At 41.1% G+C, this 72089-nt stretch overlaps 1 long non-coding RNA gene across 1 annotated transcript; it reads right to left on the bottom strand.

Moving 5' to 3' along the window:
- Positions 1-10144: 10144 nt before the first annotated feature.
- Positions 10145-16968, bottom strand: LOC143975369 (uncharacterized). The gene is made up of 2 exons (XR_013272363.1): positions 16376-16968; positions 10145-12529 (listed from the first exon to the last, which is right to left on the bottom strand). It is a non-coding gene; the product is annotated as an uncharacterized LOC143975369 (long non-coding RNA).
- Between the last annotated feature and the right edge of the window lie 55121 nt (positions 16969-72089).

Consider the following 72089-nt stretch of genomic DNA (forward strand, 5'->3'; position numbering starts at 1 on the left):
ACAGTCGTACTACTTTGGATCTGACTTTGCCCTGTGACTTGAAGTCTGACATGCGTCCAACTTCAATGAACAGGGATCCAACTTTGAAAATACCAGGCACTGTGTCTGGTATGAATCTTTTGGGGAAACTCCACGCCAAATAAAAAATAAAAAAATGGCATGGGTTCTCCCTCCAAGAGCATACCAGGCCCTAATGACATGGGGTTCCCCCCAATATCCATACCAGACCCTTATCCGAGCATGCATCCTGGCAGGTCAGCAAAGGTGGTGGGGACAAGCGAGCATCCCCCTCCTGAACCGTATGCCCTCAACATGGGGGTGTGGGTTCTTTGGGGCAGAAGGTGGGATTCCGATAAGCCCCCTGCCCGCCCCCCTGCTCCAAAACACCCACTGCTCCATGTTAAGAGCATGTGGCCTGGTACGGTTCAGGAAGGGGGAGCTCAATCGTCCCCACCCGCATTCCTGACCTGCTGGGCTGCGTGCTCGGATAAGGGTCTAGTATGGATTTAGGGGGTTCCCCTTAAAATCCGTACCAGACTGAATGGCTTGGTATGCTTTTGGAGAGGGAACCCATGCCATTTTTTTTTATAATTGGTGTGGAGTTCCCCTTCAAGATCATGAGAGCACAAGCTGCATGCCAAAGTTAAGATCAGTTAAGACCACGATCCAAATTTGATCTGACTTCAGTGATAGTCAGTGGGCTGAAGTAGAATCAAAGTCAGACAAAACTAGTGCAGGGAGCATTTTCAAAGTTGGACTGACTTGTGTTGGACCAGTTAAGATGGGTCCCATAGGAACAAATTTAGTTTCACATATCATGCGACATGAGCTCCTAATGTCGGAACGTTTGTTGTACTAGTGTAAACCCGGCCTCAAGCAAGCGTGCATAATTCATACTAGGCCCTTCGAGTCCAAATGCAAAAAAAAAAATGGTGTTAGGTCCCCATCACATTTCATACCAGACTCCTTGGGGGACTTCATGCAAAAAGGGTTCCCCCAAAAATCCAATCACAGTGACATCATTGGCTAGTGACATAATTTGTTGGAGCTGCCAGAAGTGGATGAGTAGTCATTGGGGTTATATTGTGTTGGTAGACTTTGTTTCTTTTTGTCGGTTGGCAGGTGTTGGGCATCAAGACTGATGCGGATCCCTGGACAAAATGATTGATGATGGATGTACATCCTGGGGACTTTTTCTTGGGGGGTTTATTAAAAGATATGTCAAGGTTCCCCCTTGAATCCATGCTAGACCCAAAGGGTCTGATATGGAATTTGGAGGGGACCACATGCAGCCTTTTGGTGTGGTATAGTTTGTTTTCTCGACACCACTTATAAACCCTGTTCCAAGTTCTATTCAATTGGACAGGTTGGGAGGGCAGCAAGCCCTCTGTGATCTCTTAATAGTTTATAAAAATTGTAGATCTGCAATAAAACTTTGGTTTATGGGGTATTATATGTGTTGAGTGTATGACCAGCATTTTCAATCTGACACCAGGAGCAGGAGAAATACTTGCTAAAAAGCTTCTGATGTCTAACCTGTCTTAAAATTTGTATATCACATAGAGGACAAATTTTTAGCACAAGTTAAAAAAACTTCAAAAAATAAAGTTATACCCGACTACCTAATACCCACCGCCCAAAAATGTTAAGCCCACCTTGCCTCCATATATGCACACATGAATGTAAATGCACCCATCATAAGTGCCTATGTATAAAATAGTTACTTGTGATACACATGTTACATATGACAAATTTAATTATAGGGAATTTTAACTATTTTTCGGCCTACAATTATTTTTTTAAACTTGTGTGCAAAAAAAACAAAATGATCTGGCAGCAAAGGGATTGAAATCCATCTTTATCAAAGCTAAAGGTGGATCATAATCCACCAAAATGTCAGAATTCAATACAACAGTAAAGCCCCATACACACGATCAGAAATTCTGCCAGCAAAAGTCGGATGTGAACTTTTGGTCAGAAATTCTGACCGTGTGTATGCTCCATCGGACTTTTACTGGCAGAATTCCAGCCAGCAAAAGATTGAGAGCAGGTTCTCTATTTTTCGGTCTGAAAAAGTTTGGATCGGAAACTGAAACCGAATCTGTACATATTCCATTACGCAAAATTCCTATTTATGCTCGGAAAAAATTTGCATGCTCGAAAGCATTGAACTTAATTTTCTCGGCTCGTCGTAGTGTTGTACATCACCGTGTTCTTGACGGTCAAAAGTTCAGAGACCTTTTGTGTGATCGTGTGTATGCAAGCCAAGCTTGAGTGGAATTCCGTCGGAAAAAACATCCAAGTTTTTTACGACGGAAAATCCGCTCGTGTGCACGGGGCATAACAATTCAAATATATCTCCTTCAAAATCCTATCAGCGCCCATTGCAATCTCTCTGTAATTTTTTTTTCTTTATAGTCTGTATCTCTATTGGTGAGATTTATTTCCTTTTTCCAGGAAAGAATAGGTAATCTCTCCAATGGAGACAAAGACGAAAATACATTTTAAACAGAGTGGGAAAGGGTTAGAACTTTTGACGTATTGCTGTTTTTACCTTCCTGTCCCTAGTGACAACCATACCCTTACTTATTGAACTAAGAACAGGAAGTGAGGCAAAATCTTTGGTGTCACAAACAGAAAAAAACACCTAAGAGAAATTTTAAACCTTCCCCACTGTAATCAAAACGGCAAAAATAAAAAAAGGAGTATTTTTAATTAGGCTGGAGGATTAATTATTAATTTTTCAGATATTTGTGCATCTTTTTTCAAACTGTTCCTAGGAGAAATACAGGCAAGGAGTATTTTATTTTTGTTCATCCATGCACCCTCCCTTCCTGAGCTGATACTGGATTCAAACGTACGTTAGAATGAACTCCACAGTAGAATGCTTCATCATTGGACTAGGATGTAGAGAAACAAGTCTATTAAGATTCTTTGTCAGTCTTTGTTCCAGAGAATCACCTAGCTGCCAATGATAGCTAACTGATTCCTCCCTGTTCCTGAGGGAGCCAGGTTTTCAAACACTTCCTCTGTAAAATAATTCTATAAGTCCGATCCACTTAAGAGAATTTAGGACAGCTTGGCAATATTTTCCCTAGCCCCCTCCAACACAAATATAATGTTCACTTAAACAAAAAACAAAAAAAGGAGAAAGAAAAAACACTACAAACAAACTGTCTTGTATAATAATGTTTTGCATCCTTTAGGATTAAAACTTCACAGGCAAGCAGGATTCATTGTTCTTTGTAGTTACTTTTTGTACTCACATACTCGAGTTTTAATACAGTTTCCATTAACAAAATCAAAGGCAGCTTTAGCGTGTATGCTGAGACTTTGTAGTGGCTGGCAGCCAGATGCAGCAGTGTCTATACGCCTCCTAGCCCCTATCTCTGACTGTTTATTTATTACACACAGGATGCTCACGCTGTATGATGATCTACAGATGAAAGGGAGAAGACTGCTTGGGAAATCTGCTGTAAATTCAGGCTGCAATAGTTTTTACAAGAACAGCAATTTTTCCTCCATGATCATACATTTGCTTTGAGTTATAGCTCGGAAATCCAGAATTGATGATAGTTTAGTTTAATATAGTCCTTACCTTTTGACTGCTGGAATACGAGATAGTAGGTGAAAGATTCGAGCAGATGGAACCTGGGTATCTCTACGCTAAAATAAATTGTAGCGCATAATAAGTAATACCAAGCCAACAAAATCCCATGTTTGTTATCAATATAAATGCTATTCCGCAACATAAAGTGACACTTTCATGGTGTTCGGGAGTTGGGGATTGTGTGGTTTTATTAAAATGGTGTGTTGTAGTATTTCTATATTTAGTTATAAAGCGCAATACATGGGGAAGTCATAGTATGTATAAAGTACAATATTGTGCGTATATAAAAATTCTGAGAATATAGAGATAGCTGAGGAATTGAAATGAACGCTATGTGCTTGTGCAGCTCGGGTATTACAGCACCGGAACATTCATTAAAGTAGATTGTAGTATTTCTCTATCTAGTTAGAAGCTAAAGAGCAATACACTGGAAAATCATAGTAGGTATTTATAACAAAGTATAAAGTCTAATATTGTCCTTATAAAAGATATGAAAATGTAGAGGGCTGAGAAATTTCTACAACTGGTTACAATTTTACAGCTTGGTGTAAATCCATGAGAGCATTCCGACATTATTAGAACTTTTCAGTATGCCTGGCTTACTTGATAGGTTGTATGTTCTGAAGGTTGCACAAAGAACAGTTACCAATCATTCAGAAATTTTACAGCTTGTATAAAAATTTAAAAGCAAACTAATTACCAAGCAGTTGCAGTGTTCTGATCCCGTGTAAATCCCGTAGTGGGGACCTAGTATAGACTATAGAGCTTGCGCTACATTAATTAGGACACTGCAGTTTGATACCAAACCGCTTAAGTTTTGCTTCTTCCAAGTGTTAACACAAAAGTGTATCAATATTCCATCGCATTGCAAATGAAATGTAATTGCTATCAAGGGCTGTTTAATGATCTTAAAGTGGAGCCAAGCTCAAAAAGTAAAGATCTGCTAGGTTACAGGAAACATCTAGAAAAGTTAATTGTCTTTAACCTCTTCCCGACCGCCCCATAGCAGATTTACTGCTACAGGGCAGCCACTCTGTGCAGAATCATATATATATATATATATATATATATATATATATATATATATATATATATACTGTATATATACAGTATCTCACAAAAGTGAGTACACCCCTCACATGTAAATATTTTATTATATCTTTTCATATGACAACACTGAAGAAATGGCACTTTGCTACAATGTAAAGTAGTGAGTGTACAGCTTATATAACAGTGTAAATTTGCTGTCCCCTCAAAATAACTCAACACACAGCCGTTAATGTCTAAACCGCTGGCAACAAAAGTGAGTACACCCCCAAGTGAAAAGAGCAAGATTCCTCAAAGAGTGGGACTTTGAATGGAAGCAAGGCAGTAGTAGTAAAAAATTACAAAATGTATTAACAATCAATCAATTGTAAACATGAAATACATAACATTGATGATAAAAAACATGTGTAAGGGGAAAACCAGTGGAAGAAAAGGAGGGAGCTCGCAAATGAATGTCCGACGTGTTTCAATAGCACCGTAAAGTGCAGATGTTCCTCAGAGACCTTGCAATTTGCAAACTCCAAGTGCTGTAGTTCCCAAACATAAAATTATTTCACCAGCAGCTGAAGAAAAACACTCAAGTACTGGGAATGAGGCATCTGTCCAGGCCAGGCCGGGAACATCGCCCAAAGACAGCCCTAGATCCACCCATACTCCCAGAGGCTGCTTGTAGTCATTAGGAGGGGATTTTTAACTACCAAGGTATTATCCAACATAGAGGGTATATCCAATCCAAGCAGGGTTCTCATATTATGCGATGGAGCTGTGTCCAACCTGCAGTTTATATGCAATAAAACCCTGAAGTTTTCATCCTTATGCTGCGTATACACAATCTGACTTTCCGACAGACTAGGTCCGGTGGACCGGAATCAGTCGGACAATTCGATCGTGTGTGGGTTCCAGCAAAAAAAATTCACAAAAGTCCGATGGACCTAGAAATAAAACATATTTCAAATCTTTCCGACAGACTAGAGTCCGGTCGAAAAATCTGTTCATCTATATGCTAGTGCAACGGACGAAAACCGACGTTAGGGCAGCTATTGGCTACTGGCTATGAATTTCCTTATTCTAGTCCAGTCGTACGGCATCATGTTCGAGTCCATCGGACTTTGGTGTGCTTGTGTGTGGCCAGAAAGTCTGTCGGACCTCTGCCGAAAGTCCGTCGGGAAGACCGTCGGACCTAGTCCGTAGAAAAGCCTGGTCGTGTGTACGCGGCATAATGGCCAATTGCTTGAAAAATGGCAATTGTTGCGACCTTGGTAGATGAAGCAGAGATGTGTAGTCAGTCAGCTGTAAAGTCTTTTGACTAGTAAAAGCACCTCCCCCACGGTTAGTAAACACTCCCTAGGCACACATTTAACCCTTTGATCGCCCCATGATGTTAACCCCTTCCCTGCCAGTGTCATCAGTACAGTGACAGTGTATATTTTTAGCAATGATCACTATATTAGTGTCACTGGTCCCCAAAAAAGTGTCAAAAGTGTTAGGTGTTAGATTTTTCCACCACAATACCCCTAATTCGCTAATCACCCCCATTATTAGTAAAAAAAAAAATCCTATAGTTTGTAGATGCTATAACTTTTGCGCAAACCAATCAATATATGCTTATTGGGATTCGTTTTTACCAAACATATGAAGCAGAATACATATTAGCCTTAATTGATGAAGAAATTTGATTTTTTAAATTTTTTTGTTGGATGTTTTTAAGAGCAGAAAATAAAAAAATATATATTTTTTTCAAAATTGTAGGTCGTTTTTTTTCTTCCTAGCACAAAAAATAAAAACTGCAGAGGTGATCACCAAAATAAAGCTCTATTTGTGGGAAAAAGAGACATCAATTGTATTTGGGTACAACGTTGCAAGACCGCACAATTGTCATTTAAAGTAGCGCAGTGCCGCATTGCAAAAAATGGCCTGGTTAAGAAGGGGGGTAAATCTTCTGGCGCTGAAGTGATTTAGCAGCACCCTGAAAGATTTACTTTATGTCTTCGCTTTCTCTGGAAAAAATACCAATGCACATCCTGATATGTGAGTGTGCTCATATCTTTGTAAGAGGCTACCTCATACTGCTAGCCTTGCAGATTTGGAGTTAAATTTGGTCATGTTGTTCCTGTGCTTCTCACTGTTTTCATTGGTGGAGAGAAATCTGTGCTGAATTTATCACCCTGCTTCTGCTTCCTATCTTCGTTTTTTCCAGCAGTTATCAGGGGACCACTCTGACATGAGGAAACAAAGTCCTGCTACTACCAAGATGGTAGCCAAAGACCCAGAGATACAATGCAGAGCAAGATATGAGCCAGATTTTGATCCAGCACTGTATCCATTTGTAGTGGTTTCTCCTCACTGGACAGAAAGGCAGCAAAGGCGGCCATTGGCTTCTGCTGCTGTCAATCATAGGCAGGGAGGAGGGAGTGGGGGCAGGGCAATGGACACACAGAGGGCTGCTCAGGATCAAGCCTGCACAAGTGCTTCCATAGCAAGCAAATTACTATGGGGGCACTTGGCAGGGGGGAGAAGCCTGGAGCGGTGGCAGAGGACCCCAAAAGAGGAGGATCAGGGCTTTTCTGTGCAAAACCATTACGCAGAGTAGATAAGTATGACATGTTTGTTATTTAAAAATATATATACAGTATAACCTTTAGAATAATTTTAAGTCAGCTTCCAGAGTTCAGGTCCTTGATAAAACGATAGCCCTATATGTACAAATATTGGCAATTTTGAGAACAAAAATGTAAACAAAATACATTTTGGTTTGTTCAACTAATAGCCAGCCATGACCAAAGAAAGGGTCCTTAGACATGGGTTTTAAAAAGTACCATTATGTTGAGAGTGTTATAATACATCATCTGATAAAGAGTCCCCATAAGAGACCATAAGGGAGTAATCACTCTGGGATGAATGGATGGAGCAATCCAGGGCTCAGGAGTGGTGGTTTCAAAATTACCAAGGCAGTCCACAAATGAAGCTCAGGAAGGGATAAATGCAAAGAAAGTGACTTATAGTGTAGCATTATAAAATAACAGCATTTATTATAATATAAACCAAATAAGCTCAGTCAGCACCATGATGGCTGTGATTATGTCACATTACATACTTACGTAATCTTACACCTGGACATCTCTCTCGCTCTCGCTCTCTCTCTCTCCGGAGCAACATCATGCTGTCACTTCCGGTCTAGGGTCTAGGGTTGAAGTAAACATTTTTTTTTTAAAGCAAAATATTTACATTTTCTTTTTGATATTATGCTTTTAAGGGTAAAGGAAAGATTTGGAGTCTTTTGTTACACCAGATCTTTCCATAAAGAGGACCTGTCATCCTTATTTCTATTACAAGGGATGTTTACCTTCCTTGTAATAGTGTAAAAGTCTTAAAAAATTTAATAAAATAATTTAAGGCACAGTGTAAAAAAAAGAAAAAAAAAAGAAAGAAAAAAAATGTAAGTTCCACCATGCCTCCATGCTCGTGCGCAGATGCAAATGCGTGCTTAAGTCACACACGCATATGGAAATGGTGTTCGCACCGCACACGTGTGGTAACCGCACATGTGTGGTATTGCCGCAAAATTTAGAGAGAAAACAATAATTCTCATGCTAAACCTCCTCTGTAACTCTAAACAGGTAACCTGTACAAATTTTTAAAGCATTGCCTATGGAGATTTTTAAGTACCATAGTTTGTGGCCATTCCACGAGCGTGCACAATTTTAAAGAGTAATATGTTAGGTATCTATTTAATCTGTGAAACACCATCTTTCATATTTTACAAAAAAATCAGGGTATGTATTGTGTTTTATAAACCACTACATAAATACCGTGTGACATAGAAATTGCAAGATCACCATTTTATTCCCTTGGGTCTTTGCTAAAAAATATATAATGTTTGCAGGATATAAGTAATTTTCTAGCAAATAATACTGATTTATACTTGTAAACAAAAAGTGCTAGTAAAAGCTTGGCCTTCAATGTAAATAGAAACATGTAACAAAAAATTAACTAGGCATCATTCCAATATGGCTACAAAAGTGGAAATATACTTTAAGGTAAGCTAAGACAAAGTGAAAACTATTTGGGTGCATACAAGCAAATGTAATAGATCCTTGGTGCTGAGGTTTATGTGTGTTTGTGAGGCTGTCACTTGTAACACAACAATTATGGGTATTTTGTGAGTACAAAGACTATGGCATATGTGTGCAGGGTATGGGGGTATAGGCACTGATCCTGTTTAATAATCACCTTTTAAGTCACTCACTTCTTATGCCGCGTACACACGACCGGTTTTTCCATCAGAATAAACTCTGATGGTCTTTCCGACGGAGTTCCGCTGAAACGGACTTGCCTACACACAATCATACCAAAGTCTGTTCGTTTAGAATGTGATGAAATACAACCGGGACTAGAAAAAGGAAGTTCAATAGCCAGTTTTAAAACATGTTCTGTTTCTAGGTCCGTCAGAATTTTTTTTTTTTTTAAGTCAGATGAAGCATACACGCGCGATCAGAATATCCGATGAAATGATTCCGTTGGACTTTTTCTGCAGGAAAGTCTGACCATGTGTACACGGCATTAGACGCAGTCTGTCCTTGGCAAGGGTTTGCTATAGTGCACTATGCAAAAAATTTGCTTCTGTGTAGTAATCTAAGGCCCTAGGTCTTTCATTATTCTAGTTACATTCATACAGTAAAACCTTGGATTGAGAGTAACTTGGTTTGAGAACATTTTGCAAGGCAAGCAAAATTTTTTAATAAATTTTGACTTGATGTACAAGCGATGTCTTGATATACAAGTAGCGTCATGTCACAACTGAAAGAGAAGAGAGGCGCCTCTAAGTGTAGCAATATAGTTACATTTAATGAAGGTACAACATTTAGCAGGTCACATGGCTGATGATTAAAACAGGGACATCTAAGTATGCGAGCATCCGGGGGAAAATTGTCCCATTCTCCACACCACCATCAATGTCATCCCTTCCACTCTGCGATCCATGAGCGGCTCAAGTCTCGCTCTCAGATCGCTCTACTGCAGGTTAGTCTTCCTGGTCACGATTGCAGACTGACAGCTATGAGAGCCGGTGGTGAGGAGGATGGTCTATATGGAGAGCTTTACCCCAGATGCCTTCATACTTAGAAGTGCCTCTTTTAATCATCAACCATGTGAGTTGCTAAATGTTGTACCTTCATTAAATGTAACCATATTGATACACTTAGAGGTGCCTCTCTTCTCTTTTATACTCTGTAGTTCCTGCTGGATTTGCGTCTAATCCCCTTGTTGAGGCTGCCAATTGTGGATGGACATTTTATGGTTACACAACCTATCACATTGCTATAATCTTTTTATATGGACTATAAACTGAAGGACTTATGAATAAATGGTTGTGGAATTAATTGTTAGGTTGCTCGTCTTCTGTAAGTAACCCCTGGTAGCCTAGGCTAGGATGGAGGAGCGGAGGTCCCGATCACCAGTGGACAGACACCACACATACACGATTGTACGTGAATAATGACTGTGAAATTTATTAACTCACACATAGCCTTTTATACAGTACAAGAAAAAGACCCTGCCCCGTAGAAGTCATTACACATAAACATACGTCAGCATTATACTTCCTCAAACAATAGTCCTTGTTAAGAAATATAGACCAAAGGTTAGTAATTTTGTCCTAGCTCGTTACGCTTGCACATCAGTGTCTGCTGACTGACCCCAAATATGTCAAGAGTTCAGCAAAACCATTCTCAACCAGCATTACCTCACCATGCGGTTGGTGTCACAAGTTGGAACAGACAATTGATGCTTGTATAGAAACTTGAGACAGACCTTCTGGTCAGACTTGAGTAATATCTTTTTTTTGTCACGCTACTAATTATCACGTTATCAGTAGTTTGTTACGTACACATAGCCCAGGCTTTGTTACTCATAAAATAAAAGTAAAGCATAAATAAAAAAGTTACCCTATACCTTATAATCCTCCCTTTGACCATTCTGTACTATACAGAATGGTCAAAACCTAATCAAGGTTCATGTTCCTGATTCTCATACCAAATATTTGAACTATTGGGAATGGCGGTTAACTTTAGGGTCTCCTGATTTGATACCGTCCCCTTAGCAGAACAAAGACATCCTACAATTCTATAGCAAGCGTATAAAAATAAAATAAAAAACAATATGATCACAATAGTCATGGCTGTGTTTTTTAACCAAGAGGTTATATTTCCAAGACTAAAATTGGCTAGAGGGTCCCATGTTATTGCAATATTCCTAGCCTCGTCTTGGAGTTATTTACTTCTTTTCTGTGTTGTGCAATTATATTATAGTAATCAGGTATTTCAATGCTAGTATTATGAATCCAGGTACAGCACTCATAGTCTTCCGTAATTTCACAAAGCCCTGTGAGTGCTGCACTCATACTTTCTATGGCCAGTTCATGTAGTTCTAGCTGTTTCCTTATTGCCCTAGTTTCTATGTTTAATTTAGTGATATCGTCGGAATTCTTTTCCAAGATCTCATCAATAATTCCAGTATAATTATTCAGTCTCTTCATTAAATCTATTCCCCATCCTGTCCAGGATGGGAACCAGGCCCATGCCATATCTTTTTCTAGGAATATCTTTCTCTTATTACGATGTTTAAGGGGATATCTGGGATGAACACTGGCTTCAAGAAGGTGACTCCCTTCTTTATCCCCCAACACACCCATAATGGGGGCTAGTGCTGCGAGATAACACCATCCCTGGGGTTTTGTGGGGATCCAAGGGTGACAAAGCTTCCCACAACAGATATAAGTATTATTCCCCAAGGCTATGGGGCGCTTGAGGAACACTTTATACAATTTGTCGGAATAGCCAGAAAATGTAAGAGTTGATAAGAGTTGAGCCATAGGGGAAGTGGTGCTGGTATTTAAGAATTGGTATAATGTGGTGTTTTAAGGTGGTGTCTTGAGTTCTATAAAAGGTCTCGTTTAATGCTGTCATTGAAATATTAAGCTTTGATTGCTTACAAATTTCGGCTCCCTTGGTAGTATTTCCCAACCTAAAACACCAATCTGGATAATGGCTTCTACCTATGATCTGAAAAGTGAGGGTTTTGTTAGAAGCTTTTCTTGTAACATCGGTAAGAACTATTGTGGGTGTGCCTTTAAGGAGAAGGGTGAAATTTAAAGGTATGGCCATCAAAGGAATCCTAGCAGTACTAGGGTGAAGCTTACTACATATCCAGCATTTATCAAAACCTGATTTTTGGGCATAACTGTATTTAAATTTTAATAACAACATTTTATCAGTGAACTCTTGGGGAGGTTCACTTCTTTTGTGTCTAACAGCGGGTGTGTTATTTGTCTTGGGGGAGGGAGTCCCACAAATCCCTTTTAATGGTCCCAAATCTTCTGGGTGGTATATACAGTTAGCTATCAACCAGGTTGGTAGGAACACTACTAGGGTAATACAGCATAAGAGGCACAAGGCCTTCCCTGACACTGATGGAGAAAGCATCTTTGTTTTTTGAAGTTCTGATTATTTGTTATCTAAGAGTTCTGTTCTTCTTCTTCGTTTCTCATCCCGGCAGTTGTTGGCTCTGTTTTGTCCTTTTGAGGGGGTGTGGGATCTTCCAGGGAAATTTGTTCTATGCCTCTCTGAACTTCTTGTAGATCTTGTTCTTGGGAGTTGCTGCTCTCTGTCACTGCCAGGGGCTCTGGAGTCGAGGGAAGCTGGGGACACTTTTTAAGACGGCTGGCGTGGATCCAGGTGTTTCCTAGGTCTGTTAACACTGCGGTCCTGGATACCTTCTCCACCTTTCATGGTCCTGAGAAAGCCGGTCCAATACTCTTTCTTTGTGCTAATTGTTTGATCAGCACTTTATCCCCAGGGATGAAGGGATGCGTTGGTTCTGTGGGAAGAGGGAAAAAGGTGACAGAAACTTGTTCATTTATTTCGTGGAGCATACTTACCAGATTTTTCACGTACACTTCCTGTTGGGAATAAATGTTAATGTCAGAGTTAGGATTTGTTAAGTTAGGATTTGTTATACAGGTTGGTTAAAGGGGCAGCTCCTATGTGTCCTGGGCCATGGAGGCATGAGAGTATGAGAATGCAACTTGCTTCAGGTACTCCCAATACCTTCCCCTCTTTTGTCCAAAGACCCTCGGGGTCTTTGGTCAATCCTGCAGCGACCCAGAAACGAACGTCCTGGTCTGTGGCCATTGTTTGTATTTGTGCTACAATTGTTTTGAAGTTAGATGAAGTGAAATGCTCTTTAAAGAAAACTGTTGTGGGGGCAGGGGGGTTAGGGGAGGAGGCGGCAGCCTGCTTTGCAGTCCTATCGGCTAGGGCGTTACCCTTGGATATTTTACTGTTATCCGAGGAATGGGCTTTTACCTTGATAATAGCCACTTCCTTTGGGAGAAGGATGGCCTGGAGAAGAGCCATAATATGTGTTGAATTGGCAATTAGTCTATTGTCTGCGGTTTTGAAACCTCTATTAGCCCATATCACACCAAAGTCATGCACCAATCCGAAAGCATATCTACTGTCAGTGTAAATGTTCACCTTTTTATCAGTGAATAGAATGCAGGCTCTGGTGAGAGCTTCCAATTCTGCTACTTGGGCTGAAGAGGGAGGTAGCGGCTTGGCTTCTAGCACCTTGTCTGGTAATTGGACTATCGCATAACCTGTTAGGAAAGTGGAATCAGAGGGGCGGGAGCAACTACCGTCAACGAAAACATCTTCCGCATCTATAATAGGTGTATCCGTGAGATCAGGTCTAGGGGATGTGATGGATTCCACTTTTTCCACACAGTCATGAAGCTGGTCTGGGTCTTGTGGTAGACGCAGCATGGAGTGCAGGAGGCGGACAGCAGGGTTGCTAACGGGAACATATTTAAGAGATAGATTGTCAGTGTTCATAAGGGTAATCTCATAACCGCTGAGCCTTTGTGAGGTCATGTGTTCATGTTCTGTATGAGGTGGGTGACAGAATGGGTGGTGAAAAGTGTCATTGGGTGGCCCAAGATCATTTTGTTAGCGTCCTGTACTGCCATAGCACAGGCTGCTAAATTCTGGAGACATGACGGCATGCCTTGAACCTGGACAGGGAGTTTCTTGGATAGGTAAGAAACCAGGCGGTATCCTGTTCCATGTTGTTGTGTGAGAACCGCGGCAAAAGATTTCCCTGAAACTACACAGTACAGCTGAAAAGCTTTACCATAGTCTACCAATCCCAGGGCGTTTGCACATGACAGACTGTTTAATAGAGCTTGAAAAGCTTGTAGTCTGTCTTCAGTCCAATCTATTAATTTAGGGGCTGTCGAGCCAGTAGCCTCTCTTAGGATACTATCATAATGAGAACAGTCAGGAATCCATTGGCGGCAATATACCATTGCACCCAAGAACGAGAGTAGGGCGGCTTTGTCTTTTGGGGGACTGAGAGCTCGAAGGGCTGTGGCACGTTTGGGGGACACTAGCCTTGTCCCTTCCTTTAGAATGCACCCTAGGTATTCTACCTGTGGCTGGCACCATTGTATTTTCTTCCTTGAGGCTAGATGCCCGGCGTGAGCTAGGTGTTGTAACAGTGATGTTGAATCGACCGCACAATCTTCAGCAGTTCGACTGCACAGGAGCAGGTCGTCCACATACTGTATTAGTACCGACCCTCGCTCAGATGTCCAAGACTTGACAGTCTCATTGAGCACCATTGAGAAGGCGGCTGGACTGTCTACATACCCTTGCCAGGTTAGTTGGCCCCCGGCCCAGGAGAAAGCAAACATAGGTTGGGCTTCCTCTGCAATGGGAATGCTAAAGAAAGCATTCGCTAAATCAATTACTGTGTAGCATAGAGAGTCTGCCGGTATGCATGAGAAAATAAAAGTGATGTCTGAGACTAGGGGTGGGAGGGGAATCACTTGTTTGTTTACTGCTCTGAGGTCTTGGACGAGTCTCCACTCGCCACTGGCCTTCTTTACAGGGTAAATGGGTGTGTTCCAGGGGCTAATGATTGGTTTTAGGATGCCTTTAGATATGTAGTCATTGATCTGGGGGGCAATGCCTTGGGTCTTTTCGGGGGGCAGGGGGTATTGTTTGTGATATTGTGCTTCTGCGTCAGGGCGCATCTGAGGCGAGTAAGGCGTACAGTTAATGAAACCTACGCTACCTTTGTTTTCCGCCCAGATAGCATGTGTTTCGAGAGAGGCGGGGAGTAGCATAAAGAAGCCTCTGTGTGCATGTCGCTTAGGGCCATGTAAGTCACATAATGGTGAACTAGCGGTAAGGGAACCTGCTCTATTAAACTTAATGGTAATACACAGTTGTGCCAAGAGGTCCCGTCCCATAAGGGGCACAGGGCATGAGGACAAGACGGCAAAAGTTTGGGTACATAATTTCTGTCCTTCTGGAGTGGCTACAGTCAGTGGTGGAGTGATGGGATGGGTGACAGGTGTCCCATTAATACCAACAGAGTTTCCCTCGGTGCATTATTTGTGGCTGTGTAGGATATTGGGGTAGTGGTTGACGAGGGTTCTGGTATGGCAGATAACGGGGATACTGTGGGCGGGTCTGGGGGTTAAATCCCCTGCCTCTGCCTCTTGCTCTAATCTGTCCAGTCCTATAAGGGCACTGGGATTTCCAATGTCCTTGCTGTCCACAATTGCCTATATTTTCCAAGGCATTTGTTCCATGCACAGAAACAATCCTTCATGTATTGTGGGTCAGCCCCTTTGCAGGGAGGATAAGAATGCTTATGTACCTGACAAATTTTACTGACTTCTTGCCAGTCTTCCTCTGAACAAGGACCTTGGGGTCCTGGGTCATGGATTCCCAATTGGTGACACCTTTCCCGGACTTGTGTCCAAAATGGTTCTACCTGGGGGCCAGGGATCATATTACTGACAAATTCATAGGGTGATGGGGTGGCCATGGCTTGGGTTGCTGCAGAATTCCCCATCTAGTAGTCTGGGCAGTGTGTGTCTAGTGGCAGGACACAGGTGATAACACCTGGTTTGTCCAACAATCCGGTCTCTGGTCTGGGAGTAGGATCCCTGATCTTTTTTGGGGAAGATGGACTTATATAAAACTATGAAGATTTACCCTTAATATACGATGAAGGGTAAATCTTTCCTGGTGGCGGGATATACCCCTCTTACACCAAGTCTGCAAGAGAACCCCCCTGGTCTGGTGGTCAGTAAAATCCACTTGTCATCTATTCTTAGGAAGAGTAGACCTAACGTGCAATGGGGGCAGGCGGATGCTATGTCACTACAAGAGGGCTCCTCATACTCTGCACTCATTTAAACAACAACAATTATTTTCCTTATACTCTATATTAAAACTTATACTCTATATACTTACACACGTACCTAGAGAGAAACAGACATATTCTTAATATACTTTAAGACATGAAATAACCGTATTGCAATACATTTATCAATTTATAGTGCACTTTTAAAAAAAAAAAAATTTCAAATGGGCGTCCACTCCACCAATCCCTTTGTCACGGGCGTAATCTACTACTTCCCGTGTTAAAAATACTATCACCAATAGTTTATAGTCAGACCAACCTAGTCGGACTCCCCTAAACCTATAAATTCCTTGCGAGCCCTTTTAACCTTCCGAGGGACCAGCCTAGTCCGCCGCGAAGGCACAGTTACTTCTTTTAAATTTAAACTAAGTTCGTAGCGGCCGCCCGGACAGAGTAAGTGTTTACACCATTCACCAATCAGGTAAAAAGAGTAAAGTGACTTACCTGTCGCAAGACGAACCCCACTTCTGGTACCAAAACTGTTAGGTTGCTCGTCTTCTGTAAGTAACCCCTGGTAGCCTAGGCTAGGATGGAGGAGCGGAGGTCCCGATCACCGGTGGACAGACACCACACATACACGATTGTACGTGAATAATGACTGCGAAATTTATTAACTCACACATAGCCTTTTATACAGTACAAGAAAAAGACCCTGCCCCGTAGAAGTCATTACACATAAACATACGTCAGCATTATACTTCCTCAAACAATAGTCCTTGTTAAGAAATATAGACCAAAGGTTAGTAATTTTGTCCTAGCTCGTTACGCTTGCACATCAGTGTCTGCTGACTGACCCCAAATATGTCAAGAGTTCAGCAAAACCATTCTCAACCAGCATTACCTCACCATGCGGTTGGTGTCACAAGTTGGAACAGACAATTGATGCTTGTATAGAAACTTGAGACAGACCTTCTGGTCAGACTTGAGTAATATCTTTTTTTTGTCACGCTACTAATTATCACGTTATCAGTAGTTTGTTACGTACACATAGCCCAGGCTTTGTTACTCATAAAATAAAAGTAAAGCATAAATAAAAAAGTTACCCTATACCTTATATTAATCATCTGAGTTTCCATTATTTCTTATGGGGAAATTTGATATAAAAGTGCTTTGGATTACAAGCATGTTTACGGAATGAATTATGCTTGCAATCCAAGGTTTTACTGCATTTCTCTTGCTCTGTTTAATTTTTTTATGGTAAAGCCAAACAGATTGTCTGTTGTGGTTATTGTTACTGTTTCCATATTTATATTGTTTGAGGCCTCTAGCACATGGGTGTCTGACCCCATGTTGCATACGTTCTTTGTATTGAAATACCACTCTGTCACCACAACCTTTCAAGTTAATTTACTAGAAATGGAGAATATGAACTCTGGTGCAGCTCTGCATAGAAACCAATCAGCTTCTGTTTTTTTTTTTTTTTTGTCAAAGCTTAACTGCTTGCCGCCCACCCACCTTTAAATGATGGCAAAGCGGTGCAGCTCTCATTCTGGGACACCGTCATATGACGACGTCCCAGAATGGCCCAGAACGGTCGCGTGACCCTCTGGGGTGCTCGCTGTGTTGCTAGGACACAGTTTGACCCCAATCTCTGTAAAGAACTGCATCTACGGCTCATTAACCATGTGATCGGCTGTGTCCAATAACAGCTGGTCACATGTAAACTTGGAGATGCCGATAATCAGCAGCATCTCCACGCAGGGGGACATCTAGGAATGTAATCAAGGCACTGATCATCAGTGCCCTGATTACAATATAGCAATATAGTGCCACTATTTAGTGCCCACTATTGCCCACCAATGCCAGCAATCAGTGCCCACCAGTGACAGCAATCAGTGCTCACCACTGCCCAAAAATGCCATAAATCAGTGCCCATTAGCGATGCCAGTCAGTGCTGGCAATCAGTGCCCATCACTGCTGTCGATCAACGGCCATCAGTACAACCCATCAATGCCTATCAGTACTGCTTATCAATGCCACCTATCCGTGCCACCTATCAGTGCCCACCAGTGCTGCCTATTAATGCCCATCAGTGCCACCTAACAGCGCCCATCAGTGCCGCATATCAGTGTTCATCAGAGCCACATATCAGTGCCACCTATCAGTGCCCATAAGTATGGCATATTAGTGCCTCCTCATCAGTGCCACCTCATCAGTGCTCATAAGTGCCACCTCATCAGTTCCCATAAGTGCCGCCTTATCAATGCCCACCAGTTCAGCCTATCAGTGCCGGCTCATCAGAGCACATCAGTGAAGGCAAAAAATTACTTAGATACAAAATTTGCTGACAGAAAAAAAGTAGAAAACTTTTTGTTTCAAAATGTTTGGTCTTTTTTTTTGGTAAAAAATAAAAAACCCAGCAGTGATTAGATACTACCAAAGAAAGCCCTATTTGTGTGAAGAAAATGATAAAAAATTTGTTTGGGTACAGTGTAGCACGACCACGCAATTGTCATTCAAAATGCGACAGTGCTGAGAGCTGAAAAATGGCTTGGGCAGGAAGGGGTGTAAGTGCCCAGCAGGCAAGTGGTTAAAGAGTATGTAAACCCAAGATTTTATATTTCTAATTTGTGTCTGCTGTACCATATATGTGCATGAAAAAAGTATCCTGCTCTCTTTGTATTGCACCCTTGGTGTGAAATACCTAGTGATCCTGCCAGTCCCTCTGATTTCCAATTAAAAACTGAGCAGACTAAGCTGGAGAACACACCATGGCCAGCTCTCAGGCTATGATGAGAACTCAGTGTGCTCTCCTCTAATGATCAGACTTGTCTTGACACCCCCCCCCCCCCCCACACACACACACCCCATGCACCCATTCACTGGAAAGTCCAGTGTGTTGCTATTTCTCCTCCCCATCTCTCTGTTATCAGCTACATGAGCTTAGGGGGTATGTGATCACTTATAAAAAAGGCAAAAAATTGTTTATAATAATTTTTTACATCTATACACAAATGTTTTGCCTTTCCTTTCTATTGCAAACTGAATGGGTTGTTTTACAAGGTTAGGGTTGACAAACTTTAATTGAACAAGCTGAAGTTAGAAACTGATTGGCTACCATGCACAGCTGTACCAGATTTTGCACTCTGCAGTTTTAGCAGTGGCAGCCACTCCATTATAGGCGCAGGGGCGCCGCCCCCCTAATCCAATGCGCCTGGCCCCTAATCTTCATTCAGGGTGCTGGACGCATAGATTACAATGGATTTGTTTTTTGAAGCACATCATTAAAGCCTGAGGTTCTAATTGGTTTAAAAAAGGGTGGGCTCTGGGTACATAGCTTTGCACCTCGAGCCCACCCAGTTGTGTCACAATAGCGAATTAATATTCACTATTGTCTTCCTGCTTCTCCCCCAAGCCAATCAGGACGTGGGTCTTAAGACCTGATTGGCCAAGAGGAGAAGTGACCGTATTGGCTGGGAGCAGAAGCAGAGGGGAGGCCCCCGAAGAGGAGACACAGGGGGAAACCGCCAAAGCTGCCTGTGACCTGAATGGGGTAAGTGCGGGGCTGGTGGGTGGATGGGCGAGCGACGGGGGGTTGTTTACCGAGCGACCGAATGACATAGGGTCGGGTAGTTTATTTGCCACCCCCCCCCCAAAAAAATTTTTTTAGTACCAGCCGCCACTGGGTTTTTAGTAAATCAACTCCTTGTGTAAGATAAGTTAATAGAAAAAATGAAGACTGTATTTGCTAAATTGTTCCTTAAAATAAATAAGTGACGTCTGAAATATCATTGGTTTCTTTAGGGGAATTAGTTTAGACATTTATGTTTTAAAGTAAGCTGTGAAGTCATCAAGTCTGTTAATTGCAGCAATCTCATTGTAATACAGTTCTACTTTGTTTCTCTTTCACAGAGCAGATTATTGGCTAATACCATAATTAACTATCACAAAAGAAAACACTTCTCATGGCACAAAAAGAAAGCTTGTCTAAAAGTTATACTTCTGCCTGTGTATAAAACATGATTATTTTAATAAGCCACAAGAAAACATTGTTGAGCTAAGTTAAAAAAAATTTACGTCAGAAAGACACCAAAATACTATTGATTTCCGCAGGTATAATGATGTGCAATTGGCAGGTAATTTCCTGTCTTATGATCATCCAGCTGTGAGGTTGGAGTTATCTGCTGTATGGTCACATTTGGCTGCCTGTGGCACTGACAGATGTTGTTTAATTAGCTTTAGGTCAGTCCTTGCATTTTTCTGGCATCTCCATTCTACTGTACTCTCCCATGGATTACCTGCTTTTCCTTATTCTAGGTCTAGCTGAGTTCCAAAATCTAGTTCTCCCTACTTTGCTCGGGTGTGTACACCAATATTCCTTTAATGCCTTTAGATGCCATTCACCTGGAGAAGCACAGCCAAACATTGTTCTGATTGATAACGCATTCTTTTTAAGAGCAATGTGTTCTATTTTCAAATTTTTCATCATAGACTTTGCTAGCCCCAGCTGGTTTCAGAATAATCTTTGTTGCTGACCGCATTTATAATTCTTTGATCTTACATCTATCTTGCATCTTAGCCCTTGTACACACAGTCGGACTTTCCGACCACAAAATTCGTCTGATTTTTTCAGACGGATTTTGTCCGAAACTGGTGTTGCATACACACGGTCGGACAAAGTTGTCGGAAAGTCCGATCGTTCGGAACGTGATGACGTTTGTTCGTTACGATGGGACTACGTTCAGACTAGTAGCCAATAGCTTTGGTCTCGTAATTTGATCTGAGCATGCGTGGCACTTTGTCCGATCGGAATTCTCTGCAAGCGATCGGACAAAGTCCGATCAGATCATGTTGTCGGAAAATGTTATATCCAGCTTTCAAACTTTGTTGGTCAGACATTACGGAAAAAGTCTGATGGAGCCCACACACTGTCGGATTATCCGACAACACGGTCCGATCGGACATTTTCCATCGGAATGTCCAACCATGTGTACAAGGGCTTACATCTATCTTACCTTTGATACCTGATTTTGAGATCCTCTGCCAATGACTACAAGTTACTCTCTAATTTGCCACCATCATGCAACCAAGAGGCTCTGCTAGCCTATACCTGTCCTTATAAAACTATGGATATTCTGCCCAGGCTGTATAATTCAACACTAGCGTTCCCTAGGCCCCCCTAGCATGCAAAAACTTGAAATATGACTGCTAAAGGTAAATAGCAGAGCAACAGTGGTTATTAACCACTTCAGCCCCAAAAGGATTTATCCCCTTCCTGAACCAAGCCATTTTTGTTCTTGGTTTCTTGTTATGTTCTTTTATTTCCCCGCAAATAGAGCTTTCTTTTGGTGGTATTTGATCACCTCTGTGGTTTTTACTTTTTGCGCTATAAACAAAAGCAACAATTTTGACAAAAAAACACAATATTTTTACTTTTTGCTATAATAAACATCCCAAAATTTAAAAAACAATAAAAATGTCTTCATCAGTTTAGGCCAATATGTATTCTTCTACATATTTTTGGTAAAAAAAAGCACAATAAGCATATATTGATTGGTTTGCACAAAAGTTATAGCGTCTACAAAATGTGGAAAATATTTATGGCTTTTTTTTTTTTTACTAGTAATGGCAGCGATCTGCTATTTTTAATGGGACTGCAACATTGCAGCGGACAGATCAGACACTTTTGATTTTTTTTTGGGACCATTGACATTTATACAGCGATCAGTGCTATAAAAATTCACTAATTACTGTATAAAAGTCCCTGGCAGGAAAGGGGTAAATACTAGGGGGCAATCAAGGGGTTAAATATGTTCCCTCGCGATGTGTCCTAACTGTCGGGGATGGGACTGACTTGGGGAGGAGATCGATCGTTGTTCCTATATACTAGGAACAACAGACACATCCAAATCCCCGTTTTTGCTCTGTCAGGAGCAATCGTGTGTGCCCGGCGGACATTGCAGACACACGCATCAGCTACTCCGGTGGTGTGCACGTGTCCCCTATACTCCTTAAAACACCCACCATATGGCTACAGCGATTTGGGCAGGAGTGCCATTCTGCCGCCGGCGGGCAGTCCGCAAGTGGTTAAAGTGATACTAAAGCTAAAAATGTTTTTTTACCATAATGCATTCCTTGCATTAACCCCTTTGCCCTTTAAGGGGTTTGCTTTGCCCGGAGGCAGGGTGGGGCATATGTCCACATGATCGCTGTGACAGCAAATCACGATGGTCACATAATCGGAAAATTCCTGATGACAAACAGTGATCGAGAACTTTCCATGAGCCACCAGTTACTGTGGCGGGAGCGTGCAAGGCACGCACTCTTTGCACAGCACTGTCAAGCTCTAATGCACGCAAATAAGTGGCCACTTGGTGCCAAGGCTCAGCTGCCGAGAGGCCGCGTGCGCTCTGCACCAAGAGGTTGAGATAAACAATGTTTTAGATTTCTCTGTCCTCCCCTTCATTGTGTTAAGGGGAACTGAGGGGAGAAGAGATAAGACACTGTGCATGGCTGCATCTCTTTTCCCTTCTCTTCCTCTTTACACAGCGACTCGAACAGCAGGAGGAGCACTTTGCTGCTGTCAATCAAATGCAGTGAGGAGGAAATGGAAGCGGAGCTAAGTCCTGCTGTGTGTGTCTATGGAAACGACTCCATACACACACAGCTCAGGAGCAAGCTGACACCATGTACTTCCATAGCTAAAAGCTTGCTATGGGGACACACCAAGAAGGGGAGGAGTCAATATAACCGGCGGGTGATCCAAGAAAATGAGGACCAGGGTCGCTCTATGCAATACCATTGCACAGAGAAGGTGAGTATAACATGTTTGTAATTTTATTTTATTTTTTAAATGACTTTAGTAACACTTTAAGTGTAAATTAGTGTTTATACTTGGTTTGTGCTAAAGATCATTTGTCCTTCATAATCATTATTTTTCTATGTATCAACAGGTCTCATATGGGATGGACAGCTACAACATGGGTATCACCTCCAAGGTAATCCTGCAGTTTTTTTTTATTACTATGATTCTAATGTTATGCTAGTTTTAATGCTATAAGGTAACTGTTGTATGTGATTATATAATGTGTATCTTTGATAGATCTGTATTATGAATTTTTTGCGCTGTGTGGATTTTGTTGGGCTGAGTCATCCACTACTTATTTACATTTCTTGTCAAGACCATTTTACTAATGGAGCAAAGTAGGCCTGAGATTCTGGCTATCCAAGAGGTTTCTAATAACTAATATATATATATATATATATATATATATATATATATATATATATATATATATATATATATATATATATATATATATATATATATATATATATGTGGTTTAATAAGGATGTTATCATCTTTTAGTTGATGAGCTCAACATGGTCTCTGTACTGTAAAAGAAAAAACATTTTTATTTATATATTTGTACAATTTTATCAGTACTGTTGTTCAAGGGGTCTTTTGGCATTATTTTTTTTCTATACTTAAACAACTTATATTTCTTATAAAATATCTGTTGCATTGGAAGTTTGCTTTTAAGTATATCACAAAACTATGTAGAGTGCAATATTGTACAATGTTCAACATTCAGTAACCCATAGTGACCATGAGAAATGAGCAAAATAATTGGAAAATTCAAAGGACCACTTGACAGTTCACTGTAGAGCAATGTGGCAGTGAAGGAAATCAGTGACATCACTTCCCTTATAAGTAAGAACAAAACTTCTACATTGGGATAGCACCTATTAATGGAAGTAATCTACTTAGGTCCTGATGACACAGGTTGTATGAATTCTAACCCCAACATTTCTACCGGCCTTAAGATCTGGACCCCAAGATTGTTGCCACTAATTTGTTTAGGATATCATTTCTGATTGGTGGCGGTGGGTTATTGTCCTTTGTACATTTGCATTGCCTCTGCACTGCCTTACTGCGAACACCTTGCAATTAACACAGCGAGGCCCATCTTTTAGATGCTCTGACTATGATCTCTCTATGCTTAAATATCACTTATATTCCATCAATCTGCCAATTATTTTATTATTCGTCTCTAGTAGGAATACATCTTATGTTATCAAATACTGTATATCCTACATGTTTATACCTCCTGCTACATTATCCTTAATTTTCGATACATAAAACATCTGATAGAAGAGCAGAGATCACACGGATAGGGTACTAGACAGATGAAAACAGCCAGTGGCTGTTACAGCTTGCTATTATCTACAAAGTATTAGTTGAAAAAGTAAAATACTGTACATGCATTTTGAATGAATTGATTCAAACTGGTAAATATCTTGGTAATTTAAAAGTGTTAAAGAATTATATGTAATGATGGCTTTTTGAAGGTTGGCAAATGTACCATATAGTTTTCTATAGTTGAATATAATCAATACAAGCATACCCCACTTTTAAGTACACAATGGGGTTTATTTACTAAAGCTGGAATTGAAAATCAGGCTCACTTCTGCATAGAAACCAATGAGCTTCTAACCCCAGACTGTTCAATTAAGCTTTGGTAATAACACCTGGAAGCTCACTGGTTTCTATGCACTTTCCAGCTTTAGTAAATACACCCAATTGTGTATTTAAAAGTGGGGTATGCCTGTACAATGCATTTTTACAATGTAATTTAGTTAAATAAAAATTGAAGGGTTTGCAGCAAAAAGGAGGCAGCTCCATTTTTCTATTTTTTTGCTTATAAAAGAAAATCTGTTCATTCAATTGGTGCAAAAAGGAGGCAGTACTAAATGTTGGTTCCCATATACTTCAAATGATGGAGATGTCTTTCTAGAATGTTAAAATGAAGCAGTTTCAAAATGTTAAAAACATGCCCCACTTTAAAGAAAAGATGTATGTGGATGCTAATACTGCAGGATTTTGTGTTAATACATGGACAACAAGTTTTTTTTTGTAATTTGCCAAAAGTTAGTAAAACTAGAGCTGATTCCCTATTCTTCATTTGTCACCATTGTACGTTTTTCATTAAAATTTGCAAACATCTTTTATAGGAGATAATGGTGTTTACTAAAGCTTTACACAGCAAACTTGTGTTAGTGTGTTGCTTTGAATAAATGAAAGTCCTGCAATTTATTAACTTGGAAAAGGTAAAACTTCAGGAAATGTTTGGCAAAATGTCTCACTTTATTATACATGTACCTTTGCCTTTCCTAGCCTTCCATTGGATGAACATGGGTTCCTTTTTGGGAAAGAAATGTTTTTGCAGAGAATGTATAATCATATAAATAATATCTTAAATATATATGTACAAGAAAACAGGATAAAGCAGAACTGAAGGGATTTTTTTTTTCCAATTTAAATAGCGTAAGGGAAAGTTATAACTCTTTTTTTGTCATCTGTGTCCCATTAGGGAGATTCACCTTCACTTCCTGTCCCATAGCCAATTAAGACCATTCCTTTAAAGCCCCCCCCCCCCCCCCCTGAGGTCCCATTAGAAGATTTCCCCTTTGTTAATTTTTCTGGGGGCAACCCAAAATTTGTCATTTTCTTTTTATAGTTTTATATTTGTTTATCGTTGCCATACTAGAGTTGTGCTTTACTGCTTCTTCTGAAAGTGTTTGTCTTTGAGTCAAATGACCGACTAAAAACAGTGCACTTCCTGTTTGGTATATGCCTTTCAACCTGTTCTAAAATAATATATACCAGTTATTTATGACTTAAAATATGTCATGCTAATCCAATAGCTTCTGACAACCTCCGACATCATAATCTGCATGCTTGCTTCAAATAAGTGATTCAGAATTCATAGATTCCAGGGGCTATCATGTAGCTAGTAATTCTAAAAGGAGGTCAGCAATAGCTGCCCCCATTTTTTGCAATAAACACCATTTTCCCATTTATCTGGAGCAAATTCATCTCACTGAGCCACTAAGAGCTCCCTCTAGTGGCTAATCTACAAACTTTGTTTTTTAATACACTCAATCCTTTATCATGTGAAAGGTCATCATAGGAAAAGGTCACATGCACCCTTATGCCTGGAATGACCATGTCATTTGCAGTTGTAGCCACAAGAGAAGGAAAGAAAATTGTTGTTTGAAGGCTATTATGTTTGTGCTTATATTTATTTGTGGGGGGGGGGGGGTATATTGATTTGTGCAGTAAGTTAATTTAGCCATTTTTTAAATTTTATGTTGATAAAACCTTTTTTGACCCCTTCACGCCGATGTAAAGGGGATCGCCGCAATGGTTCATTGAGTCTTCCTGTCAGATTGTATTTGCTTGCCCGTACGATGTAGGGGCGCACAGATACACTGACGGCAGGTCTACAGGAGACCTGAATGACACCAGCGATCTGCTGGTACAATGCTTTAGAGGCTCCAGAAACAAAAAATGTGCATTGATTTTTCTTTTGTAAAAAGGTGAATCCTTTACACCACTATATAATGTGCAGTCTCCTAATTACTAATGAGAGTTCAGTAGAAGTTGGCCAGCAGAAGGGCAGTCTTGCTTCATTAAGAACAGGGACAGCCTTAGTGAACTACTGGCCAGATTTTTGCCAGTTAAGTGGACCTGTTCTTACTTTATATAGCAATATGTGCTGCTGCTATAATTACCTCAAATGGCCATTTTCTCCAAACTAAAATGAAGCATATTTGGGGGGGGGGGGTGATGCTGACCGTGATTGGCTGTCACGGCGGTCACATGATCGGACGGTTTCCGTTAGCCGGACAATCACTGTGCTGGGGCCGTGCTCCCGGCACCAACAGGTTAAATGGTTTGTGCATTTTCAATGTTTCCCTCAAAGCTACACGAAAAGAACCTCCCAGCCGTATAGTATTTTTTTACCCTTTGGTACATGATTTTATAGGTCAGTAATTCACTGAGAAATTCAGCAAGAATAAAAGTCCCGGAGATTGTTCCACAAATGCAAATCAATAATGACAGCTCCCATATTGCTCTGAAAAACACCTTTTAACTCAAGGGTGCTGTAAAGACCAGGAAAGGGAGATAATTATAAAGGAGGGGAGGAGGATTCTGTTTTAATAACCTCCTAGTGATTACATGAGTCATGGTTCTTATTGTGCTCTGGCTATGCTCCATGTTCTTTATTATTATTTTGGCTAAGAAAAACATGAAGATTTACGTTAACAGTCTTTGGTGAGATGTTGTGCACAGAGAGATGATGCAGAGTAGGCGCCAATGTGCAATGTGTGGAAAGTTTGCTGTTTGATGGGGAAATTTACCAATATGCACTTCAACACCGATATTTTTTTAACTATCTGACTAATCAAGTTGTCAGTTTTCTTGTAGTAGGGATTCTCCCCTGTACTGGTCAAAAGTAGTGTTGTATATGTTTAAAGGCATATTACACTTTTTATTGAAAACATTTTTTAAATGTACATTTTTTTCATTTTTTTGCATTGGAAAACATTCTAACCTTGATCAGTGGATGACAAAACTCCAGCTCCAGGCCCATACAAAGGTATGAATCTTCAGTTAAGGGGCTGCAGGAAGTAAACATTGGACTACAAATGCGGTGATGTCACCGCACCTGTGATCCATTGGGAATTACAGTCCCTCTGCCCCAGACCATCTGAGTAGTTCTGTAAGTTTATGACGCTCCTGCGTGGGCATAGAATGCTGCATAAATAAGAATCCAGTGATTCAGGTAAGAGGCGTAGTTTGATGGTGGGGGGCTGCGGAATGGCATGATGCTTTATGTTACATCCTAAATATAGGTATAACATGAAACATGGTAAAAAAAGGTGAAAGTAGCCTTCAAAGCAAACCTTTCATGAAAGGAATATGGAGGCCACTACTGGAAAGTGCTTAAGGTCTTGAGGTCATGTTTATGGATATTGCTTTGATACTTTCAGTAACCCAAAACAAGTATGTAAATAGGGATGTCTGCCTTTTCTTCCCTATTTCAATGCTTGTTTTGAGACAGTGGTTTAGAAAGTACAGAAGTTAAAGACTCAATATATTAATCAGGCAACTGGTATTTTCAAAAGGACATCATAAATCGGAGCCGGCCCAAATATATTTAATTCATCATAAAAAATCCAGGGTAACAAGCCAATGCATTTTGGGGGGCAAAACATTTTGACTTGCTACACTGGATATTTTATGAAAAAAAATGAATACCTTTATTGTGTTGTTACCTTCAACCACTAAATCTTGTTTAATGTGCTTCCTGTGGCCCCTCCATGTTAAGAGCTGCCTAAGTAGCATGACACAGATTTTAGTCTGAACTGTTAAATCAAGCTAACATTGGATCCAGTGCCTACTATCCGCACCTTCTTTATTTTTCTAATGAAAGATTTACTTTAAAATATACCTGTCATAGAGGTATAACGTGAAGTGATTGTGTAAATACAATAATCGTTTTCATATGTTTTAAATCTCTAGAAAAAGCATCATAAATGAACTTTCACAATCACATGACACAGAAAACATAAATTTCAGGAAGGATATTACAGATCCATTGATCACTCAGAAATTGCACTTAATCGATATCCAGTTTACTCTGGTCTTCGAAGCTGACCTTAGTCTTCAAGGCATTCCAACTGTTCTGAACATTCTACTTATGAAATGTCTTCTAAACCTGGATATTGTGTATGCAATAGCAGCATGCTGTTAGGCACAGACTACAATATGTGGTTATGGGAAAAACCATTGCACAGCTCAAGTGTGCTGTTAAAATAAGGTGTTGCCGCCAAGTGCTTTTAAATATACAAGAGCTCAGAACAATTATCTTCCACAATTACATGTCCCAAAAGAACCTTTCCTGCACTTATGTTGAGAAGCCAGTGATCAATTTACCGGAAAAGGAAAAAAATATTGAAGAAACCTGTGGGAAAATTTCTAAAACACTGAATTTATTTATATTATAGAAAGGGCCTCTAAAGACCTTAAAAACAGTGCTTAGAGGAGCACCAGAGTGCAATGAAATAGCAATTTTCCTGCCTGTGACGATGAACTATGCTCACTCCTGTGCATTGAATCCTCTCACATTCGAAAGCTCTTGGCTGGAGCATCGAAGAACCATTATGTTCTTCTTCTGCTGTTGCTCTGGTCTCTCCCATCCAATCACAGCACTATCTGTTTCCTCAATGGGTTCTAGAATAAATTACACAAATAGGACGGCTACCTGTTAAGCACCAGAAGTCAGTAAATCAAGCAGGTCTCTATGTAATGTAAGTCCATTTTCTTGTATTACGGTTATTTATGGGAAGTAAATAATGGTAATATGACTCTGCTTTTTAATTTTTTCTTGAATCTCGGCCACAGAATTTCCAAAGTCATTTATTTTTTATAGTGTTAGCAAGATGTTCCCTTGGCTTTTAGTCTCGAACACAATATAGAGAATTGTGAGACATATCGAAGAAATATATTACATGGGAAGACAAAGTCTCATTAGCGTTATTTATAGCATTCTCAAACCTCATTAGAGGAAGGTTTGGTAGATGCAAAAATGCATTACAAGCAATGTTTTCTTTAGCGAGAGAGAGAGCGAGAGAAGAAGGTGCTCTATTCTTTGCCTGTGTGTAGATTAGCAGCTTCCACTGGGTACCGATAAGATAAAAAGGCTATACAATAAATATGCATCATACTGTGTACATACATAAAATACTGCAAATGAAAAAAGAGCAATGTAAAAATGTTTACTATGCAAAGTTGGAAGTGACCAGGCTTTAAATCGTAGTGTAAACAGCGAAATGAACTGCTTTTTTATTCAGTTTCTTCTTTGTATTGTAAATAGGAAAAACATTCTGAATGTATTTTATTTCATGAGCCTGCTTTGACACTTTTAGAGCTGCATACACATTGCTGGCCTTGTGCCATGCAACATTAAAGTTAATATACAAGCATCAGCCCCTATACACAGGGCTGTTTTAATAAAGAGATAAAAAGATCATGTCTCTTATATACCTCAGAAAGGTGGTAAAAGAGTCTTATAGTTTGGGGCTAGTGTACACAGATGTTTTTATGCCGACTTTGCCTAGTTTATGGAGCATTTTTATTGGATGTTTAATGCAGTGCTTGAATTTGGAACTGGACTGAGTTGTTTTCATTGGTCTTTATTGATGCTTTTGCTAGTCCTTGTTTTAAGGAGGGTCTGTCTCCTTTGATATAATGTTTATTGCAATGCATCTGTTGTTAAAAAAAATAAAATAATAAAATAATAAAGAAAAATATCTCTAATAAACTGGTTTCTGGTTGCAACACTACAATGCAGACACCTGGTTGTGTTGGCACCTTCCTGGGTGATTCCTTCAGCCCAGGTAATACCTAAAATCCAGAGCCACTGTGAGATTCCGGTTTCAACACTTCCTGAAATTGCATGTTAACCTGTTTCTCCTATATGTTTAATTTGGTCAGTAAGGCAATAAAGTTATAGTAATAGCAACAGGAAAGTTGTCTTTTGCTCAGTCAGGAACCTGGCCTAACAGTGGCCAAGAATTAGTGGGTGTTAGAAGGGTATCTGCTTAGGTTCTTAAAAATTCTGTTAAATTGTTATTGCTGCCCATGTCCTTTTGAGGTGATCTCCTTACCTCCATTGTGTCACTGGGACAGGAAATAGTAAAAACATCATCTCAGTGAGGACATAAACACTTTCTATATTTATATTTTTGAGTGAGGACATAGATGACAATAAACCTGAAAGAGGTTTTAATTGTTCTACAGTCTATCTGCAACCAGGAATTGGCGTTCAAATGAGAGGAGTTCACATGTATAAGCTGTCTCACTAGCTGTCTACTGTAGGATGCTTACTGTCACAAAAAGAACTGATTATCAGGAAATTTATGAAAAGAATGCTAGTAATATCTCATATTTAAGCAAAACAATACATGCAATATAAAGCAGGACAACATGCACTGTAAAAAAAAGTAAAAAGATCCCAGAAGACTCTTGGGAAATACTTACAACAAGAAACCCTACAGCAATACACGTTCTAATATATAGCACATGCCCTCATGGGGTCTTTCTTTACGTAAAAATTTCCCCAGAGTAATTGGGGGTTATTTTGTTACATGACAGAGGATGAATAGGACTTGCACTCTGCAACTAAAGAACATTCGGGAAGGACAAGTTTCATCCTGATAAAGTGGTTGTTCTAAAAATGTGCTATGATTTTCTCATCACAAACAGTGTGCAATGTCAGTCTATGTAATTATATTGCCTAAATCTATGAAAACCGTTGAAAAGTAACAGCTTCCTATGCATGGTGATGCAAAGTAAAGAAAATTGTAATGCATACCATACTTTTTTTTTCCCAATCTTTCATTGAAATGTTTTTTAAAGCTATACAATAACCAAAACTACTGGTAGATGCAGTATATTATGTGATTAATTAAAATACTTCCATATTGTAAGATAAGAAAAAAATATATATAATATAATGCTAAGTATATTCACCGTGGTAATATTGTTGTTTAGAGACAACGTTTATAAAATCATATGTAAGGTCAAAATTGTCTATCATAGAATAGCCACTTCAAACAGATACAAAGTTAAACCTTGTGCAGTGTAGTTGACAAGTAGGGATGAGCAAAATATTCCTGGATTTGGTTGGAGGCAGATTAGGAAACATTACTAAAATCTGGATGCCAAATTAAAACTACAAGTCAATGAGAACTAAATGTTAAAAAACAGAACTGACCATTTTCTAGGTTAATAGACAAAGGATTGTCAAACAAATGGCATGAGGGGATGGGTACCTTCCTAGGAGAAAATGTACCAAAGCAAATAAAAAAAATCCAATTGGTGGGGAGCAGTGATTTTTTAGTAATCCTTAAATTACAATAGTAAAAATGCTAAATTAATTTAACTAACATGCCTAGGAGGTGACCTTAACCTGCCTGTGAAGTGGTGCATCTGCATGATGTTTACAAATTATTGCAGCAAAACTGACCATCAATCCCTTCAGACATCACTGACCAAATATGGTCACATTTATATTTGGTCAATGACATCACCCAGGAGATCCTGTTACTTTAGGTACATTACAGGGTCTGGTAGCTGTCATTCATGGTAAGTGAACAACATGCTGGCTGACTAGAAGGTTTTTTCTTTTGGCAAGTTAGTTAGCATCATTAATTATGACTGCATCACTAGAAAATGTGATTGATGGGGGTGTCATTAAAAAAATTTTGTTCTAAAAAAGGACTTGTGAAAGTGTGTGGGGAACTATTTATCTTGTTTTTTTTTGTGAATGATCAGAGAGGTTGTTGATTTTGATATGCCCCCTGTCCACAGACCCCAACAATCCACAAAACAGGGTTGTGTGTAAGAGGCCCTTTTCCTCATAAACATAGAGACAAGGCTCTTTGCCAGGGGGGTCCTCCCTAGCTACAGTACTTTTTCCATGTTGAAAGCACGGTATGGTTTAGGAAGGGGATACTGTACACACTTATCCCCCCCCCCCCCATCCCCATTCCTGGCCTGCATAATTGGATTAAGGTCTACCTACACCTTTTTTTTTCTTACACTTTCCGTGGCCCCTTTAAAAAAACGTGTTGGCCTTTACTCACCACCAGGTTTAGGGAATGATGAAGTATATTTTTCTGTAATTTTAGGGTGGATGAGCTGTTTCCGTAACATCTTTTGGTGATAAATACTAACAACTTCTTTGTTGTATATTTACAAACTGATCAGTGGGATTTTTCTATCTATCTATTACTGCCCCCAGTCCACAAACATTGAAAATCTATCCTAGGGAGAATTACCCAGTGTTTATTAAGCCACAGACACCCAAGTTTGTGTCCACCTTGGAACTATACTGTGCATACAAGAACTCCTCCTCCCGCCCATATGTGCCATGCAGACTGCCCACAAAATGGCCACCACCACTTACTTCTATTTTCTTACTTTACAAAATGGCCAATGCCATTAAGGGGATGTTCTACCCAAGGGTTACTGAAAACTAAAAAAAAAGCCCCTACCTTAACATGATAGTGTTTAACATTGAAAAGACAGCCACAGTTACTCCTCCATACAGTCTGGCTCCTTTCTGCTCTTGTGGGCTCCTTCCCACCAGCCCTTACATCTCTACTGCCCTGAAGTGACATATGGGTGGGGGATCAGACACCCAACACTCCCCAAAGGGATAGATACAGATGATTCTTCAGGAAGTGGTAGCTTTACAGCAGAAGTAATTTATTTAGTATTAACTGTTCTCTTAAAGGCTGGGTTTTATTTCCTTTTTTTTAAATAAATGACAGGGTCACTTTAAGGGCTCATGTATATGGCATTTCTTGCCGCAAGGAGCCTTTTCTATTCAAACACAGTGCTGCTCAAATGCATTTGTTTCTTTTCACAAGGAGTCTGTATTGGGCTTGCTTTGTCTTCAGTTCACACTTACCTCAATAGAACATGCTGCATCATATAAAACGCAATACAAAGCAGAACAAATTCATCCTTTGATCTGCCATCTACACTACCATATTGTAGTCAACGGGAATCTGCTCACCCCCATTTGATGTACAGTACGTTTCAAATGCATGTCAGACACAGGAAAAAAATGTCCGTTTACATGATGACTACTCCTGCCATTTCTGATGTAGACTGGCAGGGGTACTTATACGAGCGGCATTTAAAATATATTTAAAGATTATTTTAATGAAAACATAATGGCAATGGTGTTTTTTTATATCTGCCTGCAGTTCAGCTTTAAATATTAATTGGTTCCAGGCTATTAGATACATCCAAAGGGAAATATTCTGTTAATGTGATACTATTCTTTTTTTCATTGCCATTTTTTCAGAGAAAAACGAAACAATGCTGCTGTTCTTTGTTACATTTGTCAGAAATAAATGCGTTTACCAACCTGAAAATTAAAACAAGTTTCTTTTCTTCCTCATAGAATTGCTTGCACACTTGTTTCTCTTTGTTAGGAGAAAACTCTGTTGCTCTTCCACTTATTTCATAGGCTAACATGCTCCAATCTTTTCTCATTAGAACAATGTGGAAATAATAACATGTAATGAAATGGAAGCTCGGCCACACATGATTTGCTCAGACTTAGTGTTTCATTTAAATGCAGATGGGGATGAGTAAGTAAATTTTTGCAATGGTTTGAATTGTATTCTTATTTATTTATATTTTATGCTGTGTGGCCTCATTTCTCCATTTTTAGCTGTGTAGTGAGTTAAAAAAAAAGTGCTTGCTGTGTACCAACTGATAGTATTTATGTTGGCTGATCTGTCAGCAAGAGAACATCTAACATAACATAAGGCTGTTATATTTATGTTCTATTTGATAGATTGAATATAAATATGCTATTTGGCCAACAGTTTGTAGACAGCTAACTATCATAACTACAATATATGGGTTTATTGAACATCCCATTCTAAAAGAATGACATTTATAGGAAGTTGAATTCCCCCTGGTGGCTATAAAGATTTTGCACCTTTTGGAATCTGTGCCCAGTCATCCAAAAAAAAAATAAAAAATGAAAGTGGCTGTAAAGGCTGAAGTTTTTTTTTTAATTCATACATTTTATGGATAAAGGTAAAAAACCCTTTATTTGCAGCATTCTCTCAGCCCCCCCCAAAATTTACCCAAACCCCATCTCAATCCAATAGCTCTCCTGGGTTTCTCTATCCTCATTGGTTGAGACACAACAGCAGGAGCCATTGGCTTCCACTTCTGTCACTCACAGTCAGTGAGGAGGAAGCCTTGAGGCAGGGCCATGCTCTGTGTGTCTTATGGACACAAATAGGTGGCATGGAAGCGAGCATGCATAAGTGCTCCCATAGCAAGCTATGGAGGCACTCTGCAAGGGGGAGGGACCAGGAGCACCAGCAGGGGACCCAAGAAGAGGAGGATTGGGGCTGCTTTGTGCAAAACCACTGCACAAAGCAGGTAAGTATAACATGTTTGTTATTAAAAACATAAGACTGTTATACTGATGGCAGCCCTCTCCATTCGCTTGCTTGCATAAGGCGAGTGGAAATAAGCTTTGAACAAGTGTGGAGCCGCATTGAAGGGGGGGGGGGGGCAGGCGCCACTGGCAGGTGGGGTTGAACGGGAGCCAATTCTCCTCCCAACCTATACCCCCTGTCATTCACTTAGCAGGGCCTGGCATACAACGGGAGTCGGCAAAGCACTAGATGAGGTGGGGACAGGGCGGGGTGGGGCAGAAGCTACTAAAGTTTACTTTTCCTATTAACAAGCTGGTTACTCCGACTGCCTAGCAATCAATCACCAGCTTGTTAAAAGGAAAAGTTAAATTTGCTAGCTCCGCTCCCCTGTCCAGGGGTGTGCTTTGCTGTAGGTCTCTCTGCATCCTAAATCAGTGAAAGTGGCAGTCATTGGTTTTCATTTTTTGAATGCTACTGTATATGTAATATAACATTAAAATATTTACTTGACAAGGCAGTAATGATGTGTACAGTGCCTATAGCAGCCAAGCATATTTTATCCTTATTTTATTTATCAGTCAGATCAATGAAATATGCTTTATGTTAATATTTTTAAAGTTGTGGTTAATATTTATTTTTGTAACTTAAACCTTCATAAAACATTTAGCAGTGTAATTTCATTAGATCATTTATGAGAGCGTGTTCAGGGGCAGAATTAGGGGCGGGGCAACTGGTGGCGAGTAATGCTGCGTACACACGAGCGGAATGTCCGACAAAAAAAGTCAGACGAAAGCTTTTCATCGTATATTCTGATCGTGTGTATGCCTCATCTGACTTTTTTTTACGAAAATTCTGACGGACCTAGAAATAGAACATGTTTTAAATATTTCCGACGCAACCAATTCATATCGGGAAAACCACTTGTTGGACCAAAAACGACACATGCTCTGAAGCAAGTATGAGACAGAAGCTATTGGCTACTGGCTATTGAACGTCCTTTTTCTAGTCCCGTCATACATGCTGTACGTCACCTTGTTCTTAAAGATCGGACTTTGGTGTGATCGTATGTATGCACGACAGTTTCAGCGGAACTCCATCGGAAAAACCTTTGGAGTTTATTCCAATGGGAAAACTGGTCGTGTGTACACAGCATAACTCTTAAAGCCTGGCTAGTAGCTCAGGACTTGAAATTTTGAGCCCTGCTGATTATATACATGCTACTGTACAAAAAGTGCTAGCTTGCAATCAGCTTTTTAGTCATTCCACATGTGTACAATAGGATTGTGGGCCACACCAATGTCTGCAAGAAAATAAAGATTTGGGACTTTAGATGAGGCACACCTGATAATGTGCCTCCATCCCTATTTATATAAGAAGAAGAGGAGGTTTGGGACTTTGAATGCAGTGCGTAACTGACAGGTTAGTATATTGCATGTCTACATAATCTGAATTCATATACTAAAAGATTGTTATCATATCCAAAAAATATTATTAAGAACAAGTGTTATATTAAAATGCCTCATCAACAAATTGTGAAAGGTATACATTATGACTGCAGCAATTCATATGGTAAAATATGTCCATCAATAATACAATTGAGCAATTGTGTGCTAACATGAGCATATGAGATAAAGAGCCAATGTCAGGCTGGAACAGAAAAGGGCATTCTTCAAACTGTTGCCACAAGATTGGAAACTTATATTTGTCTGAAATGCTTATCTATGCTGTAGTATCAACTGTACCCTTCACTGGAAGCACATGAACTCAGTCGTTTGGAGTAGTGTCCTTTTTAGACATAATGATATTGTGATGGTCAATGTACACTGGGATGGTCCTTCCCTGAAGTGTCTCATGTCTTTAGATATGTTTAGTATTGTACTCCAGGATATTACTGGAATTGTACATATATAATTTTTTAGAATCTGCTTTTTAAGTATTTCAAACAGTGTAATTCCATTCCAGTTTTTCTCTCTGTAATACCACTGGTGAGATTTTACCTTACTTCCTGGCTTTGTGGCCATATTAAGTAAACAATGTCACAACCATCCCTTCCCTTTGGTATATGTCCAGCAGTGAGGAAGGGAACTGGCTGCCCACAACTTATTGACAGCTTAATTCCTGGTTTAGCTAACAATGGATTCAGACCAAACTTAAGCTTATCACTTCTGGTGATCCCTGTCTCTGGTAAAGAAAGTGATGGGAAATCCAACATTTGTGGCCATGCACATCTCCTATTTTCTGAGTCAATCTATATGTCTCTGTGAAGGGCAAAACAATACTTTTTTATGAAATGCTTATTTTATTTTTCTAAAATGCATGTAAATGTAGGCAGCACCTATCCCTTGTTTAACCATGTAAGGACTGAGCCTCTTTCTGGTGTTTGCAAGTTAACCACTTCCCGACCGCCTCACATCAGCAGAAGGGCACATACAGGCAGAATCACGTACCTGTACGCTGCCCTTTAAGAGGCGGCACGGGAGCGAGCACGTGACGCCGGTGTCTTATCATATAAGGTCCCCCATCCGATAGTGTCCGCTGTGTACTGCGCATGCGCAGTACACAGCAACACAGATTCCGAAAATTGCCGAGGATGAACGGCGTCTGCGCCGTGAGTCCGGGTTCCATCCCCACTATCCAAGTGGACATAGAGTAGGAATATAAAAGAGCCGAGCGCAGGGAGGCCGAGCCCTAAGCATGGCGAGCGAAGCTCGCCCGCGAGGGGCCCTCTAATATTCACAACCCTATGTCCGCTTGGATGGTGGGGCAACCACCTCCACTCACGGCGCAGGCGCCGTTCAACTTCGGAGATTTTCAGAAGATTCGTCTGCTCCGTACTGTTCATGTGCAGTATGGGGCGGATGCTATATGATGGCCGGACACTATATGGCACAACACAGGCAGCGCGTGCCAGTGGGAAGCTCCATGAGTCAGGTCACGGGTTCCCTCGGACTCGATCGCCGCGGGGATACCCGCGATCGCCTCACGGAGAGGAAGAACGGGGAAATGCTATAGTAAACAAGCATCTCCCTGTTCTGCCTAGTAACAGGTGACACTGATCTCTGCTCCATGTGATTGGAGCAGAGATCAGTAATGTGCACAACACAGCCACGCCCCCCACAGTTAGAAACACGCCCCTAGGACACACTTAACCCTTACACTGCCACATCCTGGTTAACACCTTCACTGCCAGTGTCATTTACACAGGAATCAGTGCATTTGTATAGCACTGATTGCTGTATGAATGACAATGGTCCCAAAAATGTGTCCACCATAATGTTGCAGTCATGATAAAAATTGTTAATTGACGCCATTTAAAAAAAGATATTAATAAAAATGCCATAAAACTATCCCCTATTTTGTAAACATTATAACTTTTGTGCAAACCAATCAATAATCGCTTATTGCGATTTTTTTTACTAAAAATAATAAGAATACGTATCAGCCTAAATAGAGGAAAAAAATGTTTTTTGGAGGGATATTTATTATAGCAAAAAGTAAAAAATAATGCTTTTTTTCAAAATTGCCCCTCTTTTTTTGTTTATAGCGCAAAAAATGAAAAATGCAGGGGTGATCAAATACTACCAAAAGAAAGCTCTATTTGTGGAGGAAAAAGGACATCAATGTTGTTTGGGACCAACGTCGCACGACCGTGCAATTGTCAGTTAAAGCCACGCAGTGCCAAATCGCAAAAAGTGCTATGGTCAGGAAGGGGGTAAATTCTTCCAGGGCTGAAGTGGTTAAAACAAAGTTTTTTGCTAGAAAACTACTTAGAACCCCCAAACATTATATATTTGTTTTCTAACAGCCGATAGAATAAAATGTCGATTGTTGCAATCCTTTTTACGTATTTGCACAGCGCTCTTACAAGAGCACTTTTTTTGGAAAAAAAAAACACTTTTTTGAATTAAAAAATAAGACAACAGTAACGTTAGCCCAAATTTTCTTATATTGTGGAAGATAATGTTGCGCTGAGTAAATCGATAACCAACATGTCACACTTCAAAGTTGCTTGTGAAATGGCAACAAACTTTTACCCTTAAAAATCTCCATAGGCGACATTTGAAAAACTCTGCAGGTTGCATGTTTTGAGTTGCAGAGGAGGTCAAGGGCTATATTTATTGCTCTCACTCTGACGACCGTGGTGATAACTCACATGTGTGGTTTGAACACTGTTTTGATATGCGGGCGTTTGCTCACGTATGCGTTCGCTTCTGGGCGCAAATTTGTCGGGACGGTTTAAAAAAAAAAAATCTTATTTATATTACCTTTTATTTTTCATTTTTAAACTGTTCTTTAAAAAAAAATGAGTCACTTTTATTCCTATTACAAGGAATGCAAACATACCTTGTAATAGAAAAAAAGGATGACAGAACCTCTTAAATATGAGATCTGAGGTCAAAAAGACCTCAGATCTCATATTTACATTAAAATGCAATCAAAAAATAAAGTAATTTAAGTAATTTTAAAAATTAAAATGTCTCTTTAAGAGCACAGCAATGATATGGAGATGGGTGGGGGGCCATCTTCACCTCACTCGGTTAGAGGATCTGATCACCTCCGCCACTACCGACGGCTCCGGTAAGCGGCGGAGGGCACTGGAGGAAGGGGCCCTCTCCCGCCGTCGATAAAGGTGATCTTGCAGTGATCCACCGCATAGACCACTTTTATCTTGAATCGACCACTCTTGAAGAAGATACCAGGGTTATGGTAGCTAGCTGCTACCGTAACAATGGTATTCCTCTACAAAGTAGTGACGTAAAATTACGGTGGGCGGTCCAGAAGTGGTTAATACCAAATTTTACCTTCTAATGAATAAAGACACTCCACGTAACATGTAACTTGGTATATTATTGGCCGGGGCACGTTTATTGGTGTAAACGGTAAATAAAGTAAATCAATTCAATCATTTTATTAATACATACAATTATCACTTATCCAGGAAGCTGGATGATAATCCGTCCACACTGCCTAGCCTGGCAGTGTGGACTTTCCAAGATGGTACCACATTCCAAGGAATGTGGTACCGACCAATGATCCTTCATTACCCAACTTTAAAAATGTAAATAACTTAAATCAATTCAATCATCATACATAAAATTCTCACTTGTAAATAATAAATATAAACAGCTCAGTCTTCAGGACTCGAGCAATACCGCATAACAATAAAACAAGTCACCCCTTTTAATGTAAAGGGTGACAAAAACAAATAATGTGACTGCGACAAAGGTTTGGGGGGGATGGTGGGAGCTTGTTGCAGTACTCTGACCAGCTGTGATCTAATTGCCGCGGGGGCCCCCTTTCATAGATGAGCCGCTTTTCCAGAATGTCCCCACTGGTCATATGACCTTCTAGCACATTCCAATGTGGTCAGGTGACATTCCCCAATATTCTCCAATGTCACATGATCCCAATTTTCCTGCCTGACATACTATAAACTTTCTTAAAGTGACCATGACTCCTATTTTTTTTTTTTATAAGACCGGTCCGGAGAGCAAACACATGTCCATGCTGTTCGGGTCAAATTCTTTAGCCCTCTCAGGCCATGAAAATGTAGGCGGTACCTACCCCTTCTTTAATACAAAATTTTACCTTCTAATGAATAAAAACACTCAACAACGTAACTTGGTGTATAATTGGCCATGGCACGTTTACTGGTGTAAACTGTAAATAACTTAATCAATCAGAAGAAGGGTGGGACTTTTAAGGTACCAAAGAAGTATGCAAAAATTATTTTAAATATAAAAATATACATTTTATTGATCAACAGCGTTTATTTAAAATGACCATGAAAGGTTCAAACAAAGCATATCATTCAGTTATCATATGCAACCACTTCTTACTCTATATGTTTCGCTCAAAGAGCTTCCTCAGGAGATTCTGAAAGTGTTGCATGAAAGAAACAACAATCATATGAGATTATGTTTGACAATTATCATAATAATAGATCATATAATTGCATACCATGACATGAAAAAATTGTATACATATATTTTACAGAATATAGTTTAATGAAGAGCTAAAAATGCATTCCTACCAGATGCATTGTATTTGACCCAATATAGAATGGTAGCGATGGAGAGTCAGTCATTGTACTCTCCATCAAATTGTGAGAGCCCCATGCATGTGGTTCCAGGAAGCTGGATGATAATCCGTCCACACTACCTAGCCTGGCAGTGTGGACTTTCCAAGATGGTACCACATTCCAAGGAATGTGGTACCGACCAATGGTCCTTCATTACCCAACTTTAAAAATGTAAATAACTTAAATCAATTCAATCATCATACATAAAATTCTCACTTGTAAATAATAAATATAAACAGCTCAGTCTTCAGGACTCAAGCAATACCACATGTCAATAAAACAAGTCCCCACATGCCGGGCTTGAAATATTAGGGCCGGCCAACCCCACAACCAATTCAGTGCTATTCTGCAGTCCAACATTGAATCTGTCTAAACCTATATCAGACAGATGGACTCCATCTGCCCTGTATAAACCTTCACAGCCTGCCTCTAAATTCCTATACCTATAGGAAAAAACACAGATAAGCTGCATGAATTTTTCCATGGATCTATTTACACAACGCCTGATCTTTTCCAAATTTTTTAATTGAATGTCTTGTAGCCATATGACCCTTGGAACTATTTCATTAAAAATTATAGTGGTATTCGGGGAAGACAATTTGAATGTATGTACCGTATTTGCCGGCGTATAAGACGACCCGGCATATAAGACGACCCCCTAAAAACCTGCACAGTTAAAATGTTTTGCCCGTACTCACCGTTTAAGACGACCCCCGATTCCGAGGCTTCCGACGCTTCATATCCCTCTTCTTCTTCGTTCTTGCTGGAGCCATTTCCTTCTTCCTTCTGGTGCTGGAGCCAATCACGGCGAGCAATGTATTCTATTAATGAATACAAAGCCTGCTGGGATTGGCGGAGGCTGTTACATCATCAGCCCGCGCCTCACTCTCAAAGCCAATCGGAGCAGGCTACTGTGTGTAGCCTGCTCGGATTGGCAGAGATTGCTGCTCCAATCCGAGCAGGCTCTGTATTCATTTGAATACATCGCTCACTGGGATTGGTTCAGTGGTATATACTGTATGTAGCCGAAGCTACATACAGTATTACCGGACAGCCAGAAGGCCTCCCAGCAGCGGACCCGGCGTATAAGTCGACCCCTCCTTTTTGCTCAGTTTTTTTAAGTGTAAAAGGTCGTCTTATACGCCGATGGGCTTTATGTTTGAGTCGAACATGAGTTCGAATCGAACATTGGCTGTTCACCAGTTTGCCGAACAGCGAACAATTTTGGGTGTTTGTGGCAAATTTGAAAACCACGGAACACCCTTTAAAAGTCTATGGGAGAAATCAAAAGTGCTAATTTTAAAGGCTTATATGCATGGTATTGTCATAAAAAGTAATAAAACGTGTTTGGGGACCTGGGTTCTGGCTAAGGGGACATGTATCAATGCAAAAAAAAGTTTTAAAAACTGCAGTTTTTTTGGCAGTAGTGATTGTAATAATTCTTAAAGTGAAACAATAAAAGTGTAATATTCCTTTAAATTTCGTAGACCTGGGGGGTATCTATAGTATGCCTGTGGCGCATCTTTCCCGTGTTTAGAACAGTCTGACAGCAAAATTACATTTCTAAAAAAAAAAGTCATTTATTGGCTATAATGAATTGTCGGTCCGACAATACACATAAAAGTTCATTGATAAAAACGGCATGGAATTTCCCCACAGGGGAACCCCGAACCAAATGTAAAAAAAAAAAAAAAGCATGGGTGTCCCCCTAAATTCCATACCAGGCCCTTCAGGTATGGTATGGATATTAAGGGGAACCCCGCACCAAAATTAAAAAAAAATGGCATGGGGGTCCCCCTCAAAATCCATACCACACCCTTATCTGAGCACGCAACCTGGCAGGCCGCAGGAAGAGCGGGGGAGAATTTATTGGCTATAATGAATTGTCGGTCCGACAATACACATAAAAGTTTATTGATAAAAACGGCATGGAATTTCCCCACAGGGGAACCCCGAACCAAAATGTAAAAAAAAAATGCGTGGGGGTCCCCCTAAATTCCATACCAGGCCCTTCAGGTCTGGTATGGATTTTAAGGGGAACCCCGTGCCAGAGTTAAAAAAAATGGCGTGGGGGTACCCCTCAAAATTCATTCCAGGCCCTTCAGATCTTGTATAGATTTTAATGGGAACCCCATGCCAAAATGAAAAAAAAAATGGCGTGGGGTCCCCCCAAAAATCCATACCAGACCCTTATCTGAGCATGCAACCTGGAAGGCAGCAGGAAAAATGGGGGACAAGAGAGCGCCCCCCCTCCTGAACTGTACCAGGCCACATGCCCTCAACATTGGGAAGGTGCTTTGGGGTAGCCCCAAAGCACCTTGTCCCCATGTTGATGGGGGGGGGGCTCAACCCTACAACCCTTGCCTGGTGGCTGTGGGGGTCTGCAGGCAGGGAGCTTATCGGAATCTGGAAACCCCCTTTAACAAGGGGACCCCCAGATCCTGGCTGCCCTGTGGAAATTGGTAATGGGTATAAATATACCCCCACCATTTCACAAAAAGTGTCAAAAAGGTTAAAAAACACAAGAGACGGTTCATTATTTTCTTCTTCTCCCCGCTTCTTCTTCCATCTTCTTTATTCTGGTCTTCCTTCGGTGTTCTTCTTCTTCTCCAACTTCTTCTTCCTCCTTCTTGTCCGGAGGGTGGGGCCACTGGGAAAGCTGTAGGGAAGTCCCCGTGCATCAGAGGGGGTGGGGTCACTGGGTGTCCCTGCCCTCCGTTATATAAGAAGTGTCAGAAGAACCATAGCGTAACACGGCGGAAGACTCCCACTGAGGCAGATCGTGTGGACGGAACGAAGAAGAAGCCGGAGGAAGATGTGGGACGAGAAAAGCAGAGGAAGAAGAAGAAGAAGATAGAGAAGAAGAAGATGAAGGAAGAAGAACACCGAAGGAAGACCAGAAGAAAGTAGATGGAAGAAGAAGTGGAAAGAAGAAGAAATGATTAAAGGACTTGTCAAAAACCATCTCTTGTGTTTTTTTAACTTTTTGACACTTTTTTTGTGAAATGGTAGGGGTACATTTGTACCCCATTACCGATTCACACAGGAGAGGGTGGGATCTGGGGGTCCCCTTGTTTCTGATAAGACCCCTACAACCACCGGCAAGGGTTATGGGGATGAGGCCCTTCTCCCCATCAATATGGGAACAAAGTGCTTTGGGGGCTACCTCAAAGCACCCTCCCAGTGTTGAGGGCATGTGGCCTGGTACGGTTAAGGGGGGCTGCTCTCTCGTCTCCCCCGCTCTTCCTGCGGCCTGCCAGGTTGCGTGCTCAGATAAGGGTGTGGTATGGATTTTGAGGGGGACCCCCATGCCATTTTTTTTAAATTTTGGTGCGGGGTTCCCCTTAATATCCATACCATACCTGAAGGGCCTGGTATGGAATTTAGGGGGACACCCATGCTTTTTTTTTTTTTTTTTTTACATTTGGTTCGTGGTTCCCCTGTGGGGAAATCTCATGCAGTTTTTATCAATGAACTCTTTTGTGTATTATCGGACAGACAATTCATTATAGCCACGATCAGTTTTAAATGACTGTTTTCCTTTATGTATAGACACCTCTCAGGCATGATATTTAAGGGAATATTTTATTTAAATTATTTCGCTTTAAGCATTATTAATATCATTGCTCTCGAAAAAATGGCTGTTTTTAAAACTTTTTGCATTGATACATGTCCCCTGGGGCAGGACCAGGGTCCCCAAACACTAGCCCAAAGAATAAAGGAGTGGCCGAGGATCCAAATCATTCTTCTATTACCTCTAAAAAATCAAAGAGAGAGATCAGGTCTGACATAAATGTTAAATCGCTGTAATTCCCATCTGCCTATTATTTTAATTATTGCGTCCTTAAGGCCCATTTTTGTAGCTTCCATTGCTGCACCTATTCTAAATGAGTGGGATGTGAAATTAAGTGCTTGTAACCCTAACTTCAACATGTATTTATTGAGAGCCATGTTAAATTGATATCCTGTAAGTGGTGACCCATCCAAAGGAGCCAAACTATTTCCTTCACCGGATGGACCAATTGCTAGATACTCATTTAATGTTCTTAATGGACAAATTTTTACTTCTCTGCAACAATAAAGCGGAATCTATACACCTTTACCTGTTTTGTCTGTTTTGGAATTTGCGATAAATATAAAGTAGATGCCGCCGATATTGTGTTTCTAGCGTGATCCCATAACGCTGGTTCTCGGCGACAGGCTTCCTTAACCAGCGCAATCCCATTGCGCTGGTTCTCTCACTGGCTGCAATAGGAAAATGTCACATTTCCTATAGCAGCGAGAGCGAGAAATAAGCGACAAAGTCACCTCTCTTAGACCTGTATGCCTTCAAGGGCATACCAGGCCCTTACGTCTGGCAGGGATTTTAAGGGGAACCCCCTATGCCAAAAAAAGGTGTGGGGGTCCCCCCAAAATCCATACCAGACCCCTATCCAAGCACGCAGTTCGGCCGGTCAGATCGCAAAGGAGTCAGAAGAAGACCCCAGGATGGCAATGACAGCCGGGCTCCCCCGCTAGCAAAAGAGCGGCAAAAGAGCAGAAGATAGCGGAGGAGCCCGGCGAGAAGACCCCTGAAGTCGGAAGAAGACCCCCGGAGATGCCTAATAAATTACTTTGAAAACCTGTGTTGTGTGTTTTTTTCATTAACACTTTTTTCCCAGGTGAATGGGTAATGGTACATGTACCCCATACTCATTCACATAGGGTAGGGGGCATGGATCTGGGGGCCCCCTTATTAAAGGGGGCTCCTGGATTCCGATAAGCCCCCCACCCACAGACCCCGACAACCCTGGCCCTTGTCCTCATCAACATGGGGACAAGGTGCTTTGGTGTGGGGGGGCCACAGGGTGCCCCTTCCCCAAAGCACCCACCCCCCATGTTGAGGGCATTCGGCCTGGTATGGCTCAAAAGGGGGGGGCACTCGCTTGTCCCCACCCCCTTTCCTGACCGGCCAGGTTGTGTGCTCGAATAGGGATCTGGTATGGATTTTTGAGGGACCCCCATGCTGTTTTTTTGGCGTAGGGGGTTCCCCTTAAAATCCCTACCAGACCTAAGGGCCTGGTATGCCTCTGGAGGGGAACCCATGCAGGTTTTTTATTTATAATTTGGCATGGAGTTCTCCCTTAAGATTCATACCAAATACAGTGCCTGGTATTGGCGGGAATCCAGTTCGGATCCCCGCACTAGTGTGAATCCGACCTCAATGTCAGCGATGCTTGACGGTCATCGGGAAAGGAAATGAAAATTTTTTTCTTTACTAATGCGAGCCATCTCGTTGCTGGCTCCCGCGACGGAGCTCGCAGGGTATCAATCTCGCCAATAAAAGGGGCAAAATTGATACAATATTGCGGGCACCTACTTTATTAAGTCCTGCCCTGTGAACCATCACATGATGGATCAACAGGCCAGACACAGATTTTTTGTTTTTGGGTAACAGTTCAGATATTCTCATAGCACCAAAAAATGCTAATACAAAAGCAGTTTCAAATAATATCGACTCAAATCCAGAGAAGCATACCATTTTGGTGCCTCTACAAATTTCTTTTAGCAATGAGATAGAGATGGGCCTTCTAGTATTTGGGAAAGAATACTTCTTTTTGTAACCTATCAGGGCTTGTTTTATAGAGAAGGAGGATGCACATTGAGAGAAGCCTTGCAATTTACAGAAAAAAAGACATCCCTGCTAGCATCTTAGCAATCTGGCTATAGGATCATTCTGCCTGCATTAGGGTACATAAAAATATTTGAATGTTTGTCTCTGAAGGAGAATCAAACTACAGCCCAAATTCCCTAGTGAATTTATTTCACCGTTGCCATGCTGTGTATTCGGCCCATGTGCAATTAGCCACCGAATTGTTGATTGACTTCATCAAAAATGTTAAATCAGGTGCCATAGATGTTCTGGGCATGCCTGTCCTTCCTTGTCCGCATTTGGCAGTAGCTGACAGAATTTGTGTATCTGCAACCGAGATAATGCATCAGCAATTTGATTTTTTTTACATGAAACGTGTTTTGCTTTTACCCAGATATTAAAGCGTACAGGCATACCCCACTTTTAAGTACACAATGGGCTTTATTTACTAAAGCTGGAAAGTGCAAAATCAGGCTCACTTCTGTATAGAAACCAATGAGCTTCCATGTTTTATTACCAAAGCTTAATTGAACAAGCTGAGGTTAGAAGCTCATTGGTTTCTATGCAGAAGTGAGCCTGATTTTGCACTTTCCAGCTTTAATAAATAAACCCCATTGTGTTATTAAAAGTGGGGTATGCCTGTAAACATAAAAATACCAGATACCTAAGTAATTTTACTAACAGAATTGATTTTGTTGATACACAATTTACTGCATAGATAACTCCTTTATTATTGGAGTTGAATTAATATTCTTTTATTGGCTAATTGTTCACCCCATATTTCTAATGCTACAACTAATGGGAATAATTTGAGTAGAACTATACTCCTAGTGGCTTTCATTTGTATCCATCTTTCTGACCACCCACTATTGCCCCATATTGCAGAAAAAAACGAAAGATCCAGCCGCATCCGTGTACAATTCCATACCTCCGCTGCTCCAACATCCGGCTCATAAGGATCTTCGTGGTCAGCACAGCAGTAGCACTAGTATTATAGCTCTTTTGAGCTGAGCTTGTTGCTGTACTCTGACTCTGTAAGGAAATTCCCACAGGGGGCCCCCTTTTATAGATGAGCCCTGCTTCCAGAATGTTCCTGCTGGTCCTGTGACCTTCTGGAACATTCCAATGTGGTCATGTGACATTCCCCAATATTCTCCAATGTCACATGACCCCGATTTTCCCACCTGAAATACTATAAACTTTCTTAAAGTAACCATGACTCTTTTTTTTTAACAGCTTGCCGAACAACTGCCATTATTATACAGCGGTCGGCATGGTCCCGTGAGCCGCCATAGCTATACGTCGGCTCGCAGGACCGGCATAGCAGGCGTCCGCTTGCCCACTGCACTGTGGGGGTGCCCATTACCCATGGCCTACGGTCACGATGACTGCTGGCCATGAGTGATCGCGGGCACGAGAGGCAGAACAGGGACGTGTGTGTGTAAACACACAAATCCCTGTTCTGTCCTGGGAGGAGTGATAGATTGTAAGTTCCTAATAGCTAGAAACCATGATCTGTCATTTCCTCTAGGTCAGTCCCTTCACCCTACAGTTAGAAACACACACAGGGAACACAGTTAACCCCTTGATTGCCCCCTAGTGTTCACCCCTTCCCTGGCAGTGAAATTTTTACAGTAATCAGTGCATTTTTATAGCACTGATCACTGTATAAATGCCAATGGTCCCAAAAATGTGTCAAAAGTGTCCGATGTGTCCACCATAATGTCGTAGTGCCAATAAAAATCACAGATCGCCACCATTACTAGTAAAAAAAAAAATAAAAATGCTATAAATCTATCCCCTATTTTGTAGACACTATAACTTTTGCGCAAATCAATATACGCCTATTGCAATTTTTTTTTTTACCAAATATATGTATAAGAATACATATTTACTTTTTTTTTTTTTAAATGGGGATATTTATTATAGCAAAAAGTCCATAATATCGTGTTCTTTTCAAAATTGTTGCTCTTTTTTTGTTTAAAGCGAAAAAAATTCAAACCGCAGAGGCGATAAAATACCACTAAAAGAAAGCTTTATTTGTTGGAAAAAAAGGACGTACATTTTGTTTGGGTGCAACATCGCACGACCGCACAATTGTCAGTTAAAGCAATGCAGTGCCGAATCACAAAAAATGGCCTGGTCATTCAGCAGCCACATCTTCTGGGGCTGAAGGGGTTAAATATGATAGCTATCCAGGGGGGCGGCCACATGTCCATGCTGGTCAGGCCAAATTCTTTAGCCCTCTCAGGCCATTCTAGTTATGTTATGTGGCTATTTTAGATGCAAATAGAGATCATCAATATTTATTATTAAAATATGTATGATTCTCTCTATGCTGTGTCCATCCCTGTATTTTCTATGTATTTTGGAGCCCCCCTTTTAACTGGCTGTTTCTATCACTAATGAACCAATGTGATTTACAGCAGTTGCTTTTACAATATAAAAGTAATAAAAAGCAGCTTTACTGTAGCCGGTGAAAGAAAGCACACAGGTTTTATCATATGAATGAGCACTCATAGTTTTATTGTATATTCCCCTATATTCATTTCTGCTTCATAAAAAAAGCATTTTGACCCAACGTTCAATGTAAATTGCTTCGGTGAATTAGTAGAGAAGTGGGTTATTTTAATTGCTTCTTTTGTACTGTATAGTTCAGGTTTGTGTTGATTAAAGGTCTAAATAATTAAAAACACAAAAGATGTGGTATTTAATGTCAAATTTGTATAGTTGACTAAACTTTTAATTAACTTTTAGTTGGGAAACAATTACTATTTTTATGTCTGATGACAGTGTTAATTCCCCTGTCAGAATAATGGGCAACTAAGCTTCACTGTTGTAAAAGCCTTCATTGTGGAAACAGTTGTGGTAGTAGAGTGGAAACTAGGCCTTTATTTAACAAGACAGATCACCATAAGTATCTTACAGTAATGTTGGTCTTAACTTACTCAAATTTTGTCTCAACAAAAATCTACTTAAAAATTCAGGTGGAAAATTATCAGACAAACACTGACTGCATCCCATCAGACGCATTCATTGTTCACCTTAGGTGGTGCGGTTTCTGAATACAATATATGCCAGTGGAAATTTCTCTAGCCACACTGTTTAGATTGCCCTTTTGTTCTAAAGGCACTGGTGTAGCGTGGTGTCCCAACTGCGACACAGCCCCATGCTCCAGGGGGACCGTTCGGCCTCCCTGTCATATTTGGTTCTACAACTGGACAGGAGGGGCAGTGGGGTGGCAGCATATAATGGAACCAATCCCACCCATTTTCCTCCTGCAGCCACTGAAAGACAGCTTCTACTCCTCTCCCTTCCCCTGACATTCAGCAGCTGCAAGAGGGGATCAGTTTTCTGTACAGAGCTATTCCTGTTCATTCATTCTGTGCTGCTGAGACGGTGTCCTCAATCTCCTTTACCTGTCTCATAGGTTAAACATCACAGGTCTGTTTAGTTCCCTTGTATTTCTCAAAAACCCCCAACAGTGCGTCTAAAAAATAAATAAACCAAAAAAATTGTAAAAAATAAAAAGAACAAAAAAAAAAACGACTGACACCATTCGTTTCTCAAATGACCCATCCCCTGCCCTACTGACCCCATCCACTGTCCTACTGACCCCACCCCCTGCCCTACTAACAAAGTCCACTGCAATACTGACAATGCCCACTGCTCTACTGACTGACATTATCCATTGTTCTACTGACACCAACCAATGCTCTGCTGACTAACACCATCCACTACCCTACTGCCCTACTGACCCCATCCACTACCCTACTAACAAAGTCCACTGCCATACTGACAATGCTCACTGCTCTACTGACTGACATTATCCATTGTTCTACCGACACCAACCAATGCTCTACTGACTAACACCGTCCACTACCCTACTGCCCTACTGACACCATCCACTGCTTTACTGATATTGTCTACTTCCCTACTGAAACTATCCACTGCCCTATTAACATTATCCACTGCTCTACTGGCACTGTCCACTGCTCTACTCAATGATACTGTCCACTTAATGTGAGGTAAGTTTATATTTACAGTGACATTTGTTTTATTATATTTTTCTAAGTTTTTCTCACTATTTAGTAAGGCTCGGTTCACACAGGGGGCGACACGACTTGCCGCGCCGCGACCTGCCGCGACCTCAGCGGCGACTTGCAAATGACTTCTGTATAGAACCCCGGTATAGAAGAGGTCACCCAAAAGTAGTACAGGAACCTTTTTTCTAAGTCGGAGCGACTCGAGTCGCTCCTCTTAGAACGGTTCCGTAGTACAGTGGGGGGCGACTTGTCAGGTCGCGGCGTGGCAAGTCGTGCCACGTCGTGCCGCCTCCTGTGTGAACCGAGCCTTAGGCCTTAATTTCTTAAGAAAAATAAAAAATAGGATGCTGCACCCTGGGGATCTTTGATCTCTTTCATGTTGTTCAGGTACATCTCCACCTCTCAAAGGCTGCCTACCCCTGCTCCAAGGTATTCAAAAGAATTGGAGCGGTATGGCAAAATGTGGACAGTTTCTCCAAAAGCTTTTGAAATACCTTCTCAATATGTATATAAATATCTGCAATTTCCCAGAATGTGATTACATCTCTAGTAGAAGCCTCAATTGGCTCATTCACGCTATCAGATCATGCTCTGACAAGCTGTACGTTAGAGTTGGGGGAGGCGGAACCTAGAAAGTGGCACTGGAAGTTAAATGAAACACTCTTGAAAGAAAGTGAATATGAGGAGAAACTAAAACAAGAACTGGATGTTTTTTTTTTTTTTCAATAAATAAGACAGGAGAAACAACACCCTTTTGTATATCCCTGGGGGCACATAGAAAATGTAACCTGAATGAAAAGATTGATATGTTGTTTAAAGACATTGGGGAATTAGAAATAGTGCATACAAAATCACAAGCACAAGCAATAGAACAGAAACTAGATGGTTTGCGTGAAAAACGAAATCTCCAATTAATAGAAAAGCAAAAGCAAAGCTAACTTGAGGGAGGCGGACATTCTATGAATTTGGGAATAAACCAGGGAGATTGCTGGCAAATGCCCTCAGAGAAAATTCCCCTTGAAATCAAATCATACAAATCAAAACACAGAGAGATGAAATGGTTAATACTCTGCAGAAAATTGCTCAGGTGTTTAAAGAATACTATGAGAGTCTATACCAGCTAGGAAAAAAATCTACTTCAGTGAGTGACTTAAAGAAATGGGAAGTAGCTAGAGAATATATCGAAAGGACAGAAATGACAAAACTGACAGAGGAGATGGCTAGAGAAATTGATGTACCAATCACAACAGAGGAATTTATAAGGGCATTAAAATCGCTGAAACTGGGCAAGGCACCGGGCCCAGATGGGTTTAGCCTGTCATATTATAAAACGTTTGCGGAGAAACTGGCTCTGAGATTCACAGAAGCCTATAATTTAATACACGAAGGGAAGCAAATTCCAACAGAAACATTATTGGCACATATAACAGTTATCCCAAAAGAATGCCCAAGCTACCGACCTATTTCGCTGCTGAATGTGGACCTTAAAGTGTTCACAAAGATCTTAGATATGAGATTGGTAGACTTTATCCGGGGTTTAATTCATCCAGACCAAGTCAGGTTCACCCCTGGGAGAGAAGGAAGAGAAAACACACAGGGGGTGGTGAATACAATTTATCTTATGCAAAAACAGCATAACTCAATGCTGATAGTATCCACTGATGCGGAAAAAGCTTTCGACCGGGTAGACTGGATATTTTTAAAGGTGGTGTTACAACATATAGGTCTAGGAGATGGGATGTTGAGATGGATCTCCAATTTATATTCAAAACCAAGTGCCAGGGTAAAAATAAACGATAGAATCTCTGAGCCCTTTTTTTAAATGGAACACGTCAGGGATGCCCTGTTTCACCCCTGATATTCATTTTGACAATAGAACCCTTTTTAAGGAAAATTTGTGCCAATATGAATATTAAGGGGGTAAAAATAAGGGGAGAAGAACAGAAACTGGCAGCTTATGCGGACAATTTGATTTTTCTCGTAACTGCCCCAATTACATCTCTTCCATCTTTATTGATGGAGCTACGAGATTATGGGAAAGTATGCAATTTTAAAGTAAATTATGGAAAATCAGAAGCAATGGGGATAGAAATAAATGCATCCCTCCTACAGGTGATATCTACACAATTCGATTTCAGATGGACAAATTCATACATTAGCTACTTGTGTCAAAGAATTTAAATAAGCTGTTTGAACTCAACTACATACCATTGGAAAGACAGATCAAACTTGATCTTCAGAAATGGGATAAGGAAATTTTTACGTGGTTCGGGAGAACCAACATTATTAAGATGAATATGATGCCAAGACTTTTGCATTTAAAACAGACCTTACCAATTAAGATCCCCCAAACTTTTTAAGAGATCTTAGATCAAGATTTTTGACGTTTATATGGGCTGGGAAACCAGCAAGAATACGTTGAAACATCTTAGCACTTCCCAAAGGAAAAGGTGGGATAGGACTCCCAGATCCAATAAGATACCAAGAAGCCTCACACCTAGCCAGAGTAGTGGAATGGTGTAGGCTTAAAAAAGATAAACCTTGGATACAGACAGAACAAGCAGTGACAGGAATCCTGTTGGAAGGTCTAGTGTGGATTCCAGATGTAGAGGTGCAAGTAGAAGTGAGAAAACACCCAATAATAGGTGTGACAGTGAGAGCGATTAAAAAGATAATAAAAAAAACACCCATTTCGAGAAACCCTAGCCCACTCCTCTCAATCCTGGGCATTTCAGCCAGGAATGACGGACCCAAAGTTTAAAGCAATACGAGGTAGAGGCATTAGCAGAATTTGTCATTTTTCGGTGGAAAACCGTTTAATGACAAAAAAAGATATTGAAAAAGAAATAGCACCAGAGCTAGACTTTTTCAGAATGATGCAACTAAAAGATTTTATTAGATCTAAATCAAAGGCATATGTAGAAATGAGGGCACTGACTGAGTTTGAGGAGACCTGTTTGATAGAAGAATCTTCGAGACACTTGATGTCCCATTTCTATATTATACTAACCGAATTGGAGACTCCACAAGAACTCCCTTTTTTTCAGGCCTGGGAGAGAGATCCCCAGAACAAAAAGGTAAGATCCTGCTATTTAATCAAAAGGTCTCGGTAACAAGCAGATACCAGGAAGGGGAATATAAAATACTCACTAGGTGGTACAGAACACCAAAAGTATTACATCGGATCTACCCCCAAGTATCTGATGCCTGCTGGAGATGTCATGGAACAGAGGGAACATTATTACATATCTTCTGGGAATTCCCAAAAATTAGAGAGTTCTGGGGAATGGTAGCTGATACTATTAAACCAATAACAGGAATTGCAAACTTTTCTGTTGCTGGACATTCCAATGGCAATAGAAAGATTCAAAAACTCTCTCTTGAGACATCTGCTAATAGCAGCAAGGGCATGTATTCCTGTTCTGTGGAAAAAAACAACCCTCCAACTAGAGCACAATGGCTCACGAGAATTGCAGAAATTCAACAAATGGAATATCTGACAATGACAATGAAAGATCAAGATGAGAAATAATGGAAGACCTGGAAAATAAGAGTTGGTGGATCTTTTTGAGAGGGGGGGGGGGGGGCAGGGAGGGGGTTATTATATATATATTTTTTTTTGATAAGAGGGGTCAGGGGTTAAAGATAATATAGGAATGTAATGAATTGTAATGTGAAATCTATGAAGAAAATAAATAATTTATGAAAAATATAAAAATAAAGATCTGCAGTAACTCTTCAGCCACTTGGAGTATCTTGGCGCATGCTGAGAGTATCCCGCCACACAGTGGAAGTGTCAGGTGGTAGTGGGGGGCCCAGGTCAATGTTTGTATTAGGGTCCACAAGCTTCAAGCTAAGTCTCTAGGCTTAGACATAGGGAGCAGATTTAGAGCAGAAAGAAAAGAGCAGTGTTAAGGAGAACATTTTTCTATCTTTCTAATCCTTTAGGGCAGTTTCACACTGCCACACTGTTTGGCTGCAGCCTAGACAAAGTGCAGTGTACCTGCAGTCTTCAGACCGGTTACCCAGGTTTTACCATAGATTCCTATTTGATTGCGTGTTTTTTGGTGCATTTCTGAAAGCGTACTAAAAGTCTTACATGCTGTATCTTTGGTGCGCTTTCAGAAAATGCACCAAAAACAAGCAATCTAAAAGAAGTCTATAGGAAACTGCAGGTAACCTGCACAAAAACCATGGGTATACTGCACTGTACCAGCACTGCGGCCAAACTGCAGCATGGGAGTGTAAAACCAAAATTATACTAATAGGAAGAAGTGTATTTATAGTTATTGAGGTTTCTGGTTAATAGGGTTTAGGGTTAACAGGTAGCATGTTTTGCGTTACAGAGGAGGTCTAGGGCTAGAATTATTGCTCTCGCTCTACAATCGCGGGGATACCTCACATAGTTACATAGTTACATAGTAGGTGAGGTTAAAAAAAGACACAAGTCCAACCTATATGAGTGGCTTGAACACCATTTTCATATGCGGGCCCTACTCACATACTGTATGCGTTCGCTTGTGCACGCAAACTCGTCAGGACGGGGCGCGTTTAAAAAAAATATTATTATTATTATTTATTTTACCTTTTATTTTTTATTTTTATACTGTTTAAAAAAAAATTCACTTTTATTCCTATTATAAGGAATGTAAACATCCCTTGTAATAGAAAAAAAGTTTGACAGGACCTCTTAAATATGAGATCTAGGGTCAGAAAGTCCTCAGATCTCATATTTAGACTAAAATGCAATAACAAAAAAATTGTAATTTAAAAAAATCATTTAAAAAAATTGGCCCTTTAAATGCTGTGGGCGGAAGTGACGTTTTGACGTTGCTTCCGCCCAGCAATTGTATGGAGATGGGTGGGGGCTATCTTCCCCTCACTTGTCTCCATACTGAGCTATCAAGAGGACGCGATCGCCTCCACCACTGCCGACCGCGCTGGTAAGTGGCAGAAGGCATCGGATCGCGGCGGGAGGGGGGGCACCTTCCCGCCACCAATAAAAGTGATCTTGCGGTGAATCTGCTGCAGATACTACTTTTATCTTGTAGCGGACCACCCGCTGAAAAAGGGGATACCGGGGTTATGGCAGCTAGCTGCTGCCATAACAAGGATATCCTCCTTCAAACAGCCTCCGCAAAACTGCGGTGGACAGTCCGTAAGTGGTTACGTTTGCCTGATTTGAGGTCAACAGTCGTCAATTTTATTATACAGTTGGTATGAGTCTTAACTTCATAAGGTTGGTCTTGAATTTATGGAACTGGTGCTATGTAATAGATCTTTGGAGGAATGGATACTAATGGATTAGTACCACTTAAGCTGCTTACATATGGCTATTGGCTGGTATGGGCCCTCAAAGTGAGTGTACATTTGTTCTATGCAAATGCCAGGAAAATAGATTGTCACTAGACAATTATCTCTCAAGGATTGATGCTCCTTATTTATTTTAATATTATGAATAGTAAAATACCACATGATGGCAAATTGATGGAACTGCAGATCATAGTAAATTAGCATTTTTCTATGATTCTCAGCTCCATCTAGTGGTTATCGTATGTGAAGTGGAACACCTATTTGAAATACTAGAGTGACATTTATAAAGACAAAAAAAAAAATCTTTTGAATTGCTGCTAAATGACATTTTCAGGTTAATTTTTGTCTTTAATATAAAAAAAAAGCATTTGTCGAGTGTGTGGTGTATTTATTTACTCATAGTTTCTTTTTTTTCTAAGATTACTATATAACCATGTAACCCTTTCTTATTTATAGCATGGTACCCTCCCCATGTTGAAGGCATCTGTCCTATTCCACACAGCCTCATTGATTGCTAGGATTCAGGTAGCCACACAGCATCATAACAACCAATGATGCTGTGAGATTGCCTGCATCCTAGCAACCAAATATGTCATCAGTTGCTAGGATACCGGGAGCTGGACCATGCAGCATCCTTGGTTGCTAGGACACAGGCAGCCACCAGTGTCTTAGCAGCTAAGGCGTAGGAAACAATCATTTAGTGGCAGTTTCTGGAACTCTACATCAACCTGACCTTAGATCTCATCCTTAGCTGCTATTCATCTGATCCCAGTTTAGCTTATATCCTATAGTTTCCTTTTATAAATACAAAGAACTATTGCCATTGCCAAAATTTCTATGTATCTCAGAATTAGATGAAGTCCTAACAATGTATGTAAGTGTATTATAGCAGTATCGTTGCTGTGTGTGTGACAGAAATATTGTCAGCCATGTGTTTTTGCTTGACTAAGACAGAGAGTAGAATAGTTCTGTTTGGTTATTACAATGTTGCATACAACTTGGCTTCAATAAATATACTTTCCAATCTGGTATGCCTTTAAAACCCCATCAGTCATGTGCTCCGTGTGTGCATAATAAAGAAAGTGTAAGGCTGAATGCACCTGATGAATTGGAGTATACATCTACTTATTATACAGAAAGAAGCAAAGGGGTCAGCACTTTTAAATTAATCTCTGGGTGGAAAACATTGCATATTTATCCTTTCTGCAAGCCTCACAGCTTTGTAATATATTCCATGCAATAACATGGAGCCAAACTGGCTATATATTCTGACAGAGCACCAAAAGAGAATCACACTTTTAAAATATTAAATTTCAATGTGTTATAAAAAATATAATATTATATTATATTATATATATATATATATATATATATATATATATATATATATATATATATATATATATTCATTCTTTCTTTCTTATTTCTATTCCATTATATGTGGCATCTAATTTACTTTAAAATATTAGCAAACTGTTCTGGTGAAATAGTGCACTGGTGAAATAATGTAATAAACTGCACATACCGGGGGTATTTTATGACTCTGACATGAAGAAAGGCCAAAGGGCATCATTTAATTTCAAAAGAAAGGCAATCTTTGGCAATGATTTAATCCCTCATAGTAGCCATTTCTGACCATGTGCATTCTCAGGCAATTACAATTATTAGAATTTCAGTATTTTTTCTGTATTGGTCTATGAACATGTAGGCACGGTGCACAAGGGAATAGATGTGGTAGCATCTGAACCTATTGGCTATGTATCTAATCATGAATGTATAGTAAGAAGCCTTCTGTGTAATTTCACTATATCTAACCCAAATGTAATACTACATTGTTTTCCTCCTGGATTCATTATAGGTAAGTAAACTTTTAAAATTATACTTCAGTACAGCTACTGGAATGTTGTCTTGATGTCCTTTGATCTGCCAAACTGGAATCCATTTGGAAAGCTCAGCTCTAGCCAACTTTGGACAGAATGGGGAAGAAATGATTTTAATATTCTTGAAAATGAGGTTTAAATAACACCTGTTGCCAGGGCAAGAAGTAAAGTTACATATCCCCAAAGTGAGTAAACATGGCAGTGAAGACATAACAGATTTTGACTCTTTCTCATTTTTTGGGTCAAATAAATTACTCGATACCATCACACCTGCAGAGCTATTGTGTTCTGACTGTGGTGCAATTCCTGTGCGATTCACATGCGGTTTACTGTGTGAACCCAGGCTTACATACAATTCCACCTTCTTGTGGGAGTATCTTGGTGCATGGCTGAAGCAGTGGGTGGAAATGGGGGGCCCCAGGCCAACTTTTGCATCGGGCCCATAAGATTCAAGATACTTTTCTGACTATGGGATGATTTGTGCTTGACTTGCTATTCGTCACAGCGGTATTTTAACAATTGTGTAGTCATGCAACACTGTACGCAAATTACATTTTTATATATTTTTTTCACATAAATAGAGCTTTCTTTTGGTGATATTTGATCACCACTGGATTTTTTAGATTTTTTGCGAAAAAAAAATCCAATAACAATTTAAAAAATCAAATGCATTCATGAATTTACGTTAAAATGTATTCTGCTACATATCTTTGAAAAAAATTATAATTCTAAAGTGTATATTATTTAGCTGCATGAAAGTCATAGTGAAAGTTATAACTCCCCTCCATGTTAGTCTATGTTGATTTACTAAAGACTATGTACTTTGCAAAGTGCAGTTGCTCCAGAGCTTAGTAAATTAAGTAAGGCTACACTTTGCAAAGAGTACCCAATCACGTGCAAGGAAAATTAAAAAAACAGCATTTTTGCTTGCACATGATTGGATGATGGAAGTCAGCAGAGCTTCTGCTCATTTACTAAGCTCTGGCGCAACCTTGCAATGTGCACAGTCTTTTTGCCTTTAGTAAATCAACCCCTATGTGTCCATGACCACTATAGACCTTTCCAGGAGCTTAGTGACAGGGGGTTTTACAGGCAGAAAAAAAAACCCCAAACCCTAAGGCCGCGTACACACGGGCGGACTGTTCGCCCAACTTAGTCCGCTGAACAGTGTTTCAGTGGACAATCCGCTCGTGTGTGGGCTTCAGCGGACTGTTTCAGCGGACAGTCTGACGAACAAAGTCTTACGGAATTTCCGTAAGACAGTCCGTCCAAACTTGGTTTCAGCGGACAGTCCGCTCGTGTGTAGGCTAGTTCGACAGACTAAGTTTGGCGCATGCTCAGAAAGGATTTACACGGCGAAGGTTGCATTGCAGTGTATTGGACGTCGAATTTCTCGTCCCGTCGTACGTGCCGTTCACGTCATCGCGCACGCTTTCAGCGGACTGTCTGCTCATCGTGTGTGGTCAAGTCCGTTCATGCAAATTTTGAACGGACTGTTTGTCGGATTGGTTGACGAACTTAGTTGGGCGAACAGTCCGCCCGTGTGTACGCGGCCTTAGACAGCAATATTGTCATACGTTCTAACCCTTCTCTACTCTACTAAAATGTTTTGTCTGAATGGGAAGTAGGGGAAATCTCCCAAATAAACGCATCACAGAGGTTGCAAAAGTTCCAGGCTCCATCCAAAACAAATAAAACGTTTTGTTGGAGTTTGGCATTCATTTTGTCTAAAGTGCACATTGTTATTTCATTATTTCAGAGTACATCTACAATTAGTCCCATAAATAACATGTAAAATAAGACCTGAGGGCCAAAGGATTCTACAGCAGAGGGCAACATTTCATAAAACCCTGTAGACAGAAGATATCTGGTACAACTTGACAATGGTGGGTCTCTTGTGTCTAACATCAGTAATAGTATTAGTTATCAAGCTTATTCAGTAATAATAATAATCATAACACTCAAGAAAAAGGAAACTCAATGCACTTTCAAAACATATTTTCTAAATTGAAAAATAGATAAAAGACACACAGTACTCCTAATAGCAATCAAACAAGAGATTTCATTAAAACGGCTCACATATTCTGGGTGCCTTCCAAATTCACATCACAAAATACCCATGGCTCTATACCAGATTAACTATTGCACTTCTTCCACATGCAGTATGTTGAACTAATAACATATAAATATTGTATATCTAGTGTCCAAGGCTAAAAAATCCTTAATAGCCCCGACATCACCATGGAGGTTCAGGTACAGTACTCTTTACACTAACCTATAGATTAAGCTCACAAATGTCAGGGCATAAAATACACATTCTTCCAGATATAGAAGTCAATGTTATCATGAAGAGTATTAATTTAAGGCACACTTCAATATACTGTATGCTATCAGGGTAGAAAAGCTCTTTGGAATGAATAAATAAATGAATAAATAAATAAAGCCCCATTTAATTCTTGAAGGCCAGTGATGACTTTGAAAATGACGATGTGAGGTTAGAGAGGAAATCAAAATCATCCAAGATGAGAAAGACAGATCCATTTTGTAGGGTCATGAAAGAATAGGAAATGATGGACCTTGATGACCTTTTTAATTAAATGCAGAAGGTGCCCTTTCTTAGATGCTTTGGTGAAAGTCTTTGATAGGAAACCCATGAAAGTTACAGAATAATGTGACCGGAGGACTAATGAACAAAAAGCATTGTTAAGATTATTATTTGTTTTCTCTTTCACTCATGTTTAATAATCCTTAGCACTGTTTAATAAAATGCAAATTGCGATAGTATACAATAAAATATAACTATAATCAGGAAATGTACCAATATCAGCAGGCTGTCATTCAAGAGTAAAAGCCTTACATGCAACAATTAAAGTAAATCTTTCCTGATAGAAATATTGGAGGGGGTGGGGGGGGGGGGGGGTTGGCAGTGCCAGTGCTATCATCTGTCCTTCTGAAAATACTAATTGCCTGGCTGTCAGGGCTTATCCACGGAATTTCTATCTGAACCATAGACTTGGAAAAATGTATGCAAATCTGGAACGTCAACGTAGAGTCAAAAGTCCTTAAATGCATCCTTGTAGGTTGGTCCCTCAAACTGTTAAAGCCAGAGAGTGAACATTACAGCCAGCAACTATCATTATCAAAATGAGAGGTCGGCAATGGCACCTTGTATGCTACTCTCTAAAAAGTTTTTTTGTAAAGGGGAATTTCAGCACTATTGCCTACAAAGAATAGAAAATGCACAGAAGTATAATTATGTCATATTTTTATACAGTATCTTGTTACAAGTCATTGACCAGTGACTGTGTTTTCCTACAGTGGGTATTGTCTCTCTTTCACTCAAGACCATTGGGCTGTGTTACCTTTTCACAGCTGGACTCCATAATTATTTGTATATTTTGTATTATAGGGAATCCATTAGAAGTGCATGACAGCATTGTGAGCTTTGGTAATGACAGAGGCATTTTAGTGGAGCTGGGGATTCTGGAAGAAATAGCTCCTCACTTTATCTTAAATTTAAGTAAAGTAGATCTGTCATTAGTTATATCTGAGGGGGGAATGGGGCTGCCAATGCTGATCCCCTTGTGGAAATGCTGGTTGTTTGGCCTGTATGCAGACCCATTGGGGTTCATTTACTAAGGCAAAAGGCAGTTCACCTTTCAAGACAATTTTTCCTTAACTTAGGGAATGTTGTGAACATTTACTTTGCAAAAAATACAGAAGGAAAATAAAAATCTGTATTTTGCTTGCAAAAGTCCGGTTGGTGAAAGTCAGAAGAATTTCACCACATTCACTAAGATAAAGGAAAATTTGCTTGCAAAAAAAAAAAAAAATATATATTTTCCTTTATTAACCTCCCTGGCGGTATGATTATTTCAGATTTTAGGTGCTGAAAGCGGTACCATTATTTTGCATGAAAATGTGGCGTTTTATATTGTAGTCCTGTAATTCTTAGGAATAACTCACTTAAATCTGTCCAAACCAGAGTCTAGAAGACATCCTGGGTATAATAAAGTTTGAAAAATTAAATCATAAATTATAATATAATAAACAACTATAAATAATTATACCAAATAATAATATAATAATAATAATAAAAATTATTCAATAATGTATTCAAATCAAAAACACTGAAATTTGCTCAGTTGCGGAATTGTCGCTGCCATTACTTTTCAGTATTTGATGACGGATCTCCCCACAAATCGCTATCGCTCAATTCTGCGAGTGATTCTAATTTATTATCGCTGTTTTCTAGCTGGTCTAAAACCTCTTTTGATGTAAAGGGACAGTTTTGGTTGCTATGGACAATCTCCAGTTTCCAGGCAGAAAGAAAAGTTTTTATAATATAAAACTACATTCAGGATACTGGGCAGACCACAAGGGACAAAGGGGATGTGAAATAATTACATACAGCAATGTAATCTGTATACTTAGTCCATTGAAACACATTTCAGCGGACAATCCGCTCATGTGTGGGCTTCAGCAGACTTTTTCAGCGTGCAGTCCGGCGTACTAAGAATTTCTTTTTTTTCGAAATTCTGTCCGTCGTACTCGCATTTCGGCGGACAATCCGGCCGTGTGTATGCCAGTCCACCGTACTTTTGAAATGAGCGGACTTTTCCCGCCCGGAGGAAAGTCCGCTCATTTCGAGCGCGTCTCCAGGTAGGCGGGGCCCGCAAAGGAGACGTCACTGGCCCCGCCGCCTGGTATGGACATAAAGGGGAACCCCAACTCCGAAAAAAATCGGCGTGGGGGTCCCCCCCAAGTTCACAACATACCCTTGTCCGAGCACGCTACCCGGCCGGCCAGGAAAGGGGGGCGAGCGAGCGCCCCCCTCCTGAGCCATACCAGGCCGCGTGCCCTCAACATGGGGGGTGCCTTGGGGAAGGGGGGGCCGCGCGGCCCCCCCACCCCAAAGCACCTTGTCCCCATGTTGATGAGGACAAGGGCCTCTTCCCGACAACCCTGGCCGTTGGTTGTCGGGGTCTGCGGGCGGGGGGCTTATCGGAATCCGGGAGCCCCCTTTAATAATGGGGCGCCCGGATACCGGCCCCCCACCCTATGTGAATGAGTATGGGGTACAATGTACCCCTACCCATTCACCTGTAAAAAAAAGTACAAAAAAAAACACAACACACGAGATAAAATACTTTATTGCACCCTTATTGGGTCTTCCGTCTTCGGGGGTCTTCTCGCCGGACTCCTCCGCTATCCTCTTGTAGCTCTTTTGCTAGCGGAGGAGTCCGGCTTTCTTCCTCGCCGCAGGCCTCTTCTCCCGACTTCGGGGGTCTTGTCCCCCTCTCGGTTCTTCCGGTCTTCTGTCGCCGCCGCCGCCGCCTTCCGTTCTTCTTCTTCTTCCTCTTCTCCTTCTTCTCCAGGAGATGTTGACTCGACGCTCTCTCCGGCCACAATGCCAGGGACGCACTGCGCGGCCACTTATATAGGGACAAGGGGCGGTGTCACATGGCCAACCACCCGCAGGATCACGTATATATATATATATATATATATATATATATGTTCCCGCTCTTTTGGGTAGGGGGCACGAATGCCAGGTACTCGACGTCAGCTGGCAGCCACCGATCATCAGGTAGAGAGCCAGAACTGCGATGTGTACAAGACAGATCGTCGTTTTGACAGGGGGAAAGGATGTAATTTGTGTCTCTTACTATCTATATACGCTTGCTGGGATTTTTTACCAAAAATATGTAGCAGAATACATATCGACCCTAAATTGATGAAGAAATTTCATTTTTTTCAAGTTTTTGATTGGATATGTTTTATAGCAGAAAGTAAAAAAAAAAAATTTTTTAAATTGTCTTTTTTAGTTTATAGCGCAAAAAATAAAAAGTGCAGAGGTTATCAAATACCACCAAAAGAATATATATTTGTAGGAAAAAAAGGACATACATTTTATTTAAGTACGGTGTCGCACAACCAAGTAAATATCAGTTAAAGTAATGCAGTGCATTATCACAAAAAATGGCCTGGTCATGAAGAGGGGGAATATTCCGAAGGTCAAGTGGTTAAGTAAACTTCACTATCTGAAAAGCCATTAAAATATTACAAATTCTAAAGAAAATACTCTAAATTTTACTCCTCCCTAATTTAAACTCACCAACAAGTCAAGTGCCAGAACATGGTAATATATTGATTGTTTCTTGAGGGCATTTGAATTTGTTCAGAAGAGAGCATGTCTATATAGCATATACTGTATATATGGTATATTCCCTCAGAGAAGATGCAGTACTAAAATCTTCTCTTGCGACAAAGCAAACTAATGCTCAGGTCAATTTTCTACCCATTGTTTTTATTTGTTGTGCGAGTAGATATCATTTAGTGTCAGCGTGTTTTCTTTATAAAACACTGTATATGCTTTTCATTAACTGCAGCTGTTGTGTCTTGCTGTGCCGTGCATTAAGGAGTCAGGACCATAATAATTGCCATATTTGTCCTCCTTCTGTCATATGTCAGGATTGCTTACAAAGTTATATGTGCCAGTCTTTTCAGAGAGCTCAGAATGAGAAAAATATTGCTTGTGATCTATAGCAAGCGAAGGCCGTTAAACAAGATTTTAGACTGATTGCTTGATTTAGTACTTCAGGTGTCACTGGGAATGGTGAAGCCGCTTTGCTAGTTTTTTTTTCGATCAGCAAAGGCCTTTTTGCAGTTTATCTATCTGGTGATAACTCTATAAAACTGTGACTGGACCCTGGGAGATCCTTTATAGAAAATGCTTGACGTATCCATGCATAAAAAGAATGTCAGGCAATTTTAAAGCGGACCTGTATCAATAAGTTAGCTGAAATAAAAGGCTAAAAATAAAAATATGTTTACAGTTATAAATATTTTTCCTGAACAATTAAACCTTTTTAAACGTCTCATTTGGCTTTGTTCAATTTAGTAGTTTCTTGTTCCACATTAAATTCCCAATACTTATCAATACTGCAAAATGAAAAAGATTGGACATGAGATGGTACAGTTGTCTGCAAGACCTGAAAGTTCTTATGCCACGTACACACGACCGGACTTTCCCTCAGAATAAACTCTGGCGGTCTTTCTGACCAAGTTCTGACCAAAGGGACATGCCTACAAATGATCACACCAAAGTCTGTTCATTTCGAATGCAATTACGTACAACAGGACTAGAAAAGGAAGTTCAATAGCCAGTAGCCAATAGCTGTCCTTGCGTCGTATTTGGTCAGTCGGACCAGCATATAGACAAACAGTTTTCCCAATAGGTATTGATTCCGTTGGACAGATTTAAAACATGTTCTATTTCTAGGTTCGTCAGACTTTAAAAAAAAAATAAAAAATCAGCTGAAGCCCACGCACAATCGGAATATCTGATGAAATTATTCCTTCTGACCTTTTTTGTCGGAAAGTCCGGTCGTGTGTAAGCGGCATTAGTCATATATAGTATATTGTGTGTGAAATGATCCTGTGGGCTGAATTTGGTGTACATTCAACTGGAGTTTCCCATTTTCACAACAATCACATGGAGAGCTGAACATTACATTGCAGTGTGTCTAAAAATGAATGGTTATTATTATTATTATTATACAGGATTTATATAGCGCCAACAGGTTACGCAGTGCTTTACAATATAAAAGGGACAGTAAAATTACAATACAGTACAATACAGAAATAATAGGGGAGCCCTGTTTGTGGAGCTTACAATCTAAAGGGAGGGGGAGGTGGTACAAAAGGTATTAGCTGCAGGGGATGATCTGATGGAGGGGACTCAAGTACAGTACGGTAGCGGTGGGGTAGGCTTCCCTAAATAGGTGAGTTTTCAAGGATCGCCTAAAGGCAGACAGGGTAGGAACTGACCAGACATACTGGGACAGGGAGTTCCAGAGGATGGGAGGGGCTCTGGAGAAGTTCTGAGAACTGGCCTGCACAGCAAAGAGCACATGTAAGGAAAACACATGCAAAACAAAACCAGAGAAAATTCCCAGCTCAACGCACTACCAAACAAATTAACCTGTCTAACAGTATGCGTTAAAAACAGAGGTTTAGTTAGCTCACATTTGTAAATACATGCGTAAGCTGCAGAGCCGCTCTAAGACCCCCAATATTTCCGCAGTCCTAACTCTTTTAATATTATGAGACCCTCCATAGTAGAAGCACAAGCATTCTAATCTATAGATAAGGGCAGTTGAGTCGACCCTAACCACTTAAGGACTGTCTCACGCTGATGTACGTCGGCAGAATGCCATGGCTGAGCACAAGCACGTACCTGTACATTGCTTTTTAAGTGCCCAGCCGTGGGTTGGGAGCGCACCGCTGGCGGCGCGCTCCCGACCCGGTCATGAGCTCCATGACCGTGGCCGTGGGACCAGTGGACCCGATCCCACGATCAGATCACAGAGCTGAAGAACGAGGAGAGGTCTGTGTAAACAAACCTCTCCCCGTGCTTCCTACTGTGGCTATCATCGATCGTCTGTTCCCTTTTATAGGGAAAGACGATCTGTGATGTCACATGCCAGGCCACGCCCCCTACAATAAAAAAACACATAACGTCATACATAACACCTACACTGTCACCTAGTGGTTAACTCCTTTACTGCCAGTGTCATTTACACGGGAATCAGTGCATTTAAAATAGCACTGATTGCTGTATAAATGACAATGGTCCCAAAAATGTGTCAAACATGTCCGATGTGTCTGCCATAATGTCGCAGTCACAATAAAAATCGCTGATCACCTTTTAGAAGGGGCGTGGCCTGACCTCGGGAGTGAATGGCTGCCTAAGAGCGGAGCTCCTGCCACGATCCAGCCCGTTTGCCTTCACGGAAGCCTGACACCGCTACACACCACCGGAGAAGATGGGCACGGCATCCCGGACCTCCTCGACATCCCGCTCCCGCTCGCCGAGACGGCAAAGAGGTACCCTTAGCCAGACCCTGCCCGACATGTTCCGCTCACAGCGGGACAATATGGCGGCTTCCCGCGCCACACTCACAAGGGCCCCGCTCTCCTCACCGCCGAGTGACCCACGTAATGAGGGAATTTTTGAGCCCCTTATGAGCGCACAACAACACCCGAGCCTCTTGGACTTGAGGGCAGTGGCGGCAGACATAAAAGAGACTCTCTCTGCAGCCATAGCAGACTTGAGACTGGATATACGCGCCATTGCGGACAGGGTGCAAGAGGCAGAGCAGAAAGTGGCACAACATGACAATGTCCTCCGAAAGGTCACTCATACACTAGATGCCCATACACTACAACTGAGGGACCTCCAACGCCATCAAGAGGATTTAGATAATAGAGGAAGGAGACACAATGTACGGGTGAGAGGCCTACCAGAAACAGTGGATGCGGACCAACTTGAGGCAACGGTTGTGGGCCTATTTAACGATCTCCTTGACAGACCGGCGCAGACGCCAGTGGCCATAGAGAGAATACACAGGGCGCTGCGGCCTAGAGGTCGTGAAACAGACCCCCCTCGCGATGTAGTCTGTTGTCTTGTCGATTACAGACTGAAGGAGGATATTCTGCGAAAGGCACGTAATCGAATTCAGCTATCACATGGCAGTGCTACCATTCATATATACCAAGACTTGTCCGGAATCACGCTACAACACCGAAGGGACCTGAGGCCATTGCTTGATGCTCTGAGGGCCAAAGGTATACAATATAAGTGGAAGTTCCCTTTTGGCCTTGCGGCCTCACACCAAGGCCGCACTGCAGTCCTGCGTGTCCCTGAGGAACTATCCTTTTTCTGTGACACTTTAGACATTCCACTGGTTGACGTGCCCAACTGGTATGCAGCATTTCGTCCCAGACCTCCACCCAGCAGAGAGAGAGGACGTGAGGAGCAGATGGATGTCCAACCCAGTAGGTACCGCAGGCGTCGGTCAGCTTCCCGGAGCGGAAACCACCGTACCAGGCGAGATTCTCGCAACGGACATAGCCCTTCTGCTTCACCGCGTTCCCGCAGGGCGCGACGAGACCGGGTGGACTACCGCAGACATTCACCGGACCTGTGAAAGGATTCCGCAGATAAGTGAATCCACCCGCCCATCTTTCTTCCTTTGGATCCGCAACCCTTTTCATCAACCTCTTTTTTCTTTTTTTCTTTTTTTTCCTCTCTTTTTCTTTTTTGCCTATTGAAGTTATACACACGTAGCTTTCTACTACATTGAGGTAACGAGACTAAGACAGAAGTCGAATGACATCGTCGCAGGTTTACCCATGTACTGTTTCACCTATGGCTATATTCGGCAAGTCCCTGTAGAACTCTGCTACATTTGGGGGGAGGGGAGATGTACTGGTTAACAGATGAGGGTATGCCGGAGAAGGTTATAGTGGGAGTATTAGGCTCCAAAACTAGTTTAACTATTTCTTGTTAATACCCCTTATTGAGTAGCTCATTAGACGTTCAAGAGAGGTGGGATGGACAGTTTTGTATGACAGGGGTCCTTAATCCTCTTCTTCGGCCTTCCCGTCCTTCCCGAGTAAGTGCTTGGTCGCTAGCGAAGGCCGTTTAGTTTATTCTCCAGGCATACCCTCTCCGCATAGAGATAGTTACCCTGGCCATAAAAGGGACTTTAGTTTGCAAAAAGTGTATTTTCCAGTTTCTCTGGCATGCATGTGTGAAAGAATGTGATTGTCATACAGAAATAGTGGCTAGTGGGCCTTAACAATGCCTCCGGAAGAGTGAGGGCCGCGGTTCCGAACCAGTGGAGCCGGGCGCCCTCGCAGCTTCAGTTTCATCTTGAAGCAGTTTCATTTTGAAGTAGATATTAATTGTACAGCTGGGGTTGCAAAACTTAAACTTTCTTGAGATCTCGCTGCAATTAGGCTTGTACCCTCACCTCTGGGTACCCCCTGTGCCCAGGGGGAGCCCCAGGGGGGACTGCGCAAGTATTAGATACCTACAGTTGTAGGAAGAAGTGCTCCTTGAGGGGTAACTTTTGTTAATCTTGTTCGTTTTAAGTGGGTTATGTTTTAAGTTTCAGTATATCATTGCTTGATCCGATGCTACTCCAAACGTATTGCAAGTAATGTCCGTGGTCTAACGGTTCATTAATCTTAACCACTGTCATTGCCCGTCATTATCTCTGTACAGGTGTTAGCCTTATCTAGCTCCTTAATTTCATGACGCTTGGTCAACTTAAGGCAGTAGCTAGTGTTATAAGGTATCTAGCAAGGATTTATGGCTTATGGTTTAAGGATTTTTAACAAAAAGGGAAAATTTGTTGTTTTCTTTGAGTATTTGCTTGATATGGTATTTGGAGGCCTGAAGGTACCTCTTGATTTGCATCCGTGTGGTTACTTGATGTTTATTTCACGGGTGTCATGACCTCCTGTTCTTTTATGGAATTACAAACCTTTTATAGGGCTGGACGTCGGCTCTACATCTTGATATCTGATCCCAGACTCTCCCGGGGACCCTGGTTCAACCCCTTCACGGTGACTCAGATTGAGGGACCCACTTGTTCGTAGGGCTCCTGAGGTCTCAGCACCATACCTATAGTGGCACCGATACTCCTGGGCAGGAGCTGGTCTCCTATCCCTACGGTTGCCGTTGGATAGTCGATTTGACATCCATCCTTCCCACCCCTCCCTAACCCTTCACACCCCCTTCCCTTCCTTTCCTGACCTCTCCTCATTCTTATTTCCCTTCCCCCTCGAATCTAACACTCTAGCCGTGCATACCTACTTACCACTCATACGAAATGCAGTCAACTCGTACTCCTGTGGATTTACCCCAGGTCAGGCTGTACTCGCTCAACACTAAGGGGCTCAATACACCAGAAAAAAGATCGCAACTGTTGCTCCTCCTGAAGAGGGCCAAAGCGGATGTTGTCTTTCTTCAGGAGACGCACTTTAAAACGGACAAAACCCCCTCATTTCGATCCCCCCAATATCCTACGGAGTTCCATGCCACAAACCCATCCGCAAAGACCAAGGGGGTTTCGATCCTTATTTCTAAAAATTGCCCCATCCAAATAGAGGAGACTCTCGTTGACATAGAGGCCCGTTACATTTTTCTGAAGGGGAAGCTATTTGGCCGAGATCTCACGTTGGCGAATTTGTATGCACCAAACATAAACCAAGTGCCCTTCTTTAGAAATACTATGCGAATACTTACTTCCTTTTTTAAAGGCATGTTAGTAGTTGGGGGGGATTTCAACCTAGCTCTGTCCCCTACTCTAGATTCCTCGTCGGGTTCTTCCTCAATATCATATAGGGCACTTCGTGCCATCAAGAAGCAACTTTCCACACTGACCCTTCATGACACATGGCGGACGCTTCATCCTACAGTGAAAGACTTTACTTATTATTCGCCCCCACACAGCAAATATACAAGGATTGACTACTTCTTCCTGACACAAGCAAATTTGGAATCTCTGTTAGCAGCAGACATTGGCCCGATGCTGATATCGGATCATCACCCAATTATGGTTACCATTTCATTTCCCACTCAGCCCACGAAGCCTTATACGTGGCGCTTGGACGACTCCCTGTTAAGCGATTTGGTTAATGTTGACAGACTTAGGACATGCCTGGTGCAATACTTGCACCGTGCCGGGAGAACACTGCGGAGGACATACACTCATCCACTAGATGGGCGGCGCACAAATGCGTGATTAGGGGTGAACTCATCTCCATTGCGGCGCAGAGAAGGAAGGCCAGGCTTAAAAATATAGATGAGTTGTCCAAACGCATTCATTTTTTAGAGCAGCACCATAAGCTTACTTTAGCTGAAAACACACTAGCTGAACTCTTGCAAGCTAGAGGAGACCTTCTGGAGGAACTTGGTAAGCCTATCAGGCGTAAATATATACTCATGCAGAGGAAATACTATGAGTTTGGTAATAAGGCGGGGAAATTACTGGCGAGAGCGATTCAAAAAAAGAAAGCAAGGTCGACGATACACTATATCACTGATCCCTCGGGTACCAAAATCGAAACCCCCTCGGGTATTGTAGAGCAGTTTAAACAATATTACTCGAAGTTGTATAATCTCCCACCCACACAGCAAGCTAGCTCCCAACCTGACAGAAACCGGCTTATTGCGGACTTCCTGACGGATTACTGCCCCGGACCTATCTCGGCTGAAGCGGCAGCTGATTTAGACAGACCGATCACTGGGGAAGAAATTCAGGCGGCTCTGAAACAACTTAAACCGGGTAAGAGCCCGGGCCCTGATGGCCTATCAACCTTGTACTATAGGACATTCTCTGACACCTTACTCTCTCAGCTCTTAGACACATTTAATAATCTCCCAAATTCCCCTGTGATGCATACGGACCTTTATGAAGCTCACATAACAGTGATCCCCAAACCGGGAAAGGAAGAATCTTTAGTGACAAACTACAGGCCCATTTCACTTATCAACGTTGACATGAAGCTCTATGCCAAAATTCTGGCCAATCGCGTGCTCCCTTTACTTCCGTCACTGATATCCCTAGACCAGGTGGGCTTTGTCCCGGGGCGGGAAGCACGGGATAATACCTTAAAGGCAATAAGCATACATCACTGGTTGTCCAAGTCCCGTACACCAGGCTTTCTCCTCTCGTTGGACGCGGAGAAGGCATTTGACAGGGTGGCGTGGGACTACATGATGGCTACGCTTTGCAAAATGGGTTTCAAAGAACGCACAATGCAATTCATCACTGCCTTATACTCATCTCCCACGGCCAGAATCAGAGCGAATGGCCACCTGTCGGATGCCTTCTCCCTGTCCAACGGGACCAGACAGGGCTGCCCCTTGTCTCCCCTCATCTTTATCCTCACACTGGAACCTATGTTACGTAAGCTCCGACTGAACGGTGACATTAAAGGGGTCCGGATAAAAGAAAATGAGTACAAAGTGGCGGCATACGCCGATGATGTGCTTCTGTTCCTAACGGAACCGCACATTACAATACCAAATTTACTCCAGGATTTATCATTTTTTAAATTGATAGCTAACTTGCAAGTTAATTATACTAAATCGAAGGCCCTTAATATTACTCTTCCGGAAAATGTATTGACTCAATGTAAATCAAACTTCCCGTTTGGGTGGGAGAAGCATGCCTTAACTTATCTGGGTATACAGCTCCCAACGAAACTGTCGGATCTTTACTCCCGAAATTTCTTACCCATGCTAAATTCTATTCGGCAAGACCTACAAAATTGGAATAAACGCATGATATCTTGGTTTGGGAGATCCTCGATCCTGAAGATGAACGTCCTCCCCAGGGTCTTGTATCTCATGCAAACCATTCCGATCAAACTACCACCGGCATTTTTTGCCACATACAAGGCTCTCGGCTCTCAATTCATATGGGCCAACAAGCATCCTCGTATAAGATGGGGTAAGATGACTTTACCCAAATTGCAAGGTGGGATGGGACTCCCCGACTTGCAAAAATACCACTGGGCATGCCAGCTCACTAGAATAGTGGACTGGCATGTTCACAGGTCAGCAAAAGCC

This window comes from Lithobates pipiens, unplaced genomic scaffold (assembly GCF_037356315.1).
Source record: "Lithobates pipiens isolate NorthernLeopardFrog02 unplaced genomic scaffold, aLitPip1_a1.2 Scaffold_13, whole genome shotgun sequence".
In the NCBI taxonomy this organism is placed as follows: domain Eukaryota; kingdom Metazoa; phylum Chordata; class Amphibia; order Anura; family Ranidae; genus Lithobates; species Lithobates pipiens.